General features: G+C 36.5%; 2 protein-coding genes across 2 annotated transcripts in view; both read left to right on the forward strand.

Moving 5' to 3' along the window:
- The window catches only part of LOC139737845 (lysophospholipid acyltransferase 2-like), a 17,725-nt gene extending 14,102 nt beyond the window's left edge, over positions 1–3,623 (forward strand). The window contains exons 11-12 of the mRNA XM_071648518.1: positions 359–510; positions 2,338–3,623. Of these exons, the coding sequence (XP_071504619.1) occupies positions 359–510; positions 2,338–2,539 (354 nt within the window). The 3' untranslated portion in view covers positions 2,540–3,623. The remainder of the gene's footprint in view (positions 1–358; positions 511–2,337) is intronic.
- Positions 3,624–22,195: 18,572 nt separating this feature from the next.
- LOC139737844 (uncharacterized) lies at positions 22,196–50,651 on the forward strand. The gene is made up of 14 exons (XM_071648517.1): positions 22,196–22,250; positions 31,895–32,022; positions 33,808–34,033; positions 34,888–35,040; positions 36,075–36,185; positions 37,107–37,287; positions 38,497–38,568; positions 38,969–39,040; positions 40,392–40,463; positions 40,694–40,768; positions 47,144–47,218; positions 48,058–48,129; positions 48,869–48,940; positions 49,580–50,651. Exons 1-14 carry the CDS (start codon positions 22,196–22,198, stop codon positions 50,649–50,651), a joined length of 2,436 nt encoding a protein of 811 aa, XP_071504618.1.
- Positions 50,652–72,089: the final 21,438 nt, after the last annotated feature.

Consider the following 72,089-nt stretch of genomic DNA (forward strand, 5'->3'; position numbering starts at 1 on the left):
GCTATGTTTGTTTCGTTATTCCTTTTATATGTTAATTTGATGTAGTGTTGTGATCTCCTCATCCAAAGATGTAGTGATTTAGATCTATACATATGTACTAGGATTGCTATTGAATTATGCAAGAGGTAATGTGTGTGTGTGTACGTTTTTTAAGCCAGTAACACCTCCCTTTTAAGGAGAAAATAATGCTAGGCAGAACAGGAAAACCATAATCTATGACAAGAAAACTGTGTACATGCACAATTTGCAAGATTATAATGCCAATAAATGGCAACAAAGTAGATGAAAGGTGAAACAGAATTGATATGAGGTGATCCCTGAATCCTGGTCTTATTCTCACATACATGTATGATGGTAGGTACGATCCAACATCAGACCCTTGTTCCAGTCGTCAGCTCAGAGTCGTATGGTGTATGATGTCCTAACCTGGGCTACAACCTATGTCACCTTGGCCTACGTCATTACCCCCTTCACCTATCTCACCTTTGAACTCTCTCTCAAGTTTTTCAAGTAAGTTGAAATATACAACACTGATAATTATACAAATAGTGCATGCTCTATGATGCACTATACTGGGTTAGAGAACGACAAATTCTAAATTATCTCGAGTGCTGTTTTGTTTCACGGAGGCCGCAGGCCGAGATGAATAGAACTGCACGAGGGATAATTTGGTATTTGCAGCTCTGTAGTCCAGTACTGGTGCATCAATAGAACATGCACTAATTGTTATAGTAAATAGGTCCCTCGATCTACATGTATTATCCGTAGGTCTAGGCTCTAGATCTGACATTAAAGTCACTGTACCAAACGGCACTGATTTCTTGCATGCAGAGTTAACAGCAACCTAGTTTATACGTACACAGCACACGTCGCTATTACAGCCGCGTATGCGTATTGTACATCACAGAGCAGACTCACGTATAAACTCCTACATTCTGCGTCCAGTGCTCTACGCGCGCATACATTGAAATGCTTGGCCTTGTCCTACTACGGCCCTCCCTGCGAGAATCTCTGCGTACATACAGTTTGTAAAGCGTGGGCACGCGCTGTAATAGTCGTGCCACTATACCGGAATATTCCAACAATCACGTGATGCTATCCAACCAATCACAACGCAAATTTCACTCTACCTATTTACTATATAAATATGTATATAGGAAGTATTATGGTAACAAATAATGACAAGTCTTATGAAGCAAAATTATTTCCATAGCGTACTGTCTTTTCTGAACTATAATCTAGAGGTATTATGATTTACATACACCATATAAAAAAAAGTCTTGATTGCAAGTTTTCTTACACATGTTCTGCATTGAGAAGATTGTAATGCTTGTGCAAAGATAAATATCTGCTGAAGCCAAATTTATGTCATTGTTGAGTATGTGGTGATTCTATTCAAAGTTGGGACACTAAATCAGTATAATTGTGCACAGTTTCTGAAAGTGTGCTACATTGTATCATGTCGATCTCTTTGTAGTGAAATCAACTAATTAGGCATCATGTGTATACAAAGTCAAAGTGTGAAATATCATGACAAAAAAGATCAAGGTTTGACAAAGCACAATATCAACTTGTGAGATTTGTACTGATGTCTGCTACATTTGTTAGCGTGGAAAGTACAATTGTTGTACAGCAGCCATTCAGGGCAAAAATGCTACACAATAAATTATATACTACAATGGAAAGAAGTTCAAAACAAAATTGAAAAAATGTCAAAACACTATAATGGTTAACAACTTGAAAAACAGCAGAATACGTGTTGTAAAAGCAACAGACTCCATTTTGTGTGTATGTGTGTGTGTGTGTGTATACCTTAAATGATAAATAATTTAATTTGATTTTGTGTTTTGTATTTGATATTGTTATTTTGACCTCTGTAGGAGTTTGGCAAATACTTACATGTGTAATATTATACAAAATAATCATTTTGACAAAATCACAACAATCATCAAAGGTCTACAACTTTTTAAATCATTGTATCCCTATTTATCATTGTATCCCTATTGTAGGATAATGATACTGTAAAACGAGGAATATTTGTGTGCATTTTAATTTCACAAATTTCGCGAGAGCCAAGATTCGCGAAATTAAAATGCATGCGAAAGTTCATGCTACACTATATGCACTGAATGTTAGAGGCAACTTGTGAATATTTCATGCTGCGAAAAAGGCCGTCAGCTCCAATTCGTGAAAATTTTTTGCTATGAAATATATTGTGTTTTACAGTATCTCTTGTTATGGTCAAATATGACCTTGAATGGGATGATTCTACATTCCACTCCTACTAGTAACAGTGAATTATTCATTGCTTGTTTCTTTTCACCTCCATACATTTAGCTCCATTTACTGGTGGCTTCACATTGTTGCTGTCATTGTGATTCTTGTCCTACCGGCAAGAAAAAAGGATCAGCAGAAACGTGACACAGACATTGATGTGAGACCCCAAACATTTAATGGACATGCAGTAGAAAACTGGTCATCACAGACTAACGGTGGACAGGGTGAGGAGAGGAAAGATGAGTCAAAGAAGGACATTTAAAGGAACACTGTGTGTTGGTCTGTAGGTTTTAATTTGCTGTGTGAATATTCAAGGTGTGTGTGCATTTTCAATGTGCATTTGGTCATGGTTGGTTTACTTGTAAGTGTGCATGCATATGTATGTTACTTTGATGCAATTTTGCATTCAATCCAGGAGTAAGAAGGCGATATGGCGAATGCGCATTGTACAGTGTAAAGTCAAACTATGGTCTAAGGAAGAGAGATTTGCAGTAAAACACCATGTGTATGTACTCTTTGAAAAGACTTGTACTGTGAAAAAAAAAAGACCTTAATGCAGAATGGAGCGGAGAAATGAAGTAGGGATATTGTAAGGAAGTCAAATAGTGACTGTCAAAGGGCAGCTTTAAGCTAGGGTGGTATTCTCAGCCTGTTTTAACTCTGTTGTAAGTTTTGTTTTAACTTTTATAGCTTTGTTTTATCTCGTGCTCTCTTTGCCTGGATACATGTACATGCCATTGTCATAGTTTGTGCGCACGCCAGAGAATGAGCATTTGTTAATATGTGCATAGTAAGGCAAGGCACGTTTTGCACACTTTTGCCCAAGGGAGCAATCTTATTGTTTGAAATATTTTAGATGCTACTTCTAACAATATTTCCTGTTAGATATGATTATTGCTGTGGTCTTGGTTTCCATAACTTACAACACCATTAAAACAGTTCTCAGAATACTGACTAACAACCCTATTAGAGGTGTTGTAACTGACAGATTTTCAACAGAAGATACAACAAAAGTTACAGCAGGGTTAAAACGGTATTCAGAATACCACTCCAGAAAGTTGAAGTTGCACTAATGGAGATGGGAAAATAGGGGATAGAGAGAATTGTTGGAAGAATAAAGCGAGAATTGGATAAAGGGTTGAGAAGTTGTTGGGAGGAGAAAGATGAACTACAAGTGAGGAAGGAAGGGGGAAGGAGAAGGGTGGAAAATTTTGGAGAGAAAAGAAAGAAGTGATAAAGATGTGAAATTTTGAACAATGCATCACAAAACAAAGTGAGAGAAAAAAATGAAGTCGTAAAACATTTGAGAACATGAACTGTGGAACATGGAATCAAAACCTACAAAAAGTAAGGGGGGGGGGGGTATCCAAATGAGGACTCTTGTGGGAAAGAGCTTTTGGAGAGAAAGAATAATTGTAATTAAAAGTGTAATCATGAAAATGATTCGTGTGGAGGAAGGGGTGTGGGAAAGAAAACAAAAGAAAATAGTGATGATGTGCTTTATTGTAGAACCATGTTGTCACTTGGAGGCTTGGGTGAAGGTTGTAATTAGTTCTCATTTTTAAATTTTTCTTTCTGTGCTTGCAATTTTAGATGCTATTTCTGACTTTTTGCTTTGTGATGATTTTTGATACATTTACAATTTTTGTCCATGTGTGGCAGAATTGCTGCATTTGTTGTTGTTATCTTGTTCTTGACAAGGCTGACAATGGAGACTATAGGCCAATAGGCAACCAGTTAACTCACAATCCTATTAACCAGGAAGCTTATTTGACCTAATGTGTGAATGACCGTGCTTAAAGCAACTTTGTACACACTCTGATATTGTATTGTGAAAATTTTCATGACAAAGTCTGGACAAGGCTAGCCAACTGTTTTTCAGCTACTATGTACTCATGTTTATATTTTGCGCTTGACGCTTTAACCATCAATGTATAATTTTCTACATGTATGTTGAAATGCTCATGCTATCACGTTCAGTTCATGAGTTTATTTATGCTCATGTCATAATCTGTGCTCAGATCAGAGAGCTCATCTAGCTTCCGGGCCCTACCAAAGAAAAACTACATGACAACAAGTGAAACTTTCCACTGAAATGAATGGAAACCATGACAAGTAAACTAACAAAATGTCTGTGAATATTTGGCAACAAACCTTGATCATGTACAGATATTTGTTAACAACTACATATTGAATTTTTAGACATGTATTGAGAACATATTTATTCAAAGCAGCATATTTTTAGGGTTGCTGTTTTTATTCCTGTAGTGATCATTTGATAATGCAGTACCTTATTTTTGTTCTACCGTCAGCCTTATGAATTGTAGAAAATAGAAACCAAAGTGTCAATTTTTTATCAGTAACAAATTATGACGATATTATGTACCTCAAGAGCATGATTTCAATCTTGTTAATGAATTCAGAGAAAACAAGTCAATTGAGGCTGATTTCAAAATAATCCTTCCTAGTTTGTGCCACTTTTTACTTGTTACAGATGTGTTTGACAGTCGCTAGATGTGTTTGGCAGTCGCGAGATGTGTTTGTGTGAATGGGTGAAAATTAGACATTTAAAACGTCATTTTAAGGTTCTATTTTGCACTTGTAAATAATACTTAAGTTTTAGCTGGCTTTCAGGCTGGTCCAAGTGCACTTGTTTTCATATAAACTGTACTTATATTGACCTCTCAGTAGGCACACAGGGCTTGTGACCACAAGTATATTTAGCATTAGGCCCACCACAGGTGTATTGCAGTATTCTAGGTATTGCATGGAGAGACTTGATTCAAGCAGCTGTTGATGGGTTTCATATTTGTTTAAGAAACTTTGTTTCTTTGTGTGAATGTACAATGTATACTTTACAGTGTACAGACTTCATAAAAGTGTCTTAAGTCAGTGTCTGATAGTAATGATGGACAAATGGAAAAATGCCTAACTTTGTATCTAGTTTTGATTGACAATGTTACATAATACTTTTAAAGTCTGAAGTTTTCTCTCGTCTTAAAAGGCATTTATTTACCATTTGCAGATGAAACAAAAACCCAGCTTTAGTGCTTCACAATAGTGCTTAAATGTGAGTTAGGGAAAGAAACAACCAATGTAAAAAAAGTTTATGAATATAATTAATGTTAAGTATTGTTAAATATACACAATGTGAACAATAGTTACATTGTATGTTTAAATTGTTTCTATGATAAGCCGTTTACAGCTATGATTTATTGAGAAAATAGTGATACATGTATCTCCTTACATGATAGGCTTTATTGCAGGATTTTCATATGATAGGATGTTTTGTGATACAACTGACTTACAAATATGCATCAAATATGAAAGTTCAAACATTTTTGAAATCATTACTCCCAATGGTAAGCAGTACCTTTTAATGACTGTTGTTTTTGATGTCATTTTTATGTGAACTCACATTACTGGTCTTCAGACTTTTTGAAGAGTAATAATACAAAACTGAAATGAATGAATGTTTCCATTAATCTTGGCAAAGGCTTGTTGCACTGATATCACTGGATAATTTGTGCTTCACTTAATCGCAACCGATTTCTCTTTTTTTTTTTTTTTTTTTGTTAAATATCCATGGTTCAACATCAAGATGATATTGAACTTCAAAAGGTGGATGATAAATTTCTAAGACATGCATTATATTAAATTGAATAGTGTGGTCATAATGCAGTGCAAATCACTATTCTTTTTAACTTTGCAGAATTTTGCTGAGCAAATACTGTAGTATTAACATCTCGATAAAATTACCTACGTTGTAGCAGAAATGTGTTATTGTGAATCAGCGTTGTGTATGTTTTATTCTTCCTATAAGTACATGGAGTACAATTTGTCTATTTCTCTTCCATTTCTCTTGTTGTTTTGGAGTACATTGTTCATTGTTTTGCAAAGTGACTTGGTTTGTTTGAATGGCTTAGGGTGAAGGAAGAGTAAATCATTCGTGCAGAAATGCATGCAGTTGTATTAATACTAATCTTTGTTATTAAACATAAGCAATTATACTATTGTTTATGAAAAATGTGCAAACTTTTCACGAAAGATTTGAATTGCATGCATAATTTTGCAACTCACAATTTATATTTGATTTTGGGGAAACAGTCATTTAATGAATTACAAGGAGGAAAAGGAAGTAAATACATACCTCATTTATGGTTAGCTGATGTCTTTCTTTAAACTGTTTTTTAATAGCAGACAGTATCGTTACGAATAATACTTAGTGTTGAGTTATGTTGTGTTGGATTTAGAAATCCCAACATTATTTCTGAAATATCTGATGCATGCATCTGACGTGGTTCTTTGTTTAATATGGCTAATATCAAAAGAAACGTTTTCGTAGTACAGTAAATTGTACGCTATTTTTTTAAGCATTTGTGAAATTCACTAATTTGTTTAGTTTTTGTTTTTAAGTTGTCTGCTCTTGCTGAAAGTAATGCCTATATTTTTATTTGTTAATGCAATAATTTAATGATTTGTTCAATCCTCATGCCATTTTTGTGAATTTTGACACCTGGAACTCACTTATAGATATTTTTTGTTTCATTTTTTATTCTTTTATTTTTTGGTCAAAGCAATTTCCGTGTGAAGTTTTTTGCTCTTCCAGTAACGGTAACATGCTACAGTACATGTATCAAACTCAGATTTCGGCTCCAATCACGGAAATCATCAAAATTAAAGTCGTAATAAGAAATTATTAAGAAAAAAAGAAACAGTTGGAAGATATCAGTCTTCGGCCATTTCCCGCCAGAAGTATTACATGTCATGATTATTTGTGACAAGAAAAATATTTTAATACATGTACCTACAGTAAACCAAAAATGAGAAGAAAATAAAGTAAAAACGCCTCCACTACAGTTAATTGCTTTCAGGGATGCTTATTCTGTACATCTCTCCGTGTAAGTGTTGAATTAGTGAGATTCGGATGAATGATGTTATGCACATAACGAGTGATTCATCAGTGTTTGTACGTAATGAGTTTCGAGTTCATCAACTTTAATATACAGGAGCCAAAACCCAAAGTCATTCTATGGCAGTGTGTTTGTAGCCGTGTTCTGCCTTGGGACCATTTGCCAAAAGGTCACAAGATCAAACGTATTCGTATGAGCAATGCAGGACTTCTACTTGCAGATTTCTTACACAGCAAACCCGAAAGTAGATAATATTTTGTCAGATTCGGATCACTCTTTAACCCTAACTTAAACCTAAGCTATTTTGTGAGCTTAAAGTCTTGGGGGGGGGGGGGGGGGCATGATGCTCCCCCCCCCCTTAAGGGCCGTTCACATTGGAGCGGTTTTGCGGCAGCGGCAGCGGCGGCGGTTTGCCGCTAAACTTTGCCGCAGCGGCACGCTGTGCACACTGGAGCGGTTTGCCGCGCGTAATATGCAAATTAGATTGTTGCCCTTGGGCACCTGCAGTTTACTAGTAATCAATTACATAATTATCATGCACATGTATACCGTGAATACATTCCCCATGGATCTGAGAATTTACAAAATCACTTTTCCAAAACGAAACTAACAATAAAGGAAATCAAGGATGCGTAACATGCAAGAAGACTATTGGACAATCAGTACTGAAATCTCAGCTTTTCAACTTTTTGCTTAAAAAAAAAGAACACTTTCAACACAGACTGTTCAATGAAACTGCAAAATATTCCTTGTGTTACTGATATTGGTATGCACGCAGAAATTATTGCATCGGACCACTGCCATATATACTGAGAAGGCGGTACATAAAATGTGTACATCCAACACCTCAATATCTCAAATATGATCTGCGAAAGTCACATTTTCCTTGTTTTTGTTTTATTGGGTTTTTTTTATTTGTTTTCTTTTTATACAAAATTAGTCAGCATCCAAAGTAATGATATCTTATCTTGTTTCATGTTAACGAGAAAATGATTAGTATTTTTTTTTTCTGGTGTCGGCAAAGTAGTCAACTGTATGAAAGATGAGCTCTTAAAAAAAGAGAAAAACCAGCAACATACTTCTTTACTTGTCATTCCAATCTTTTACCATAGAATAGTATACCGGTATTATGATATATATATATATATATATATATATATATATATACATATATATATTTAGATCATCATGATTGTGTCATTCATTTATGTTTGTGTAATTTTGTACTTCATAACTCACTTTTCCTACTGCGCCTTGAGCATGTTAGTCATGTGGAATTGGCACATTCAATGTATACTGTATTATTATTATCATTATTACCGATGAACTCTATATGGATGAAATGTTAATGTTTGATTTGATTTCTGTCACAGTTCATGCTCTTTTTGGAAGTGTCATAGTTACAAAGGTGAGGGGATGTTTTAGGGAATATGCCTACCATTCACTCTCCTACTCAAACCTACTAGATCTACGTCTGTAGAGTATAATGTAATCCACAAACGGCCCATAATAAACTCGCCCACATACTGTACTCCCAGCTATGGAAAAACAAGAGTAGCATTTTCACTCTCCACAACATGTGTTTTATATTATGCATGGGGAAGAAATTAATGGCCGTTTTGCATCCTCTTAGAAAAAACAAACAAACAAAAACAAAAACTACACACACACACACACGCGCGATGTCAGTTTGGATTTCAAATTCATACATCTGCATTACACCATCAAATCTACGCTTTCAGAGATCTGGATAGCATTTCAACAGACAGTCGATTTCCAAGTGAACTACACAACTGTTGGGTAAAGTGATTACCAAAAGCCAACTGAGGTCGGTTTTATCTTAAGCAAGTTTTGTGGCCTTGCACTAAATCTTTTCTTCGAAATTTAACCACCGAATGAAAACATTAGTTAACAGGAATTTTTTTTTAAACAAACTTATGTCGGTAAATGACAAACATCACTCGAAATACACATCAAACAATGTACATACACTAATACAAACCACACATGTCAAATTTAGCACTTGAGACACTAATTCAGGACAATTGTTCCAACATAAAATCTCATTTGATGTGATCTAATATGGCAGTCTGTTGCAGAAATAAAGTACAGTGTATACATAATACTGTTGACATTTGCGAAGGGAAGTAATATAGCACATTCACATGTAAAATGAAAATTCACAAGATCTGACACTGTATGAGCAACTTTGTAAATCTGAATGGATAGACATGAGTGGTCAAAACAATACAGTAATGGTAGTATGGTACTGGATTTTAAGAATGATTGAAGTACATGAATGATAATTAACACCAATGTAATTTGTATCTTGGACCAATTTTCTATATCGTAAGCATATTATTCTCATCTCCTACATCTGAAAAAAAGAAGAATTAATTCAGTGCAAATTCCCAGCAGAATTACATACTTTACAACATAAAACAAATAAGTTGTTTACATTTCACTTTCAAACCTCATAAGGACCAATCTTTCTAAGTAATAAAAAAAAGTATTTGTATTACATGTACATGGGTCTAGGGCAATCACCCCCTGGGCAATTACCCCGTACCCTTCCCCTGGTTCTAATCCTAATCCTGAACCTAATCCTAACCCTAACCCAAACTCCTAACCCTTGACCTAATCCTAACCCTAATCTTTACTCTTACCTCACCACTAACCAGTATTTAGTCAGGGGGTAATTGCCCTCTGGGGCAATTACTCGGATACGCATGTACACGTAGGACAGGAAAAACATAGGAGAGAATAGGATTGAGAGAAAAGAGCAGTACAGAGTTCATCCAATGAAGTGAGCAAGAAAGAGCGGATACATAAGGGTGGATGAGGCTTGAGACTTTCAATGATATGGACATGTATTGAAGTTACAAACACAAACACAAGAAAATCAGGATAAACAAAGGAATACAACAAAAATGGGCACCTAGGTGCTTACATGGTTCAATTTAGCTAGTCAGATAACAAAATCAAGTAGCAAACAGAACAGCAACATATTATGCATATAATGCAATGACCTGTTATGAGTTATCTGACATCAAATACTAATTTAATGCAAGGAAGGTACAAACCGAGTATTCAAGATTATACATGTAATGAAAATAATATTCGATGCCATGTCAACATTCATAGATTTGGGTTTCAAGATAAACTTGAAGCTTTCAAAAATCTGTAGTAACATGCTTCAGGTACACTATAAAGTGCTTGGTCTACTGCTAATCATTTTACTCATTGTCATGCAGCATAATACAATATTGCATCCATACTCCAAAGTCAAATACACACATGTGACAGGTACTATGTAGGTACATAGTGAAAAGGTGGAATTTCATCACATTTTTGAATACAGTGACGTGTAGTATGTTGGCTACTGGCCTACCTGGGAGCAATGCAAAGAATTCTTGTGTTGTGGACCTGTACATGTATTATGCTATCACATTTCTCCTGAGTTGAGTTCTAACTGCGAAGTGATACACAATAGCCTGCCTTGTATGATAATCATGAAGAACTTGATCACTTCTTACGAACATAGATGAAATTGCGTGGGGTACATCTTCACTACTCAAGTGATACATGAAGGATGCCAGTTGAAGACAATTATATCTTGTGTTTTCAAATTACCATTCACATTATAAAGACTGAAAGTAGTTTGATCCACAATATCTTGGTTAAATTTACTATAGATTTTTTTTTCATTACCATGGCAACACATTAATTACATGCCACATTTACCTGTAATAGTGGCCACATATGCCAAGTTCTAGGTCAACTCCTGAAAAAGCAAGAGAGTCGTTGTAACTTGGGTTGGAACCAGGTGCAAGCATCATCATGGTTAGCAACAATACTGTTGACAGATATTCAGGCCAGGTGAGGTCATTTAGAACTAGTCTCCATGGCAATGTCACAGTTTGGTGCGATCTATACATCCCTTGTCAACTTGTACACATTATGTGTGGGTGTGGTGTGTACTGGAATTAGCAGCTTTTCACATATTCGATACTTGTCTACATTATCATAAGTAAAACTAACTCCTTGAAAAGTGAATATATGTACATGTTTCAGAGAAGCATTAACCACTAATAGTATCAATATAAAGGTACCTTATCATGCATACATGGTACAGGTGTACAGTCAAAATACAAATGATGATGATGATGATGATGATGAAGTCTTGTATAGCGCCGGTATCCGCCAAGTCGGGCGCTCATGGCGCTTGCTCCAAAATAAATACATAATTCAGCTTAAATTTCATGCACCGCTTGTGATATGACAGTGAAATAGTTCCAGGAAGTCATTGTCTCCATGTGTAAACATACATTCTTACACATTGGCTAGTTTTTCGATGAGAGAGATGGCATGGCTTGTGAAATAACATGGTCACTGTTATGAGGAGATCACAATTAATGGATCAGTGCTTATTTCCCCATAACATTGTATGTACTTCTCAAGCAAATGCTGTTTTATTATGCAGACTTGATATGGGAAGGGTGGAGATGATACATAAATGGTTGCATTATGGTTGACTCGGCAAATTTAGAAAATAAGGGATGAATGCCAAAGTTTCAAATCCTCCTTGTTTGTACAGGAGTCCCTTTTAAAATGGTCTCACCGCCATGCAATGTGGCCAGTAGTTGCGATTTAGAACGAAGATCAACTTGAAGACAAGATCAGCTGTACCCACAATGCCTTGAGGACTGTGCCCTGTGCTCCACAACTGCAGATACATGTACCTGAAGAGGGTATAATTTGCTTTCTCCAATAAGAAGGATGAAGGGCTGTGACTGCGGATGTTCTGTGTCGACCACATATGAGTAGTTAAAACAGTCCTTCCTGGAAGAACAAAAAAGGCAGGCATATATGGAAACAGTGTAAAAATTTTTAAGACATATTGATGTGCACTATTTTCTTATGCCTTTATACACATGATATTTCCAGTAATTTTGTATCATATATTTACTAGCAACTCCAGCAAACTGGGAGCAAGAGTGACCAAGATCAGAAGGTCATTCTTTAAAGCTGCAGATCTACTATGCACATGCAGGAGTGAATCAAACATGATATCTGGAAACAGGGGGCAAAATTGTTTCAGAAGGGAATGGGGAGGTAGTACAGGCCTGTAAGAAAGCTACAGATCACAACAGAACAATTCACACAATTCTGGCCTTCATGGTGCTATTTGTTTGTTTGTTTGTTTGTTTGTTTGTTTTTTTCCCATGTCTAGCTTAATTACAAACCAGAACTATCTTTGCAAAGAAGTGTACCTCTAACTTTGTCTTCAGTCAATTTTTTTTTGACCAACCCCCCCCCCCCAAAAAAAAAGAGAAAATAATAATAATAATAAATAAATACAAAAAATAAATAAATGAAATAAAAGTGACAGACAATTTTACATTCAAAGTTATATTTAACTTGCATTTTCATGTCCTCCGAAACTGATTAAATTGGTATGGGCCAATTACTAGACCTAGGCACCTATGGTACACTATAATATATACTATTAAAATGATTGATTGGTCCATGCTGCATATTGTCAGACCTGTCAAATGTATGGGATGTTGCCATATACATTATAAAGAAAGAGAAGAATCTACATACATGTACATTTCCTTGAATGAAGGGGCAGGGTAAAGATTAAAAGATGTGCCTTCACAGAAATTTTACTCTTAATAAGTTCACTCTTTAGTTCTAGGTGACATACAAAATAATGTACCTGTGTTGTCATTAGAATTATCAGGTACAGCACAATACATGTAGCATCACTTCCCAAATAAAGTTGTTGTTTTTTCCTCCCACAGGAGTAAGGTCAAGTTCTGAACAATGGTTATGGTATAAATGTACCTAGAATGTCAATCTTTTCAATAATGCACTTTCAGTAAATCCTGAAAGCTGAAACTCACAGCTTTGCAGTCAATGAGTGAGCTTGCATCAAAGCCTGGTCAGGGACACAGCCTCCTTTGCATGGTCTTTCCGCATTCGCTGAATAGGAGGGAAGCAGATTCAATCACTGTTTACCTGAGGGTAAATAATGTTCATACAAGTGAGGTGTTATACAAATGATGTGTTATACATGTACAATGCATTATAACATTATTTCCTTACATGAATAGGGGGAACTTTTTACTCAGCACAAAGAAAATGTAATATAAACAGGTCTCTTTTAAAAAGCACCTTAGCCCTTCACTCCCATAACCAACACCACATGCAGGAATTGATTGCCTGAACTTTTGATATCTGATTTTGCTCTTAAATTGCTCATTTTGCAGCACAGTGTAAGTGCTACTAAAATGCCAAGTGCTTCTATCAATGAAACTATTCATGAAAATATACATTTGGTATTGCTGCCAACATGAATTAACGTACTGAATTACCTGCAGAACACAATACAGAGGGTCATCTTTCCTACTGAGGAACACAAAGGACTGGCACAGCCTCCCAGAAGAAGTAAAGGCTGCTTCAACCCTTGATACAATATGTCAAGGGTCAGCAATTAACCAACCACTGCATCACTGGCATTTAAATTGTATGAATGAGGGTACCACCTATCGGCACCCTATGAATTTGCAGCTCTTTTATTCCAAAAGTATAAAACAAATTCACCAAAGTTTTTCCTCAAATAAGCTGTAAATACTGCAGTTTCAAATCTTGTGACCGTTCTGTTGATTCCAAATCTCTGTTGTAAAATTATGCAATTTTAGTGTATGCGATGCATTTTCTTTGCGTGGCTGAAAAAGGGTACCTCACGATCTGCACCCCTTCCCTCCATAGGTAATACATGTGAATTTCATAGTCATGCGTTGTTACTGTGTGGATGTGTAATTGAAACGTGTTTAGTTTGTTTTGTTGGCTTGATTTTCATTTCTTTGTTACTGTTTTCATAGCTATAAAATGGCACTTAATCCCATGCGTACCTTTTTGTTCTATACGCAAACAGCCATGATACGCAGGGTGTCGATGTACCCTGCCGATAGCTGGTACCCTTACCATACATTGAAGAAACCGTCCAAGTCTATTGATTGTGGGAAATGTGGGCATCTTTGGAAAGGCAAGACAAGATAATGCACACGTATGCTTACCAGCTACAGTACAGTTACAGTTAAAGTGATTTTAAAACATTACCCTTAACTTGGTCAGACTCAGCCTGAGACTCATGAGAGGATTTGATTCACTTTCTAACAAGACAAATCAGTCCTACTTCACTGCCTGTCTGATGATGCGAGACTGAATGCAAGTAAATTCAAGTAGATTGTCTTTATCATGCCAATGCCAATGGACAAAGTTGTGGTTATGTATGCATTTATACCAGTGCGGTAGCAGTATGGCAGCACAAAAACACCTACGTAGTACGTGACCTAGATCTAGGCCTGTATAGAGGCAGAGTCAATACCCAGAACATACCTAAAGGGCCTAGACACTAATGCACGTTAGGTCTAGAAACTTTAGACCAGAGTCCAGAACTATGTCTAACGTTAACAATAACAAACTGTATCAGGTCTAGAGGCTAGGTGTTTCGGTTGTTGTTTTTATTTGAATTTATTTGCAGTTTATTGACCATTTTGCCCTGTATTAGCTCTAATTAATGCCAAATTTTTACTTATGAATTACTTTCTAATTAAAAAAAAAAAATCCTCTACATATACTAGGCAGGGCCTACATTATTCTGATTTTATTAGAAATAATTCAAAAATACTCTATGATATCAAATATATCTCATGTTAGAGTGTCTAGTCTACTAACAGTTAAGAAGCATATTGTAACGTTGAATATGTTGTATATGCCTGCCTACGTAACTTTAAAAAAAAAAAATGAGGATATGAATGTTAGGGCCAGGCCCTACCTCCTGCTTACTAGAACGTTCTAGTACCGGTATACAATCCACCATATTGTGGTCCATTTATCATATGAGAAGCCCTTCCCATCTATGGACCCCATACATTACTGGTCATTAGTAAGTGTGGGACTAGTCGGATAGTAGGAGTGTTCCTACTCGTACTGGACCTAGGTCTAGTAGTTCTAGATCTACTCTAGACTTCAAGGCTTCAGTACCACGTTGGCAGAATACTATATCAGACATAGATAGGCGTATACGGGACTGTGATATTGATAGACTGCTTTCTTTCGCTGGCGAGTCTGCGTCTATGGCAAAATACGTGGTAAGTTACAATCTGCAATGTAGCCTCTGCAAGAGAGTGACCGCTGTCAAGGGTCGAAACAAATGGCAAAACCTTGAGAAAACCAAATGAGCAACTTACCATTTAGCCCGATTTCATCACCAATGGTCTCCAATTCGATATTTTCCTCAGGAGTGTTTTTGTGAACATAATTGAGTTTATTGTACAAAAGTTGTCTTTTCTGGACGTCTTCGTTCCGCTCTTCGACCGACGTGTTGCACCTTCGCGAGACTCTTTTTCAAGCTAAAGTTTATGACCCCACCCACATAATAACGTCACGAACTGTACTCTATTATGATTGGTCAATAGCAACCTCGCCGCAGCGGCAGACTAGAAAAATCGCTCAGCGGAGCGCGCGATTCGAGAAAACCGCTTGCGGTTGCCGCTCTGAAAAGTCACCGCTACCGCAGCCAGTGTGAACGGTTGTACATGAACAACACGCGAGGGATTTTTGCGGCGCGCCGCCGCTGCCGCTGCCGCAAAACCGCTCCAGTGTGAACGGCCCTTTATGATGTCAGCCGCGATCGCGCGTTCGTTACAAAAAAATTGGCACACACGTCACTCATGACGCAATGTATAGGGCTGTGTTGTTAAATTTCAATAAATCACTTTCTTTTATTTTATATGAATTAATTATGTTAATTTATTCATACGATTAGAATTTGGCTGGAAATCACCTTAAATAAAGCCCCCAAACTTCAATCTTTTTTTTTTTGCTTGCTTGAGGATTCTAGTGAATTCTGATTTGATTTAAGTCAAAAAAAAGATTGGTATCAATTTAGATTTCTTATGTATTTTATTGTTTTATCATTTCTTATGTATTTCTCTGTTTTTTACTTTTTGTTTTTTATTGTTTTTTCAATGGGAATCATTGGCAACACTATTTCAATCATAAGAAACATAAAATTAATTGTTTTTAATCACTAAAAGTGAAAATAATGATACAATTAGGAATTTCAGATAGAAACCTGATTTGCATTGGTTTTGTACACAAAATCACGTTTTTGAGCAATTTTCAGTCTGACATGCACTTACATAATGTTGCGTAACTTCGAAACCGCGTACACGGACGTCGCAAATTTGGTCTTAAAAGTTGCGCAAGGCTTCAAGGTAAATTGTCATGAATCGCCATGTGGATGCGTTCTCGCGTTGCGGAGATGTCGCGCGAAGGGGGGGGGGGGGCATTATGCCCCCCCCCCCCCCCCCCAGGAAGTTAGGGTTAAAAGATATCACAAAGTGTTCAGTGACAATGGCGACGTGCTCCGGTCCCCCAAGGAAAGCTCGTTTATAGCGTGTATGTGTAGCGTGTGTAGCGTCATGACTGAAGCCTCATTATAACGAAATCGTCGGGTCTCAGACAGGTTAAAGGACAAGTTCACCTTCATAGACATGTGGGTTGATTGAATGCAGCAAAATTAGTAGAAGGCATCAATGAGATTTTGAGAAAAATCGGACAATCCGTTCAAAAGTTATGAATCTTTTATGTTTCTGCTCAGTCACGGCTGGATGAAAAGACTACTATAGACTGTGATGTCATATGAGTACAACTATAATAAAGAAAGTATAAAGAAAATTCAAGATATTCTCACTTTTCTCACATAATAAAAGAACACTCGACTTCTCTCTTTCAGAAGTCAGGGGGAATGATATTACCCCTAACATAAGTGAGTAACAAGTCGAAGAAATGTGCACTTTATTAAAAAAGTCAAATTTTGTGAAATTCTCTTTTTATTTTCCTTATATCGTTGTAAGCATAATGACATCATACACTGCAGTAGTCCTTCTCCAGCGGTGATTGCAGAGATATTTTAAGAATTCATAACTTTTCAACGGATTGTTGGATTTCCCCCAAACTTTCACTGATGTGTTTTACTAATATTGTTGCCTTCACTCTATCCACATGTATATGAAGGTGAACTTGTCCTTTAATTTACCTCGTATCGCGACTCTAGTTGTATCCGTACACTATATTCAACTCATCTACCGTATAATGTACCTGTACAATGAACTTGTTGGGATATAAGGTTACATGTATGTAACGTACAGCAGTACAGTGTATAACGCTGTTTTTAGTACAAGTGTATCAAGTTTGTTCCATTTTTGAAAATGTTATGCGGGGTCATTGTGCTTTAAAACAACAAGCGACATTACGGACATAAAGTGCTATTTCAAATGAATTCAAAGGGGAGAAAACAAAAACAAACCGCTGCAGTGGGAACCTATTATCATCATCAATCGTGGCGGCCATATCAAGATGGCGGCCAAGATAGCCGCCAATGTCCCCCATGTGACGCTTGTTTGATTCGGGAATAACAACAACAACAACAACAACAACGACAACAACGACGACGACGACGACGACGACAAAAATATAACGAGACGCTCTTGGGGTTACCAAAGAGAGAGAGAGAGAGAGAGAAAAAAGAAAAGAAAGAAGAGAGGGAGCCCTCTCTCTTCGTTCTCCTTACTCTCGCTTCTAATAGTGCACAGTCCCTTTAAAAATGGGGTGAGAGGGTGCATGAGAACTTCCCGTTCGTTTGTACCAGACTACATCTAATCTATGGCACAATCGATTTACATACTACAGGGTACATGTATTATAGATATTTATGATTAATATTGTCTGCAATGCCCCTTTAATATCAGTGAAGCTAAGACTGACTATACAGTGTACTTCAAAGACACGCAGTCTTGCACACATTTTCTATATAGTGCTCGCATTTTGTAAAAGCTGCTCACAGCCGATGCAATTTATTTGGTTCTCTATTGTGTTTAAGCTTCATTACCATGGCAGAATATTCACGCTATATTTGTCGACGCGTGCAGACGCTTTACCACACCCGCTCCTCCAGGGAGATCACTTTCAATAGTCATATCCACACGAGTGACTCAAATTGACTTGTTTATGATATTGTATGTATGTATATTTTAATAGCTTCAAATCTCGATTGAATTTCGAGTCGTCTTCTCAGAAAGTGTTGAATAATTTAAAGAAGAAGAAGAAGTAAAAGAGCGACTCTGTACTTTTCCGTAACAGATCAACAGCAGTTCTCCGTCTATAAGTTGACATAGTAGGCCTAATGTTGGCTTATCAATTCTGTATTCCTTTCATCAATACCTGAAATAAGATTTACAACGATTTCTTTGCCTAAAAAAATGCGTTGTAGCTCATCACTCAAGGCCGTTTGTCATTATGGTCTCTGAAGTTAACATTTTTTTTTTAATGTAAAAGAAAGATTCACCAGAGATATTATGATTAGACAGCAAGAACTGAAAGGAATTATTGGTTATTATCCATTGAAAGGAATGAGGGGTGGAAGGTCACAGCTCAGGTTTAAATTGAGAAGAACCTTTGATAAAATTGCTACTTTTGGCCAAAACTTCCCCTAGAATTAAATGTACTGCGATGACATGATTTGGTAGGAAGGGAAACAGCCAGAGGTTATATCATTTTCAGCTATTTGGACCTACCACCGTAGCTGAAACTAAGAAAGTTCATTATGAGTGTCATGTTGAAAGGGATAGATTTTGATTATGAACCTCTCTTTCATACCTGAGGGTCCTAGGTCAATTCCCAAGATAATTCCTGAAGGTCTAATGTTAAAATGAATCAATTTCTTCTTTAACGCAAACAAAGGCCGAATTTGTACAAACAAAGTGACACCCTGAAAAGGCGGATACAATTGATTGCACCCTGCTACATGCTGTGGCACAGTTCATTTGAATATTAGATATTAAAAGACATTTTGTAATGATGACTTTGATTTGAGGTGGATAGAGATGAATTATGTCCAATATGTTTTTTATGGTACATGCTTCCAAAGAACTTTTTAAAAACTATTATTTTGTTCACCAACTTTTATATGTCTGTGATTTCACTCAACCAAACAGTCCATTCCTCTTTAACATACAGTACCAATTTTAAACCCCTTATTACTTTCTGCTCATTTATATCCTGATATTAGCGGATATGAGTATGATGAAATAAAAGTCTTATTTTTGTTATTACTGTAATAAATCTTTAAATGATATCATTCAAAACATTTCCACAATTGCATCTCTCTTACCATCCGCTACCACGTTCTTTGAACCCGTTAATGAATCTACGAAGGCAGTGTAGCTTACATAGTTTGTATGGGTTTTCTGGACTGTGTAACTGGCTCTGTCAGTTTTATCTAAGAAGTTAAGTTAGCTACGGCTGACTAGTGCTGTATCTCTGCGTTTTGTCGATTACTTGTACGTGAATGATTCAAATCAATATGGCGCGTTTTAGACTGCTACCTTATATTCAAGTTTCTGTAATCAACAATAAGCATGCCCAATACCAAGATACGCAAAAGTGTACTGGAAAAAGATTAGCCACATTGTCGTGAAAGTACCGCTAATAAATACATTCTAGAGGGGCAGATTTCTGAAAATCGTCAGGAAAAAGACCAAGAAGATAAACACATTTCATATTTTGACACCGCGACTCCATTAAAGCTTTCCTGATATTTTCCTTTGACGATATGGACACAAGTTTTCATACGAATGTTCTAATTATGGCTGTTACATTAAGAATGTAATCAGCGTTATCATTGGGAGACGTTTGATCTAAGTATTAAGGATATAATATGATGGGAAATAAGAATGAAACTGTAAATTTTGAGAGGTTTTCAATCATATTTTTAATTTTCAGAAATATTGCAGCGACACATAGTAAGAAGTGTCTACGTTAAGATGGTAAACTTGGTCCGAAAAATAAATGGAATACATGCAAGCCGTACAAGTACAGGATGGACACCATCACTTCACCTCTGGTAACAAGAAAGAGGTGGGGAGGGAGGTGGGACAGGGGAATGAGTCGAACGTGCAGCAGCTTTAGTAGCTGACATTCATATATGAACGAAATGGGTGTGCGATGATCTATTCCGTCACTACATCTGCCTTTTGATTTGATTTGATTTGATTTAATTTGATTTATTCATTCTCCGTATGGCAACATTTACATTTTTTTTTTCGTTTTTTCCTTGTTGTCTTGCTGCAGTTGCTACATTAGTGACCCATAATCATACCTGAACAGAATAGGAGGATATTAGTTTACGTGGATTTATCCTGATAAATGTGTTATTGAAAATTGCTGAAAAGCATTCTGTCATTGTTACTTTTAGTTGACAATATTACCATAATTGATGTTCTCATGGGATTTAGATAAATTTTCAATGTCACAAGTGCGTGAGAAAAACTACTTTTCATCATGACTTGTTGTTTTTTATAATAAAAAAACCCACTAACACCAATGTGAATATTATAAGATCGCTTTATTTGAGAGACATACAGAGTAAGAATGTCCTCCAAAGGGATTTGTGTGTTTCTTTGTTTCTTTCTTTTTTCGGATCAACGAATCTTCGAAATAACTGTCCATTTTCGAACTAACTAAACCGGAATAACAAACGAAGAGTTTGTTCGCAAAAACCGATAAGTCCATTTTTGAAGATTTTGAAGTACTGTCTCTGTCATAAAGTACAAAATAATACCTTTTCGTAATGATATATTGGTCACTACATATAAAGGGCCATTTTTGAAGTTATGGTCAAAAGAAGCAAAAATTGTCTTATTATTCTCCTTATTTTTCTTGATCTTTAATCGCAAATATCTCTATTTGGCAAATATGGACTTATCGGTTTTTGCAAACAAACATTTTGGGACTGATAAACATTCAGAATAACTATCCTCACGCCACAAATATTCGGGTTAAGGAACCCTATTTCGTTGTCGCAATCACGAATATAGGTATACGGTATGTTGTAGAATAACGAATCTTCAGAATAACTAGCGTCACCCGTTAATGTTTTTTTTTTTTGGGGGGGGGGGGGGGGGGGGGGGGGGGGGGGCTGGATGGGGAGGTTACGAACATGTGCAACAGCGTGGATAAGAATTATCAATTTTGGTAACTCGTCGACCAACAAACAAACAAACAAACAAACAAACAAACCCGTATGATTATAATAATTACTTTCAGCAACTAAATTAATGTTATCATTAAATTCTTCCGTTGAGATGTTTCCATTGCAACTGATTGACAGATTAGAACCAACACTTGCTGTCGTTCGAAAGCTCGGTGGTCTAATGGAGATGACGCCTGTCCGGTGATCAGGAGGTCGTAGGTTCGAATCCTGCTTGAGTATGTACGCCCGTGATTTTTTCTCATGGCTACTACTAAAACAATGATCAATTCAGTGCTTATTTACGTCGATGTAGGGCAATTTGTCAATCAGTTGCAATAAATTAATGTTGTCTTGCTTTTAAGTGGGACGAAAGGAGAGATATGATTTTGAACTTGGAACTAAAAACGTCCCCCAAAGGAATTATGCATGAAAGCAACTTATTCGTACAAGTGTGATTATTTTAGAGTGGTCTTACAAAGAAGTCGAAGCTATGCGTGCCAAGGAAAAGACAGCAATGGAACATTACGAGACAAGTCATAATTGTCATAATTTCCAGCCTCCTCACGGACTGCGATTTGAAGAATTAGTTCACTGCCATCAGTCATTGTCTTAATTTAACAGCAAATCCTTTCATTTTTTTGTATGAAGTTTACTGAAATATTTGAAATTTACAACTAAATTAAAAATTAATTATATTGAACGAAAAGGACAACATTTGTTACAGTTTTGGGATCTTCACTAAGTATATAGGCAGCTGCAGCTATTGCTATCTGTCTGATGAATAGCGCCCTCAACATAAAGTGAGGAACTTTCCGTTCGTTCCTTTAAAAAGAGTGAGTCCGAGGCACCGAAGTCCAGTCGGACGCAAGACAATATCTGTTCGTATATCTCGTCCAAAATGAGGAGACAGCTCGCATGGCTGCCGTGTTTCTGTCTGCTTCTGGTTCTTCCAGGTAAGTCTAATGCGTGATTTTTTTTTTAAATCTGGATTATTGTAGAATATCTAAACACCTATCAATTTTGTGGGATTACTGGGATAAGTTTCAGTGTTGTGAAACTATACTATTGTTAGCATCATTCCAATAAGGTATGGACATTTTGAGTTTCTACCTTCTAATTAGTCAGAACGCGTTATTTCCGTGCGTATCACAGAGTTTAAGAGTAATTGGTTTGGTTTTATTTCTGTATTTTTTTTTCTCCAAGACCTAGTACAGTCTGACCAATTAATGCAACTTGATACCAACTATTCCCAAAATAAAGTACAATAATAACAAATCAACCAAGGTTTTTAAAAATTCGTCACATAACAGTCCCTGATAACATAAGATAGTATCATTACAATTAATCTTGTAATCGCACGTAAGCAGGATAGAAATTAATACAATGGACCGTCAAAACCAAATGACGAGGACACTCCAACCATTCTACCATAATACAGTATCGAATATTTCTGTCATTGAAAGCAAATGCTACAGAGTGATGTCGACATTTTTTTTTTTTTTCTGCTTAGTAGATTTCGTACTCTTTAAGAGCACACGAATGTTACTGTACATAAAGCGAGCTGTTCGACCGACAGACGAAGACAAACTGTTTTTTTCTTTTAGTTTTTTGTGTTATCTTGTGTTGCCTGCCCATGATCACAGGACTTCGTTTTTTGATTTCTTATCTAGGTGTAAACTTTTTTTTTTTCAATATAGCTGTTGCAAATCAACAAAGTGAAATTCATTGAGGGAGAAGTGGTATTTTCTTTTGGTGTGTGCTTTATCTGTTAGCAGTGTATTTGGAAGAGATAATTTGTGACATGAGAGAAGTATGATTATTAGGGCCTACTGCACGGCGATGTGGGGTCTGCTGCTTTATGGCTTCAATAATATGTAACGATTCTTCATGGACAAATGATGGAAATTGCTTGCAGACAATATTACCGCGGATATCACTCTCAAAGAGTATGGCTAGAATGTAAATTTTGACAAGGATAATATATTTCAAACTGATTATAGGATAACTAATAATAATGGATTGCAAACATCACTGACTTTGTGCAGGGGCTTTGTATTAATGCAATGATATGCTAATTACTCAGCCGACTTCCTATGTGTATATGAGTGTCTTTAACATGTGTAACAATACCATACTTTTAATGAGTTAGTTAATCATGAAAAAAAAAACCCACATTAATTTGTATGAACACTTTTTCTTGCAACATTACTTTGACCCTGTCCTTTATATTGTGCAATAGATTATTCTACGAGACACTTTTGCATTGTTAAACTTTATAAACAGTCAATTTGTGAGTCTTATCCCTGGTTTGATATCAACAATAGGAATAATGTGTAATGTATTATTACCTGAAGATTAATCACTGAATTGTAAATTATAAATCGAACACACACGTTATTTTGAGTGATAAGTCAGTAGGCGTAGTTACATTCCATGCATATACTATCTCAGGAGAAATTAGAATAATCTTTTGACAAAACATGTTTCAATCTTTAGGCAGTATATATTTTTGCCAATATAGGCCTATGTCCTGTAGGTCTATTAATCATTTTGACTTATCAATCTATCCTGTCGTAGTGAAACTCCATTCATTATATTCAAGTTGAATTATTAAGATTTTGAAAACTTGCTCACTGATGAGTCTTCGAATCTTAAAATAGCCCATTGAATGAAATGAAAACATTACATAAAGATATATTCCGGAAATTTGTGTCATTTGAAAGCTAATCATTCCCTCAAATAATTATGGGTGGAGAAGGAAGAAATGCTATAGTCGCAGCTGTTTTAAAACTTAAGCAATGTAAAATATGAAATCCTGCTTGATCCGTTCCAATGATATGATAAGTCAAGCCAGAATGTGTCTAAAAACAAGAAAAGATCTATCTTCTGTGAACCTGAATCTGTCATTGTGGGATTGATTATACTGAGTTCAGAGTAATAGGTCCTTGAACAAAACGAGTTGATCCTTGACTCACAATCTGAACCAACAGAAATCATTTCGGAACCTCGGTGAATTTATCTGTAAGGACACAAACGGAGGCTGAAAAGTCGAATAATGACAGACCTCCTCCTCAGAAGTGACTTAAAAAAATAGTCATCATAATCCAACACCTAACGCACAATCATCTGTGCGGAATCTTTGCTTGTAGTTTAGGTTTTCCCGCGCAATGTCATCAAATTTGCATTCGAATTTATTCGCGTTCAAATTCAAGCGATTTTGTTCACTGCTCTAATCTTACGGCTCATTTTAACTCTTTCAGTGTTCAATTTCATTCTATGTCATTCCTTTTAGATTTCATTTCATTCAATTTAGAGAGAAATTCATTCAATTTAGCGACTCAAAGTTGGCATTCAATTTCGCGCCAGCTGGATAGACGTTCATTTTCCTGCCAAATACCAGTTTGAATTTCATTTATAAGAACACAACTTTGCACTTTGAATGTTCGATTTCAATCAACGTACACAACTTCTACGGGCCTTTTTTTTCACTGTCATACGATTGGATGATGAATTTCATTTTAATTTCAGATTTCAGAATCTCATTCAATTATCTTAATTGTATTGGATGTATTTCTTTCCTGTCGACCTTTCTGTCGCTTTCAATTCATCCCTAAAAAATAGGAAATAGCCATATCCCAGAATATCTTAGGGGCCATATACATCCAAATCACTGTTAATCCATTTTGATTCCATTCTTTAGTTCCCGTGTCCATATCATAAGTTGCCGCAATTGGATCAGCTGTAGATAGACCTATTTTACCAAAGTTATATCGCCAGTTTTGCTGGTTGTCAAGGTCATGCTTCATCCACTAATTCTGTCCGTATTCGAAATGTTCATGCATTACTCTGTAATGTAGCAGCGGCTAAAATCGTTTATGAATTACAAAGTGTAAATGTATGTGTTTGAAAGTGGAGTTATACGAGTTATTAGCTAATTGAATGAGTAAAAAATCACACTGCAAGGTATATTAAGTTTGCATATTCAAACAGCTGAGCAACTTCAAAGAATAAAAGCAACAACGATAAAGACTGGCCATACTTTGTAATATAGTTGTTTGCCTTATCGTGCATTTGAATTCCTTTACACTCTCCACGACGGTGCTGATGCGAATTTGAATGCGTCGCACTTGCACTTGTAATTTGAATGCGCTTTTTACACCTTGTGTGAGAAACTCATGAAATCGCAGGCTGGTGAAATTAAATGTAATGAATAAGAATGAGTTAGCTTTTTGAATGTCAATCTTTGTGACCGTTCTAATTCACTCAAACTTAAATAACCGCATCATTAAATCGAATGCAAAAATCTGATGAACTTGGGCGGGTGAACCTATATTACGTTATAAAGCATTAATTTTAAACCCATTGTTTACTGGAAGTGTTATTCCAAGTTATAAACAGAGAAGATACAGATTGATTGGCGACCTGAAAATAATTTGTGTGTCTTATGTTTACTTTAGCTGTCAAAATTTAGACCGACTGCCTAACACATGCGTTTATATCTATAATCCCATATTACTGTAATCAAAACTAACTGACAGCGAACCCCTGCTCTGCCCACCACCCCCTTAAAACCAACAACACACACACACACACACACACACACACACAAAAAAAACATAACCAAAACGCTGATGACACCTTCAGTCAAGCGATTAGCAAGATAGTCACACGCACAGTAAAAAGGAAAAAAAAAAACAGAAAAGAGGTGTTTTTTCTAGACATTGAGAGTGAATCTGCACGGAAGAACTTGTTTTGCTTTACGACACCATTGAATCATAAGGTCAAAATTTTCAAGTTGTGACGAGCTCTTCAAAAATAGATTGTCATCGTGTCATCCGAACTGCGAATACAAAAATGGAGATGAAATAGTATAGTGGCAATGCGTAAGAGTATCCATGCATGTATATACATATATATATAGGAACGACATATGGGTTTTCAACATCCATGGTGTGGAAAAAATAACAAAAAGCAAAAGACTGAATTTCCTGCCGACGTGCGAAGGAACAGCTCCATCTTGATCCCAAGAAAGCGGACATCGATCGATTCGAGTGGTAAACCGTAGGAGGTAAGGGAAACGACACAAGTCTAGCAGTGTCTAGGTCAAGTCTAACCGCTGTCGATGTCATGATTGTTTTTTTCTGCAAGAGAAAGTCAAGCCCACTGACTGAAATGTGTAAGTTCTGTGTGGCATTAAGCAGTCATAGCTCCTTTCGCACTGCGCTCAAAGACATTGCCAAAATTTTATCAATGATCACATTAGGACGGTTTACGCGTATAAATGTCTGTGCATGCTTCTTATGTTTTTTAGTTGATGTTTGTATAATTACTCAATATCGTCTGTTGAGAATGATAAGGGCGTTAAGTTGTCACAAAACCCATAGTGTTCAAGACAACTTAACGCCCTTCTCATTCTCAACCGACGATATATCTTAATATGTTTAATCAAGATTCGGTGATTTGCTTTTAAGATTGTCTCTTGTGCTTCTTTGAAAACACAAGGAAGACACATAGAACAAGTAAATAAATTTCTTGTTAAAAAAAAAATTGGTCCATGATATAACGCAATTATATTCCTAGCTAGGTGGCAGCTGACTTCGATCTGACTATCAAGTGCGTATACTATCCCCACCTATGTCTGGTATGCACATATTATCTAGATGGCCTTCTACTGGTTCATGAACCACATCTATAAACATGATACGTGGATTTCTTCCTGAAATGTAGTTACCAAATTATTAAGAAATTATTTTACTGTCTATAGGCCTACGTGGTATTCTAACAGATTAGTAAACTATACAAACGTTGTGTAGTTTTCTTTGCTGATTAATTGGGTAACAACTTCTGATATATGGATGACTTGAGACTGGTTCGTCAACTATCTCCATTGTCTTCTAACTGGTGAATGAATTATCTGCATAGTCTTGGTCCCTGAGCCCCCCGAGGCATACATTTGAAAGACAGATATGTGGGGGAAGATAATCAGATGAGGCAAGATCGTCAGATGAGGATCACGTGCGACATGTCTGACGCTCAACTGATAGTCGACCAACCAAGTCGAATTCATTAGACTGCGATCCGATACACTTCGGTTGGTAGCCGGAAGCAACAAAAATTGCTTCCGGTGAGTGACCGATAAGACAAATCTCTGTATAATTGGGGTATAGCGAAAGAACTTCCACCGAATCCAACCACTTTGAAGTGCGAGATCCGTTACCACCTGATTTATGCGCATCTTGATAAGTATACAGATGTCTCGTACACGTTATGGTGACTGCGTAATCATGCATCGTATGACAAATTCCATAATTCCGGTCTTATTTGGCTGATGTTCCTTTTCAGACTGAAAACGTCTTTGAAAAAACGCCAATGGTTAGAAGCAGCAAACCTCAGAATGTGACTGATTTCGTGTCATTGGACTAAAAATTACTGATTCCCTCGCTCGCGCTCGATCATATGACCTTGCCTAATCATAAGACAGACATATCTTTTCCCCCTTTCCATCTGTTTTTAGTCCGGATAAATGCGCGGAAAAGGTGGAAAATGAGATTTTCTCATTCTTGAATGGATTGTTGATTGGCGAGAAAAGAACCTAGAGAGAGGAGAGTAGGAAGTGAGATAGGGAGAGTGTAAAAGGAATACTATGATCTTTATCTTCTCCATTCCTCTCCATCTAAAATTTCAACAGTCCTTTACACAAGCTTTCCATACAAATGGTGTTACCTCAAACTTCTCTTCCTCATTTACGTCACCATGCAAACTTTCCAACAATACAAAACAACAACAATAACAACAACAACAACAACAACAAAACAAACAAAACTTGTGTGTGTGTGTGTGTGTGTGTGTGTGTGTGTGTTATGTTTACGTGCCTTTGACTGGTTACCGCAACTGTAAAAATTTAGACCGATTGTCTGACACTTCGGGGCAGTAAAAGGATGGTATTCGTTATTCTCCATGCGCTTTAAAACTCATATTGATCAAAAAATAAAAGATACAAAAAAAAAATCTGTACTTATGAAGATAGCCCCTGCAAAAAGAAAATGAAAAAAAAAAAAACCGTCAAACGTCGATGACACCTTCAGTCAAGCGTAGTCACACGAACAAAAAAATAATATAAATGAATAAACGATAAAGATAGGAGTTCAAGAAATCTTTCCTGGACACCAAAAATTGATCTGCTCAGAAGAACTTCCTTTGCTTTACGAGACCATTAGATAAGCAGGTTACATTTTTGAAATCCTAAGTTAAAAGGAGAACTCTTAAAAAAAAATCTGAACCGCAAAACTGATACAGAAAAAGAAATGAAAAAGGTACAATGAGCCGGCAACGCACGGGTACGAACAATGTCTGTGGAGGAACTGTACGTCTGGGTTTTCGGCCTCCATGGTGCGAATCAATCAATCAATCAAACAAACAAAAAACTGTATTTCTTTGCCGACGTGCGAAGGAACAGCTCCATTTTGACCCCCAAGAAGGGACATCGATCGATTCGAGTAGGTAAACCGTAGGTGGTAAAGCGAAACAAAACAAGTCTAGGTCAAGTCTAACCTCCGTCGATTTCGTGATTTTTTTTCTTCCTGCAATAGAAGGTCAAGCCCACTGACTGACGTTTGTTCTGTGCGGCATCAAGCATCACAGCTCTTTTTACACGTCTTTCAAAAGACATCGTAAAACCTTTTGTCAATCTTCTCTTGGATAATTGCCGCATAAACATGGCTTTCGCCTTTTTTGCTGTTTTTTTTTTTGTTTCGTATGTTTGTATACCTTTTCCGATATATTCTGTAATGTTTATCCGAGTCCTGCCGATTGTGTAATTTGTGTTTATGTTTGTAAACTCCAAAAGGCATCATAAAAAGAGTAAAATAAATGAATCTTGTTTTTGTTTGACTGGTGCATGAATTATCTGTATCGTCTACTGAGTTATTTGTGGTCTGTATTTACTTGTAAGTGGTCTCTGGTCTCACTCGTTCTCAAACTATCCAAGCATTATGTCTAGTACCCAAATTAACTACATGATCTTTCAATATAGATAAATTCGTTAACTACCTCCATGTCTGCCAACTGATTTATGAATTATCTGCATGTATTGGTCTCAGAGACATAAAAAAGAATCCGCATTACAGGCGCGAATGCCTCTATCAAAATAAATGCCCAAGGCAGCTCCGGCTTGGATTCTGTTTTAATTGAAGTACTGATTTCTTTCATAAAAACATGTTTCAATAAGCAATGCTTTATTTTACCAATATGTGCGGATTCCTTGTAAATCATTCTGACGAATCTATCTAATGTGTAAGTTTTAAGATCCTATTCACAGAAATTCGAAAGATTCAAATTTTGAAATCATGCTCACGGTGAATCCTAAAATTTTAAAATTGCCCATTGAATACAAGAGAAGAAGTCATAAAATGTATTTCTGAAATTCGTGCCACTTGAAAGCGGATACAATTTCCTCAATCATCATTTATATGGAGAAGGTAGACATGGTAGTCGCATGATAATGAAATAAGGATAATTTCACGTTTTATTGCACAGCCAGCAATGCAAAACATGAAATCCTGATCCTATCTAATGATAATGATAACTCATGCCAACATGCATAATTTATATTTCAAATACTCACTTTATTCCTGAAATAATATTCCTGAAATTCTTGCCACTTGAAAGTAGAAGACATTTTAGTCGCACCTATTTCAAAACTTAACATATACACAACCAACAAAAACCAAACATTAATGTCCACACACTTACTCGGGCAGTATGGCGTTCCCTTGCAAAACGAGCAATATAAATATGAACTCCTACCTGATCCGTTCTCGTGATAATGATAACGCAAGGCAAAAATAACATGTCCATCAGTCTTCATTGGGAACAGGAATATCTATCAAATGTGAACCTTAATCTGTAATTGTTGGTTTGGTTATAATGAGCCCGGAGTAAAAGGTCCTTGACAGAAAAACGAGTTTATTCGTGATTTCTGAATCCAACATCCTACCATGCTACAGAAATCATTCTGGAACCTCAGTAAATTCATCATTTTGGAGTCAAACGGAGCCTGAAAAGTAAACTATGACAGAACTCATCCCCAGAAGGGTCTAACGGAATCGATGTCTTTTTAATCCAGTCACTCAATCACCTAAAGTCATCTTTGTTTGTTGAGGAACATAATAAAACCATAAAAGTCATTGTTTATGAGAAATGCTATATTATGTAAGTAGACAGAAGACAATTTGTATGTGTTATATTAATATCTTTGGCATCTGCAACTTTCAAAATTTAGACCAATTGTCTGACACTTCGGGACAGTAATAATTGCGTATGAGCAATATTGGATCGTCACAGTGCACTTTCAGGCTCTCATTGACCAAAAAGAAAAAAAAAATGAATTATTTTTTTTTCTTAAATCTCATCTACATGATATAAAAAGCGCCAAATCTTTACAAGAGATAAAAAGGTTCATGAAATCTTTTCAGGAGGTCGAATATAAATTTGTACTTAGATTCTAAGTACAGAGAGAAGTTCTTCTAAGAAGAACTTCTTTCTCGTTACAACACCAGTGATGAGAAGGTCATATTTTTGAAATCATAAGTCAAATTACGAACTTTTCAAAAAAAGAAAAGAGTGAGACCCTGTTATCAGAACTGCAAATACAAGAAAGGCGAAGATGTAGGAAAGGAGATGATGAAAGTACAATGGTCCGGCGGATCTGGCGACACGCACGAACATTGCTACGTCTGGGTTTTCGGTGTCCATTGTATGAAACAAACGACGTGCGAATGAATAGCTCCACCTTGATCCCCACAGACCAGGAAGCGGACATCGATCGATTCGAGTAAAATGTGGGTAAACCGTATAAAGGAGGAAGAGGGATACAACACAAGCCTAGGTCAAGGCCAACCCTCGTCAATGTCGTATCTATTTTGTTGTTATTTTTTCTTCTAACAGGAAGAGTCAAGACTGTCGGCTCACATAAGTTCTGTTTTCCACCAAGCATCATTAGCTCTTTTTTTTTCACTGCGTTCAAAAGACGTAGTCACACTTTTATATAAGATGTAACTTTTCTACAAGGTAATGGCCGCGTAAACATTATTTTCGCATATTTCTGTTTTTTTTAATGTTATTTGGTTCGTCTTCATGTTTGTATAACTTTAAAATATACTTTTTTTCTGTTCTTAAAATGACCACATGAACATGTTTTCTGTTATTTCTATTTTTATTTTTATTTTTTGCTCTGTTGTGGTTCGTTTGAATGTTTGTACAATTCCTTTTCCTTCCTGTTTGTATATCCTGTTGTGTTTATTGCCACGCAAGTCCCACCTTTTTTTTCTTTTCTTTTTCTTTTTTAAATCCTTCATGATGCACAATGTAGACATCAAATTAAAGGTGGTGCGTGATAGATCACGGATCATCTTCTGATTCTGTTTTTGTACAAATCCTTAATTCATCTATTTCTTTATTTCTTTCTTTCAAGTGAGCGAATAATAGCTCATGGTAAAAAAATATACGTGATTATGGATGAGATTAAATATCAATGGCATCATATTCGTTTTACATGTTTTTTCGTTGAAGATATTTTTGTTTATATTTTCTTTTGTAGACGTGGATGCTCTTGATCTAGTCCAGTATGGATCGCCCCTTACCACCATTGTGTCTCCTAATTACCCTTTCGAGTACCATCCAAATGATGAAAGGGAATGGAGAATTGAAACAATGCAGGGCGAAATGGTAAGTTGTATCTTTCATTATCACATTACTAATGGTCATCAATATTGTGTTGTTGTCTGGAAAACTGTAATTCTCAGTCGCGGTTATTGTTGAGATCATAAGTTATGTCAGACATATAAATCATTTGACAGAGAATCAAGTTCCTCTGCCGACTTTGTTTGTTTGTTTATTTGTTCTTTTAAAAGTGATGTGTGTATTTGTGTGTGAAATGCTACAGCTCCAGGTTGACGATTGACTGACTCGCTAACAACCCCCCCCCCAAAAAAAAAAAGTATAGAAAAACCATCATAAGATATATATCAAGAAGGTCTCTAAAATAGAAGACTTAATATGATATTACAAAACAGTGGTCACAATGGCACAATGCAAATATTCAGATCAAATATGAAGCTGATGTAATCGTCTCATTAGCCTTTCATTGACCTACACACAAATCGTAAATGGCTTGAACTTTTTTGAATAAAATCGGATTCTAACACCCATAATAGTACCCATGGTATGAATGACGAATTTTGACTCTTGTATAGTTGCTAAATTGACAAGTAAGACCCTGATTCGTATGTTATTGAAGGTTGCGGATAATGTCATAACTATTATGAACATGCTAATGTACGATACATATTGCCACGTTTTAATACGATTGTTCTTTTCAGTTTGACCTTGCATGCATGTTCAGTTATTTATTCATTTATCATGAACTATTTCGTGTTGTTATGAATATGCATTTTTACAAAGTGGGTGTGGCCTATTCGGACCACGTTGGAGAAAAAAAAAAGATTGATCGAGACTGGGACGATGCCGTTTGAGGCGAGGGAAGAATAAAGTTTTTGTTACTTTAAGTGTGATATCATTGGTGGTGGTGATTTGTTTTGCTGTCAGAATGTGTGAGATGTTGTTGGACCACCAGGATGTCCCTCCCTTCCGTAACAGTGTTCCCTTGATTGCTTATGCTTCGTCATTTGCATGTAAAAATCCCGCACCAAATTTCCTGTAATGTTTTTATTGGACGATTAAAATGAAGTGAATTGAATTGAATATTATTATTGTGCAAAGAATTCTTTGCTACTGCTTATCGTTCTTATAAGATTTTAACCAATCTGTTGTTTGATATGACTCCAGTTAAAAGAGCCAGCTTGAACAGAAATAAATTTTATTTTCAAGGATTTTCGACGATTATCAATATTTTCTTATAATGAAAAACGAACATACTCACCGGAAAGCTAATACTGGGATAAGAGGGGAATTGTGGAAAAAGCTCTGGAATCTCTTCAATTTCAAATCCGGCCACGGACATATATCCTTAAGCACAAAGCTATAGATGTTGCCCTTGACCGTGCTATGTTGATTTAACCGCATGAACTCGTGAATGACAGCACTTATACGCTCAGAGATACAGCAGAGGTATCCCATAATTGATATTTATTTCCTCTGATCACCAATGTACCACTTACAACGGAAGATTACCTATGAAAATACCACGTGGCATATTATGCTAATGATATCATTGCCATCAATATCGCAACAACTTGTGTGGGAAAAAAAAATCAGAGAGATTCTTATTACGTAGAGCAAGTATCTTAGACTTTTTATTTATTCATTTATCATATTATTATTTATGTCTGTAACGATGAAAACTAATCATGATGAGAAAATATAAACATCTTTCCTGTGCATTCTTTGATAGTCTTTGGCAAGTCTAGTCAGAAGTCAACTTTGATGCCTGTTTTACAGTTCCAATATGAAGCTCTTTTTATTTCCATTTGACCATATTTTTTTTTTGTTCAGGCGTTGATAACAGTGAGAGATGTAAGAGTGGAGAAGAACCTTGACACCCTAACGATCACGCATGCTCCCGTTATGCGTGACGCTAGTACATCTGTCTTTACGCTGACTAGTTCTAATGTGACGGCATTTCTCCTTCCCGCTGGCGTCATCACTGTACGTTTCTGCAGTGATGTCATGGAAAATTTGCCAGGGTTTGCACTCGACGTAGAAAGCCTAATGGTGGAAAGTAAGTTTTGTTTATTTCAAAACCCATGAAAAAGGCTATGCAAGAGATTTGCCTGGTTTATACAAAGGAATATGATACTTTTTTTTCCAGTTTGGTTAATTCAAATGACGCCATTTTCAAATTCCGACCACATTTTACGATTGACTCAGAGTCTGCATTGCCATAGTCCTCGTTTTAATAACATCTTAAACGTTAACCTTCGTTAGTGGAATAAACTTATGTTATACAACATGTGTATGTGTGTGTGTGTGTGTGTGTGTGTGTGTGCTCGCGCGCGTGTGTGTGTGTGTGTGTGTGTGTATGTGTAGTACACAGTAATACGCATTTGGTTATTTTATAACACCACGGTATCATGCCGTTAGAAAAAAAAAGTCGTTCAGAATTGGAATGCATGTCGTTACATAAAGTAGTAGTGAAATAAGTAGAAGCTGAGAAAGGAAACGTTGCCAATTTGAAGAACAATTGAATTAAACCAAGTGTTTCGAAAAAAAAAAGACCTGTCATCGAGCAAGAGGTTATAACGCAGGATTTTTGTGTCGTTTATTGGTTTAAATCAACTGGATTTCAAAGAATATCTCTTTAAACGCAGTAACCACTGGCCAATAAGTCCACACACACAAAATCTTTCCTTTAACATTCTCACTTTTAACATACCAAGATTGTCTGTTTTTAGTATAGAGCTTTTTGAAAAGGCGAGCAAGCTTACGTGCAGACTCTTATTTATTGTGATAACTGGATACCAGGATGTAACAGCGAGTGACGTAATTAATGAAGCATAATTTTGTTGCCATATAGAAGAAAAGTACTGGACGATTGAAAGCGGGTGTTCTTTTTTTCTGTTGTATACTGAACAGACACCCTAGGCCAAAACGCTAGTGATGTCAATATGATTCGAGACGGGATACCAGATTTTAAGTGTGACTCAGGAATGCAGTTCATCCGACAAGTGGCAAGGTGTGATCATGTCGCTGACTGCCATGACTTCTCAGACGAGATTGGTTGCGATGGTTCGTATCTTTAAGTTATTAAATGAACATATTTAAGTTTTTTTTTTATCTTACAAAGGCACCTAGTATCGCGAGCCTGCTGGGCTCTTTCACTTGCACCAGCACTCACCTCACCCTCCTCATTCTCTGTATGTATATATATGTCTGTACAATTTTTGTTGCTGCAATGTGATGCCAGAATGTCACTGTTTTTTTTTTCTTGCTTTTTCTCTTCTTTTCGATAAGTATACAAGATGTATGTTTTGCCCATTTTCTTTTTTTTTTCTTCTTCTCTTTAAAGGCTGTCGTCTCTTCAAGCTACATGCTTTGACGACAGTCTTCTGCATTTACACTCCCAATACATGTGCCATATTTCAGTTTGATCATTTGATTCACTTTATCCCGAGTGGTTCCCAATTGACGTGTTCTCTTATTCTTTTCTTTAATCTGTACAAGTATATATCTCAGTTTTCTATTCGGATGTACGCACTCTATGTTCTATTGTCTTGTAAGCAAAAAGAAATGACTGTATTTCATTTAATATAAATATATTCGATGCAGAAAATTCCTAATCAATTAATTTGAATTTGAATTTAACCTAGCTTCAGTCATCGGAGATGGAAGCTAAATTCACGTTCTAAAACTTAGTGTCACTTTACATTTATTTTAGCTCCTTAAAAACAAGGCTAGTTGCAATAATCAGATATAACCAATTTGTTACAAAACTTGAAAGATAGGCTTGATTTGACATGCTAGCCAAGATTTCTTTTTCAATCTAATCCACACTTGGCTACATTCCAAGGCAAGGCAAAATATTTGTTTAATATAGTAACCTACAGGCTGACTTTTTTTTCTTATGCATGCGATTTTGTTTCATATTAAAAAAGTTCGTTTTTACTCACAATTTGTTGGGGATGCTATAAGTGTACCCATTAACTACAACGATTAATGGAAAATTTTCGTCTCGATTTCGATGTATTTATATTCGGTCTCATAAACTGTTTATGCTCTGTCAAATTTTGGCTCCCTTTTCAATTATTCTTCTCATAATGTAGATTGCACTCAGAGCCACTGGCATTGTGAAGGAACAGACATCTGCCTTCAGTCTGAAGTTCGCTGTAATGGATGGATAGACTGCCCTCTGGCGGATGACGAGGAAAATTGTGGTATAGGACATGTTTTTAAAGAGAAATTCAATCTCTGTATATGTTTGTTTGTTTGTTTGTTTGTGTGTTTTTTTTTTTTGCTTTCATGTATAAATAATTCTTTTAAGAGACATTGCACATACATTCATTCCCTATACTACTTCAGAGTTGTTATGAAATGTTGCTTTAGGTAAACGTGGCAAAGTCATTTTGAAAGCAGCGGTCATTAGGACATCAATTCTTGTCTGCTGATTTCAGGATTCTTAATTGTTTGTGTTTCTAATACTGTGATCTTATTTTCAACATGTCAACTCTGTCCATTCTGCTACTTGCAAATGTGTGACGCTCTACATTCTCTAGATATCACAACTCCATCTTTTTCTGAGTGTATAATCGCTTTGCAATTGGCTCCCTGTGGTTGGAAAGTTAAACTTATTTTTCGATGATACGCGAAGTTAGAAAAAAGGAAGCAAAATTTAAGAAAATTGATGATGATGAATATTTTGGCTCACACAGTGTGTTCATCTAAAGGAAAAACATTCTGAAACTATCTTTCACACTTTAATTCTTTTAGGCTTAATCGAATACTCTGCTGTTGTGTTTGATATATCAGACCTGTTATATTCTGAGAAGATGCAGACATCACGCACTAAAAATCAATGGCTATATCGTAAATACAGTGTAATCATTCAATTTCTGTACCTTTCCTGCATGTCGCCGCGGCGGCACCTTTCCTTACAAAGCCTGTTTAGTCATCAAAGGAACGGTTTTAGAATAAGGCAGATCTGAGCCTTCAAATGGCGTACAATAAACGGCTTGATAAATGCAAAATATGAAGGAAGTATTCGGCTTTAATGGAAAGGCCTTTTTTATATGCTATACCAAATCATGCTTACATAATTCAGTTACCTTGCCCTTACCCTTTGTTAATCGATGGTATAGATACAGCTCGTTGCCCTGCTGGATGTCAGTGCGGCTCGGCTCCCTACGACTATGCCAAAAACCCAACGATAACTCCATGTCTCCGTGATCTAAACTGGGCACCGTACTGGGCAAATTGTTCACGGAGGGACGGGTGGACGGAGAAAGATGCCAGAATCTTGTCGTCTAAAACGAACATAATGTACGTTTGCAATCTGCAAATCATCCGTCAACTGATTTACTAAATCACTACTCGGTTCTGAAATTTCTGAAAGCGAATCTTTCACGTATTTGACCAAAAGCCACCCCGACTTTATGCTATTCCATCTTCATCACATCCTTTTATCTTCTATACGACACGATTGAGCTATCAATTAGATGTGTAATCTCTTCATAAATCAATTTCGCAGTTGTCTATGGCATGGAGACATCGTTTGATGCCTCAAGTCTGTTTTGATGAAAAAAGAAATTAGACTTTTTTCTGGTTTGCCAAAGCACAATTTATTATTACGCTTAGTTTGTATAACATAAAGGTTTTTAAACAATTATTGTTGCCATGATGCATCTAGAATATACATAGTGCAGAATATATCTTGAAGTGTTCGTCAACTTGATTTTTTTTTTTGCCAGCTCTGAAGTTTACATATGACAGTAAAACAACAACGACAACAAAACCTACAAACACATAAGCAATAAAATGAAAATTTTGTTTCTGCAGCGGTAGGAGTCCTTAAGGTTTCTTTAAATGCAATGATATACACCTTCCTCGTCAATCACCTTCCTCTTTACTATCAGTCAATGTGTATTTTTTGTTAGACTTCTGGATTATACACCAGCTCAAGACTTGCCGCCAGGGACTTTTCGAGGACTGGACCAGTTACAAACTTTGTGAGTGATATCATCAAAGAGTACAACAAAATGCACATTATACTGACTTCTTGAATGATATTGATTTTGACACTACACTGTAGCTCATTTAGGATGTTTGCATCAGGTACATAAGGACAATTCTGATGTGGTGCTTCAGCAGCATAACATCGTCCTAACAATTTAAACTGTAGGCAGGGCTCCACACTAACTTTTATTTTTGGTGGCCCAAAGGCAAACATCCGACCTTTTTTGGTGGCCCGATCAGGCCACCACATTCTTCATTTCTGAAATTTTGGTGGCCCGACATGCGTTTTTGGTGGCCCCGGGCCACCGGGCCACCGTTAGTGTCGAGCCCTGCTGTAGGACATCGAAATATCAAGTTTAATGACACAGTGTGAAAGATCGAGGTAGTTTATATAATTATCTCATATTGTTTAGTATACAAAGAGTCATATTAGCACACAATGAAAATCACCAAACTAAAGTTGATGCTTTTCCACGATTCAGATATGAATTCATGAGTTCTGTTGCCTCCTCTCAGGTATCTTCAGTATTGTCAGATTCTGCGCCTCAGGCCTGGGGTCTTCGATGGACTTTTTCGCCTAGAAATGTTGTGAGTTCTCTTAACTGAAAAAAAAACCCGAACAAACGCGTTTTTATTGTATGGGTTTTTCTAAATCAAACTTGTTTCTAGACATTTATTGAAAAGAAATATCAAACAGGGGGACAATTTCGTAACCATTTTTATTCAGTTAATGCTATAAGAACTTACAAGAACCTAAACAACTGATGGTTGCTATTGCTGCATTTGTCATTTCGAGAAAATATCCACATTATCAATGCATTAGCTTCCTCAATTTTGATTACAATAGAGTTGAATGGTGAAATGTCTTGTTCATAACTGCACGTTTTCCTCAAGATACGAAATTGCCCATACTTTTTTCAAAACACTTTTTTTTTTAACACAGTACCAAAGATTGTAACATAGTTGTGTACCATCCCGTTGCACGCAGGAACATGCAGAATAACAGTGTCACCTATTTGGAGAGTGGAACATTCCGTGGACTCTACCACCTGAAATTCCTGTAAGTGCGTGGTGTAATTGCAAATAAATGTAAGGATATAGTCCCCTTATCAACGTCTCCTCCACTAGAGTCTTTTTTTCACTTCAAATTGTGATTCTCTTTTGAAATCAAACTATTTAGAGAATGTCAAGTTTATAATTTGGGGATGTGTACAGTTCGTTTAACCGTTTCGCGATTATGTACTAACACCAATGAAAACATCTTATTGGCCATGTAGATGTATAGGGTATATGGTTATCTTTCGTTTCTTTTGCAAATCAATGTCGAAGTTAGTCATATCATTACATGTATCATTTAACCCTATACATCTGATGTACATATTCTGAAGACGCGATGAAGGCCTGGAAAAGGTCCTCGTGGTATCATTACAAGCTGACAGTGCTGCACACCACTGTAATGGTCTTTTCATGAAAGATCATGTCTCTGTTTGCTTCGTGCGACGAATGCCAAACGCATTTAAGGCATATTTTTCATCCCTCTAGACCGTTATCGATTATCAAGAAATCATATTGAAACAGCTCAACAGTTCCTATACCTAAGGTATAGGATACGTCCACCCTACACCATACGTCACAGCTATCCTTCGCTTCCCTCTTAAATAAAAAAGGATGATAAGGTATTTGACTGAAATGTAAGGACATAAGTAATCATGAACATGTATTTTTAGCATAAGCTCTAAAACTAAGTTTTCTTGACTATGTCTTAATCAGTATCCAACAGCTGATGCCCTCCTCCCGAAGGCACCCTACGTACGTGAGTTCATTAGTTACAGGGCTTTACATCTTATGAACCCTACTGCCTAGGAAAAAAAAAGAATAAAAAACAAAGGTAGGCACAACAAGACTGGGCAAAAGGAACGCACAACAATACACCTGTTTAGCAGACACACACCACAACATGCCCAACCACCTTCTTGCAAATACGCATGTTTCAGCCAGTTACTTCAAGAATCGATGTTTCTCACCATCAAGAACATACCCTTCCCCTCTCGTAATAACCTCGAACGGTCGTGCAGATTTTGCGGAATTAGACCTCTGCACACACACACACACACACACACCCACACATGGCTTCACTCTTACTACCAACGTTGTCATTATCATGATCTTCATCATTTGGACACCTACTTAACCCATGGCCTGACCTACTAAACACTTCCGACAATTGGCAAATAAAACCTTTTGATTTCACAAAACAGGTACAGCAAGACGTTTGAAACGTCACCAATGTTTTTTTTTTCTGTTTTAATTGGCTTGCAAGAATAAATCTCATTTTCGTTAATATCTGTGTTACAAAGTCTTATCAACCTCATGATTTACTTTTTTCTGTGATGATTCCTGTCATATCGCAGATGGCTTGGAGATAATGACGTCATAAGGCTTGACGAAGGATGTTTCCGAGACCTCCGGAGTCTTACCTTCCTGTAAGGGTTATTATTGTTCAGATATGTTGAGTAAACAATAAGTGCAAAGTGCATGTCTCAGGTCATATCTGTCATTTTACCCTGATTTACTAAAATATTTGTGTTTTCACTAGATTTTATTGATATTCAAAAATAATAACTACATTGTTCTATGACCGCCTCATAACTTCACAGAATGTAAACAAACAACATGTACCACTTGTAACTTTCGATGCATGTTGTGATTACAGAGACCTTGGAGGAAACCCACTGACTGAACTCAAAGAGAATCAATTTGCAGATCTTGGAAGCTCATTAGAACGTATGTGAGTATTTCATCAGGCTGCAGTACGCGTGTTCCATAACGATTTCGACTGTACACGGTTTGAAATGCATAACACACTAGGCCTACAGTTTTAGAAAAGCTGAGAAAAATATAAAGGAGATTTTTAAAACTTAGATTGTGCGACACGATGATACACACACGCGCGCATGGTTAATTCATGTTTGATCAACGGAGAGGCAAATCTATCCAAAGAATGAACAACTGCTTTGAACACAAATGCGATTTCGTAAACATGAGATATTTAATTCCATGAGTGCAACAAATTAAATTTTAACTTTCAGAGCTTGAATGGTTTTGCTAATAAAATGATATGTATATATATATATATATATATATATATATATATATATATTATATATATACGTATATGCCCCTACATAAAGATGTGCTGCCTAGCATAATACACAGCAACCTATATTAGAGGCAGGTAGCATAGCTGCAATTACATGTCAACGTGTGTGATGCAGACATTTCATTTCACTTCATTTCATTTATTACGTTTGCACACAAATCAAACAGTGTTGTGTTTACAACATCCATCAATAACAATGTAAAGTGACACATGAATTATAACTTATAAGTTCAGTATATAAAAAAAAAAACATTTACATAATAAAGGTACATTCATGACGGTTAAACAAAATTGTGTGTAGTGGGAACCTACATAGGCCTAGAAACATTATGCGTGTAGGAGTAGGTTCCCCGAAAGAAAATCAACACAGGTTGTTACACTCACACACACTCTCTGCACGCACGCAAGTGCACCTGGACAAAGCGTGCGTGCACACACACACACACACACGCGCGCAACAAGGAGAAGAGAATGAAAAAGAGGAAGAAGAGAAATCACCAACTAGACCGTCATAGAGACAGTATAAATGATGGTACCTGCAGCTGCAAGAGGAAATGATGTTGAAAGAAAAGAATTAAAAATAAAACCATGTTTAGACCTGTTCTACAATCATGCCGAATAATAGCTGATCTATATCAGTATCAATCACTTCAAATCATCTGCTAAATCATATCAATTCATATTATTACAAGAGTATTGCAAAAGAAGTTTATTTCTAAGCTTACGTTTGAATGAAAACCAGTCGGGATCTCGTCGTTTTTCACTAGCTAAAGAATCCAAGAATTTGGGGCCATTGTAGATGAAATATTCTGTAATATTTGTAATCTAGTTTAGTATATGAAACATATCACTCTGTCGAGTTGAATATCTATGTATTTCTTTATTTTTCTTAATAAAAACTCCAAAACTTCAGGCAAAACGCAATTATTCATGTCTTTCCTAGGATCACAGATTGTCGCAGTCGATCATTATTATGCCCAAATTTTATGAAACCGTCGCTTAAAACACTCTTTTAGGCGTCAATGTGGCCACATTTCATGTAAAACAGGCTCATTTATTTTATTGTCTTAAAATAGCGGCATATAACACATGATATTTGTCGTAGTTGTTGCTTATAAATAAATGTAACAGCACAATATTATGATGCAGGTGGATTGAACCTCCTTTGTTGTTGTTTTTTTTTAAGCTCAATCAGTACCCGTTAAGGCCATGGTTTTGTGCGTTCGTATCGTGTCGGTAGCATTCTTTATTTCATTTTGTGAATCCCTGTGCTGTACAAATTTTCAGTTTGTACCTGGAGTTTTACCTCGTACACAGGGTGACGATATGACAATGTTCCACTCCCTCTATTCTTTAGTGATAGCAATTTACTTTGTAATGTATGAATCCTTCTCACTGGTAAATGACCGGGTATCATTTCTCGCACCTGTTATACGATATGTAAATGTCATGCGCCGTAACCAAATTTCATGTATTCACATTAAACCCGAGTCACCCGAGCAACCTACCTTCCTTTTCATCAGCATTCGATTACGTAACACTGATTGTAAGCAAGCATTGGTATTACTCATGCACACTGAGTACTTGTTGATAGTGTTCTTTGCTATTCGTGAATTGCGTGGTAGTCATGGAGATGGAATTCTCTACACTTTTGCAATCCGTTGTGTTGATTCCCCGATAGTTCATCATAATGGATAGTCTTCCAATGCAGTCACTGTCAAACGATGATTTTGTAGAAGCAGTTCTTGCCAGTAATTATACTACGTCTAACAAAACAAATGAGGTGTATTTTCAGTCTGATGTTATTCATCGTTTACATGAGCAAATGCCTGACTTACATTTAATATATGACGAAAATGATGCAGCTGTACCTCATATAACCACTGAATATGTTTTACCACAACAACTGGTACACCGCGAAACTTTTTCTTCACGTAATAGTTTTTCTGTAATGCATCATAATGTGAGAAGTTTAAGTAAAAATTTTGATCAATTAAAATTACTTTTAAATCTTTCATCAGTTACTTTTTCAGTTATTGGTCTTTGCGAAACTTGGTTGCATGATCCGCTTCATTCGCTGGTATGTATTGACGGTTACACTTTAGTTTCAAAGGATAGAACACGTAAGCATGGTGGTGGTGTGGCCTTGTTTGTTAAAGATGATGTCAAGTTTAATGTTATGGAAACATTTTGCCAAGTTTCTGATATGATTGAATGTGTCTTTATAGAAATTGTTATACCGAATGCGAAAAACCTTATAGTTGGAGAAATTTACAGGCCACCAAATAGTAATTTTAACGATTTTGTCGGTGTACTGCAAACTATACTTGACTCTCCCTCTCTTATGAACAAGCATTGTATATTGATGGGAGACTTTAATGTTAATTTACTTTGTTATAATGAAAAGCCCCAGTGTCAGGAATTCTTAGATACAATGATGTACAATTTATTTATACCTTGTATCACGAAACCAACAAGGGTTTCTGATACAACTTCGTCACTAATTGACAACATATTTACAAATTTATCTCACGTTGCTGATCAAGGAATCATTGTTTCTGATATATCGGATCACTTCCCTATATTTGTGACGTTACACGATATTTTTGAAAAAGGTAAAACAAATTATAATAAAAAGGGATTTCGAGTAATGTCACAACAACGTATAGAAAGTTTTAAAATGAGTCTTGATCATACCGACTGGTCTGCTGTTTATAATATGAATGACGCTGATATAGCTTTTGATATATTCAATGAAATTGTTTTGCGTTTATATGATGCTCATTTCCCAGTTTCATCGATCAAATTGAATTATAAAAAAATCCCAAGAAGTCCTTGGATCACCAAATCAATTTTGAGATCTATAAATCGTAAAAACAATTTATTTTATAGATATAAGTCTAGTGGTACAGAAGAGGCAAAACGTAAATACTCAGCTTACCGAAATACTTTGACTTCTGTGCTACGTAAAGCAAAAAAAGAATATTTTTCTGCACAATTTCAAATCCATAAAAATGATATTAAGTCTACTTGGAAAGTTATAAATGATGTATTAAAAAAGAATGATGGAAAGAAACTGGGAATTGATAAAATAATACAAAATGGAACGATAATTGATGACTCCCGTGGTATTGCTGAAGCATTCAACACTATTTTGTAAATATTGGGTCAAACCTGGCCAGAAATATTCCTTTAACGGAAAAAACATTTCATTCATTTCTTGTGAATCCCAATCCTAGTTCTATATTTTTCACGCCCGTAGATGCATTGGATGTCATTGATATTGTAAATAATTTTAAAGCTAAACAAAGCTCAGGTTATGATGGTATTTCAATGTTTCTTCTCAAACAAATCATTTATGAAGTAGCTGCACCTTTGACCCATGTATTCAATTTGTCTTTAATGACTGGTGTTTTTCCTAGTAAAATGAAAGTTGCCAAGATTATTCCTGTTTTTAAGAAAGGCAGACAGGACGACCTGGGCAATTATAGACCTATATCTCTTTTATCATCATTCTCCAAAGTACTTGAAAAAGTTGTCTACTCCCGAACTATCAAGTTTTTAAATGACCATGATATCTTAGTAGACACTCAATTTGGGTTTCGCAAAAAACATTCGACTACTCACGCTGTTTTGTTGTTAATAGATAAAGTTGTTCAAGCTATCGAAGCTAAATCTCACACTGTTGGAGTTTTTCTGGACCACTCCAAGGCGTTCGACACAATTGATCATGAAATATTACTGTACAAACTGTCTCATTACGGGATTCGTGGCAGCGCCTTGGAGTGGTTCAGAGATTACCTCACAAATCGATCACAATTTGTACACATTAATGATTCTGATTCAAGCACAGCAAATATAACGTGTGGTGTTCCACAAGGCTCCCTTTTGGGACCACTTCTTTTTATTGTGTACATAAATGATTTGCCCAGGTCGTCAGCACTCCTTTCTTTCCTCTTGTTTGCGGACGATTCAAGTCTTTTTTTGACGCACAGAAATCCCACTGAGTTACTTGATATGCTTAACTCTGAGTTGAATCACGTCAATAATTGGATTCAAAGTAACAAATTATCCCTAAATCTAAACAAAACTAATTTTATGGTGTTTAGTAATACAATCACTTGTCTACCTGGCTCAATTTCAATCACAGGAGTAAACTTACAACAGACAAATTCAGTTAAATTTCTTGGTCTTTTAATTGATTGTAAATTATCTTGGCAGGAACAAACAAATCATTTATGTAAGTTATTATCAAGAAATTTGGGTGTTATACAGAAGCTTAAGCATGTTTTCCCCATATATATATTACGTACCTTATATTCGACTTTGTTATTGCCTTATCTTCATTATAGCATACTGGCCTGGGGGAATTGTTCCAAAATACGCCTGGAGTCTATCTTTAGAATACAAAAGCGAGCTGTAAGGATTATCAATTGTACCAATTATTTAGCACCGACAAGCCCTCTGTTCAAAAGTAATAACCTCTTAAAGATTTTTGATATATATTCTTACTCCCTTGGGATATTTATGTACCAGTTAACTAAAGACGAATTACCTTATGCTTTCACTCCCATGTTTGTAAAAAATAAAGTTATACATTCCTACCCTACAAGACAGGAAAATTCATTTCACTTTTCTCCCGTGAGAACTGCATTTGCTCTTAAAACAATAGTACATACAGGTCCGACATTCTGGAATAGCCTTGACTCCGACATTACTGAATCGTTGTCATTGAATTGTTTTAAACGTAAACTAAAAAAATCCCTTGTGCAGGCTTATATCTAATAATACAACATGCAATTTTATTTGAACTCCCTCTTCTTTATCAGATTCGTTGTTTATCATATGTATTCCATGTTTGCCTTTTTTTTTTTTTTTTTTTTTACTGAGTCATTTATGTCAAGGCTGTTCCTGAATTACTGAATCATTATGTATCATGTGCGTTTTTGCGCATTCTTACAGTTACGTAACTGTGTTGCTCGGGTGACAAGGAGTCTTGTAAACGCGTTACAGGTGGCAACTTTGTATTTCGCTATGCTTTCGTATATTTTATTCCTTTCTTTTGCTCTTTTTGCTCTCTTTTCTTTTACGTCCCTTTCCTTCCTTTCATAGTTTTCGTTTCTAGGTTGTTTAAGAAGACCAACACTTTCATATTATATACAGGGACCTATACATTACAAGCTTCGCTTTTTAGTAGGTCCCCACATTTCATGTTTGTTAAATTGTCTTCTCTTGTATTCTTTGTAATTTACGACGCTATGTTCAATCTTATGTTCAATCGATCGTATCATGTTTGATGTTTTGAAATGTGGAACAATAAAATCAATCAAATCAATCAATTTCAAAGATTACAGTTTATCATCGTGAATGCAAACTGATCAAATCATCTCCATGCAGTATAAGTTGTCTCTATTTTAAGACATTTCTACATGTACCATGAATGATGTAGAAAATGACGATGAGCTGATGATCATGTTTTGTTTTCCGTAATTGCGTGATTCTAAGGCGCATAATTTTATAGTGCAAGAATTATTGGTACATCGCCATCATTCTGAGGTCGTGGTACTCATATTCAGCAGTCATTTATTCCATTAGAACCATAGGAAGCAAGCAATTAATTCTTCAGTTTTGCTTTCATAGCATCTCTACGTACCTAATCAAATACTGGTTAACTTAAAGAAAGAACCAAACAAACCGCCCAAAAATTGTGTGTGTGTGTGTGTGTGTGTGTGCGTGTGTGTGTGTGTGCGTGTGTGTGTATTTTCAAAATGTGCATACCCTATAAATTTCTTAGATTGGAAATCAATCTATGTGATTGTGGATAGGAACAAATCCAAAATGAGACTTAAAAATTAGATTGATTTCTAAATCTATCAGATTGAGATTTTCAAACTAATTTTGGATTTGGGTCAATTTTGGGTTGGATCATCTAAATCCAAGGAATTTAAAGAGTATACGATACTTACTGAAAGTTTGTTTACAATCATCATTCATTACTGACAGATTGCTGAAAAACACGAATCTGACCGTCCTCAATGCAACGTTGTTCTCAGGGATTGACACCAGGCTGGTGCGATTGTAAGTACCTTTTGAATTGAAGAAAGATACATTATAGCAGGATTGATTGATTGATTGGTTTTATTTGCGCATAATAAAATCTGTACATCACTTATTTTTGAATAATACAAAGAAATTATCACAAAAGTACATGAAACTGCGGCTGGATGGCCCTACTCACTGTAGTCATGATTAGATCTTTCTGTTTTTTTTTTTCCGAGTGACATCTGGTTAAAGAAATCAAATAGGGCAGGGACTCCATCTCCAAAAGGTATTGTAATTTGTAAAGTATCTATTGATAATAAAAACATGGTATATAAGTGTACACACTTTATTTATGAAGGCGAGATTTTGGTGTCGATATAGGAAGAGAAGGAAACCGGCTCCTTTTCTCGTATACCATGATGTACCATTCATCATTATATATAACCTCTTCCTTGAACACATTCAGTGTAGGTGAATAGGCGTATGGTAGATTGATTAACAGTCTAATACAACTAGAAAAATGTTTGATCAAGGTGTGCGGGAGACATTACTTTAGAAGACGTGGCATTATTCCTGAGACTTGAAATTGATTGACGAGGTTGCCAATCGCAAAACTGACCATGGTATAGCAGTCAAATTCTCTTTTTGAACCTCGTAAGTGCATAGTACAAGATTTAAGCTGGCAGTGTTTAATCAAGTCTATGAACGGATGGGAAGCAGTAAGTGGAATTTGTGAGAAACACGTCAGTAAAAGGTCGCACAGTCCTTTCTCATTCATTCTCATTCATAGTTAATCATATCACATGACTTTCCTCACCAAAGATTGTACTTTGTGCACAGTGACTGTACATTTTGTTTATTTTTTTTTATTACAGAAATCTCAGAGAAACTAAAGTTCATACCTTGGAAAGAGGGACGTTTGGGAATATGTCTCATCTGGAAGACCTGTAAGTTCACCATATATGATCATACCCCTATCTCTCTTTTTTTCACAATGCAAGACATCTGCATGTATATTGTTCACAGAGCCATTCCCAAACCAGGCAACCAAATCCAGAAAAAAAAAAAACACTCCTTCGGTATCCCGAATCGTGCAAAGGTTACAACATAAATATTGCTCAAGACATTGTTAGTAAAGTCCATGCATTAATCCCGTAGGGCTAATCTGCATGGTCCCTTTTTTGAGTGTTATTGAACACGTCTATGTTTCGTTTTTGTTTCTGGTTGGTGTGTCGTCTGGGACAAAAAGAAATGTGTTGGTATAAGACAATGAAATTCTGTGTAAACTAACGTCTTTTTAAATTTCTTGCTATTCTCTAGAACAATATTCGGGGAATGTATTGGAGGAGGGGAACTCATGTGCAGTTCATTTTTTCATTTCTTTCTTGTACTATGTATAAAAAATGTCAAGAATAACTTCAATACGGAGAGTTGTTATCGGAATGACCAAAGTAAAAAAAAAAAAAATCAAAACATGTGGTCATGAGTATTGAGCAGGTACTCTTGTTAAGCTTAACTGTCCGACTTTTGTAACGTTCTTTATCCGCCTTTATGAACTAAACACTAGAGATGAACTTGAAAAAAAAAAGCCTACACATGTATTTGTACTGTAGGCCCTACCGAGTATTGTGTGATAATCCTCAAAACGCTCATGCCCGCTTTTATTCAAACAATTGCATATTTCAGAGTCTTTTCTTCGTTTTTAACCACTCCGTTGTACCCCGAAGTGTTTGATGGTCTCCACAGCCTCAAGGCCATGTAAGTCTGGCATCTTGTACTTTCCTTCTCTTTATTGCAAAGAAACGCTTAATAACAGAACATAATATGAAGCACATTCTCTTTCGAAGATTTGAATTAGTTGTTATTGCGCTAGATTCTTATGTCCACAATGTCATGTAATTCAAAGCAGAGCATGCGCGCAACTTCTTATTTCAAATATATTACCACCTCCTCTTATCCTCCGATCTGATATTTAACTCATGCGTGTCCCTATGAAACTTGAAGAAAGGACTTCAAAGAGGACAGGTTATTATGTTAAGCAGCTTGCAGGGCGTAGCATTGAAATATCCATGGAATCCTGTAGTCGTCATGAATGACGTCCAACTTGCTAGGCTTCATGCTAGGTTTCTTTACAGTTCAATACAGGAAATTTCTAATACTTATATCTGATAACAGCTACTTGACCGAATAGGGAACAACTTCTCTATGCGATGTTTACAGCCCTTGTTGAATCTTGGATCATTTACGCGTAATCACAAGTAAATTACGTTTTAGTATATATTGATACAATTCACTGAAGTTGGCGACTGTAGTGCTTCCCGCGTCACGGTTCCTTCAAGTTCCTCAAAGTTTCATGAGAATTCCCCTACATTTTTTTTTTTCGCCCTGTGCAATTAGGTACGTCTACGATCCAAGGTTATGTTGCCTGGCTCCCAACTCTGCCACCTGTGTCGTGGAGATACCCACCCATCCACTCTTTACCTGCAGAAAGACCTTCCTCCAGAATTCAACCATCAAGACTTTCATTTTTATTCTCGGCATCAGTGCATTGTTTGGCAATGGTATAGTAATCTTCATAAGGCTCCAAAGCAAGAGTTCTAGCGACATGGCTCGTGTTCAGTCAACACTAATTACTAATCTGGCGGCGTCCGATTTTCTGATGGGAGTCTACATGTTCATATTGGCTATCATGGACATTTACGTCGGGGATTCCTACTTCTGGGACGGCAGGGCAGAAGAGTGGCGGTCCAGCACGCCGTGTCAAATATTAGGTTTTATATCAGTGATCAGCAGTGAGGTTTCTGTGTTTATTCTCACTGTGATAAGCGTCGATCGATTCCTCTGCATCATGTTTCCCTTCAGTAGTAATCGCCTGAGACCCATGAGCTGCACCATTGTTGTCACTGTGGTCTGGTTTCTTGCCTTTCTCTTGGGAGCAACAAGTATTCTTTTGAACCAATTTGTTCCTGACGCATACAGCCTGAGTGATGTCTGCGTTGGTCTCCCGTTTATCAGGAAACCTATCAATCCTGAACAGCAAGTGGATGAACGAGCCATGGAAACTTACCTGATTCCAGTCTACCAGACTGCTGCTACAGCCTCCGTCTCTACCTGGCGATTTTCTACCGTGCTTTTCCTGGGCATTAATCTGGTTAGTTTCTGCGTCATCGCCCTCGCCTACATCATGATCTTCATAAACGTGCGCTTTGTACGCACCAAGGTCGGCAAGCAAACAAACCAATCTGCGGGTGAGGTCAAGATGGCGGTTCGGATGTTTCTCATCGTCGGAACTGATTTCTTCTGTTGGATGCCCATCATCATCCTTGGAATCTTGGTCCAAACAGTCGGGATCACGGTGACCCCAGACATCTACGCCTGGCTTGTAGTCTTTGTGTTACCCATCAACTCCTCACTCAACCCTTTCATCTATACCATCGCCCATGTGATCTCGGAGAGAACCAAGAAATAATTTGTTTGGGTTCCTATGAAAATCGAAAGTGAAACGGCTGTTTTTAGAGTCTCCTTCAAACGTAAACACATAAACAAACACGTGCACTTTTTATTACACCTGCTCACCTCTTAAAGTTTGATGTGACGTAGAATGGAAGCCCTATGAATAGAAAAATGCTGGCAATGGCCACGTTACACAACGTGCGTCAGGTGAAAAGTCCACCCATAATTGATGTTGGTCGCATTAATCACATAAAGACCAACCCCCCCCCCCCCCCAAAAAAAAAAAAAAAAAAAAAAAAAAAAAAACCAAACCAAAATTCGCAGCATAATCCGGAAAGTATGATAGGGAATTATGGATTTACTCACAGGAATGGGGGTGTAGTCTTATGTCGCATCGAATCTACGGGTATTAAGGACATTCTGAGATGAAAAAAAAAAATATAATTTTTCGTGTACATCACTAGATTAGTCTTACTATGTAGAAGTAGTAATAATGTTAGAGAGGCACTTGTAAGTTTTCCTTCTCTTGCAGACAAATGTTCATGTTTTTTTTTTTTGGGGGGGGGGGGTAGTTCATTAAAAACATAGGGAGGTTATTACTGATATGAAGTTACTTTGTAGAGAAAAAAAGACAATTCGTTTTAAAATAATTACAGAATCATAAAAATTACTGTTGATATGTTTAACGAAAGAAAGGGAGCTGTTCGATGATATCATGGTCGCCTTGTCTCATTAAATGTAGTTTCTATCAGTATCATTTTTTTTTCAGATACAAAGTAAATTCTGGATGATCCCATAAATTATTATTATTATTATTTTTTTTTGGGGGGGGGGGGGGGGGGGGGGCTGGTGGTAAATATAAAACTTACTGTGTTTTATTCAAGAAAGTTTTACATTTTCTTCACAAATGAATGGGTACAAAACAATGATACATATAGTGAAGTTGTAAGTGAAGAATAACGACCTAAATCCACTCAATTTCTGTCGTGTTATTCTTGCACTTACTAGGGACTGCACTGCCACTTTTACCTCCGAGTTTTTGTGGGCGATTAGGGGACGTGTTACCACATGCCCATCCAGAAATAGCTAGTAATAGGCCCTACATCTTAGCAGACAGAAACAGAGAGATCCACTACGAGTCTCATACTTTTTTTCCCACTGTATTCTGCAAATTAATGTCAAGGACCACACACCCTGTAACATCGAGTCTTCACTATTATATAGAGTAACTGATACGTCAAGAGAAGAGGCACGGTATTTGAATGTGATTTTTTTAACTCGGTTCCTAGTTCTACGGCACCAGAGCTCCGATTACGTATAAAATGTCATGTGTTGTCACATACTGCCAGGGGCTGATCTGGGACTACGGTGGTGCCTCTTAGTCCATGTTCAAAGTTTTAAGTACTCATTCTATAATGTACTTTTGACTCTAGGACACTATCTACTCACAATAGTGTATAATCAATTGCATCCACACACAATTTCAGTTATCCGTCATGAATGTACCCTTGAGAATGATTTCAATTGATTTTGTGCTGTGTAAATGCTATTCGTATATTATAACTTACAATCTATAGTGTTACTTTACATTGTCACTGATGGATGTTGTAAACACAACACTGTATGATATGTGTGGAAACTTAATAGATGAAATGAAATGAAATGGGAAATCTACAAGCAACAAAAGATAAACGCTTACTTTTCAAAAGTCACTGTAGTCATTTTTGGGCCTCTGGAACTTTCTTTTTCTAGCGAATTGTTATTAAACGACTTGTACTATTTTCAATTGTTTGATCCCCTATTCTATATCAATAGTAGATTTCTGTATTTATCTTTGTGTTAAAATACGCTTTGTAGTTACATGTTGTTAGCAATATGAGATGTACATTGAGTCGAATTTGAGGGTTAAACATAGGCATGGGAGGGTTGAACAAAGCCACTACTCCTCTAAAATCATGCTCACCTTCAATCGTACAAAAAAGAGCGTCAATATAGATGTGAGGGATCAAAGGATGAATCATAAAAACAATACATTTTAAACATTAACTATAAACGAAATTTTGCACAGATGAACCTATGGACTTTTAAAAGTGACGTTATGTGTGCTCACTCATGCATAACAGAACGTACAGTGTATCATTCTCATTTTCACATAGACGTCAGTCTAAATGTGTAGAAATATCCCCGCAAAATTGTCTTGCTCAAAATGTTTTCGTTCGAAGGTTATGCAATATCGATTAACGGGAGATTCATTTGGGGTTTTTTTTGTGTGTGTGGACTGATATTCTCCAATTTTGTCATAGTGTTAAATTTGACTTGTGTAATTGTAAATCATGTCGCATATTATGATTGTCACATCTAATAAAACCAACGTGTTATCAACGTCTTCTTTTCCTGTATGATTATCATACTTCTTTTGTACACCAAGTGCACTGTGGTTTAGAGGTTCGATGAGATGAGTGGTTTGAAGAATTTATTGTTATGGCTCAATATTAAGTTTCGTCCAGATAAACTAGATTTGTTTCCTATTTCGTAGGGTAAATGCATTTAAGATACAGATATACAAATATAAACAATTGCTCAGTACAAATTACATGAAGCATTCATATGAATAAACGGAAACTATCACGATAATACAATAAAAACTTTCAATTAGAAGTATATTGATTACAATTATCCTGCAAAGTAAAGTATAAACTAAATATAAGCTCTATAAGTACTACTTTATATATGTATGTAACACATTTTAAATTCAAACGCTATAGTATACACCGTAAATGCTGTACACATCTACTCTAAAAGTATGATATCCACCCTAAATGAAATACAAATGTAAGTAAGCCTATCGCAAATGTAACACATTCTATCTTTGAATAGAATGATACATTCTAAGTCCACTTTCACCCCTGCAATATCGATATAAAATGTAATGCATTTCATCACTTACGACTATCTTAACGATATGGTTAATAGTTTGTTAATAATTTATCAAGCTTTTCAAGAGCAACAGTGAAAATCAATCCTATTAAATTAGATTTAAGAATTACATCGGGCCCTCTCAGGGCCCCGAGGGGGCACCCGTGGATCTTGCATTGAAAAGAATTGAAACACTATTAAAACAAAATTAAAACTATTATGCTTATAATTATTATTATACTCAAATGGTCCACTTGTTGTCTGTGGTCTTGATTTTACTATACCGTATGTCCAAAAAAAAATTACACAGGGACCCTGCGCAATTATATCTTTAAAGATATCGAATCAATCTAAATACAAATTCAGGGTCTGAAACTGTAACTCATTGCCCACATCTTACAGAAACCCCATTCGATTTGCTTCAGTGGTCAAAGAGAAATGAGGAGTTTTGGAGACCATGTCAGGGATCCCTTCCCTCCAAGAGTTCTGTCTATTGTATTCACACACAAGATCATCGAATTGCTAAACTTGGAAGAATGAGACTCATGATATGCTTTACAACAATCCACATTTCTCTGTTACCGCTTAGCCAAATCGAATGGGGCTTTCTGCAAAATAGAGCTAAAATGTTATGTTTAAAGACCCTGAAGTTTAGACAATTTAATCATTATTGAGTGCTATTAATGCGAAAATCTGATTGTATTTTTTTTTTGACATACTGTACTTATACTAAGAATCATTTATGTATAGTGAGTAACACACAGGAATAAGTCATTCTGAAAAGATTTGCATAAATCTACATACAAATCCATTCTAATTACCACCGTGTATACTCAAGCTTATACTCTCAGATATACATGTATACAATCTGCAGAACGTTACATGTCATGCCTGCATCCATGAGTTCAAGAGCAAAGAAAGTCTGTTAAAATATCATTCACAACTTTATTGATTATCATTTCACCTAGTTGGATAAATCTACATTAATTGAAAGTACTGTACTCTCTAAAAAAAAGAAGAGTGAAAATGTCCACTCTTGAAGGAGTGAATAACAGAAAAGAGTGTGTTTCGAGGGAAATTCGAGTGAATTTTGAGTGAAAATGTTTAATTTTCACTATTTTTGGAGTGACCTCAGGGATCACGTGAAGATTTTGGAGTGATCCCTGTATGAGGCCACTCCAAAATTAGTGAAAATGAACATGTTCATGTGGCACGAATTGCTTAAATCATCTCGTAACTGCATGTAATTTGCCTCATGTTAAATGCTTACTTGTGGCCTCATAATTGCGATACTTTATTCATTTATCATTTATCTTCTTTTATCTGAAATCTCATATAGCTTTTGAAGTGTGCTTACGGTATTCAAAAGTTAGTCTTAATCATTAAGCAGATTTTTTTTTTCAAACATCTTTTTACTTATTACCTGCGATAATTTGCTTTCACATTTAATCCGTACATGTGTCTTTTGTTGCAAAACATTTGGTAGGGGCATTTTTATCAATGAGCAACGACACATAAGTCATATGATTGTTGTAGTTTGTACAGAAGTTGATTTTGCCGTGTTTTTCGCAGTTTCACCCAGTGATTTTCTGAAAAATGTAAAACATTGTGATTCATACTTGATACAAAAAAGAAGACAAATGCCTTGACATTTCTATTACATTGTTTTCATCAGTCAATCGATACAAACAGCATCTTTCTCGTCGGCTCCAAGCTCATGCGACACGAATACATGCATTCTGATAAGTCTTCAAAACTTTTACTATTTTTTCATGTCAACTGTATACATCTTTCACGAAATGTTTCCTACTGCCTTGAGGCTAAGCACTGTCAAAAACTTTCAGCAACACATTTTTTTTTTTCGGAAATGCGAGCAGCACGAAGGCTGAATTCAATTTTGCTGGCGAAAAAGCAGTCGGAAGCCAGATGAAAGAAACAAAATAAACATGATTCTCCGTCCCCAACGCTTCTAGGAGAACGTTTAGCACACACAAAGTATTTGGGATACCAGAGGTCTCTTCGCTCTACTTCACAATCAGTTTTTTCTCAAGTGAAACAGTGGAAGGGAAATGACATCCAATCATTATAATTGGGAGGGTTTGCGGAGGATGGTTAACAAAATATGTTTTGACTACTAAAGACAAAACTGCAGCTATGAAGGAACTCCTGAAGAAAGGCTGATGCAAACCTGCACGACAGGCTGTCAGCAACAGGCAGTGTAGTTGCAGGGCAAATAGAATTGACTGCACACACACCAGTAGCAAAAGCAGGCTATATCCAGGCACTTGTAAAATTATTTCTAAAATGTGCGAGGAGTCATAGTTGTGACTAGGAATAAGAAGTATTTCTTGAAAGACATCGACACAATTTACAACAAATGCAAGACTTACCAGACTTCTGTACGTCTGTATGAAATGTAGCCGAAATGCTGGTTGTTTTCATTTGATCAACTGAAATATCACGTTACCATAGTCCAGAATTTATGTTGGAACTATGGAATACTTTGTGTGTAAAGGGGTTTACTTGTTTTACACTGTTATCATTGAGCTTTATGTTCACAGGTCAAATTACATGCTTTGCCTTAAGCATCTGTATTATCACAAGCGGAAAAATGAAAATGGCCCCATGGAAATGGAAGAAAGTTTTCTTGAAATCAAAATATGAATCATTAGATTTTTAACTCATCTTAGCCAAAGGCTCAGGACAGCGAAGCTATTGCCAATAGCAAACATTTGTCATCTGGCGTCCGTCGTCAGTCATGCATACATTTTTTTTTTTCATTTTAAGATTCTTAAAAAAGAAACCCTTGTAATGACAGATTTTCACCAAACTAAACAAGTACAGCATACTCAAGATGACAGACTCTCAAATTGTTCATATGGACACTACGTCTAATAGGTCCCAGAACCCCGAACTTAAGGAATCTAACCAAAAAAAAAAAAAAAATGTTGTAGAACCAGATGTGATAGAGGTAGGTAATAATATAAATTCAAATACCTTAAGTACCATTTTATGATCCCAAACTCAAGAAGAATGTAATTGAAGAACAGCTCATTCAGAAAATATGGAAATATTGACTGGTTGACCCGTTTCACCTTTTTTTAAGTTGTCAAGTAAAATCAAGTTGTGCAACTTTTTGTTGGTTTTGTGATGCACGGTCACATATACACATGAAAAGTAATTAGTCGATTTGTAGTTATAAACTGTATTTTAATTTCAATTTATGATTTTTACTTCAGCAGGATGTTCAATAACAATTCACTAGGAAAGTATTTACTTTATCCATATTTCAATCCCATATTATCAGTAATTTTATATTGTTATTGGTTAAGGAGGAAATATTTTCATTTTTCTTTTAATTAAGTGATAGTTTTGTTTTTAATGCTGCTAATAAGGAAGTGGATGACCTCGGCAAAAATGTATGATTTTCTTTTTTTTTTCTTTTTTTTGCCGTGGCATGCAGAAACTTTGCTTCGTAAAATGAACAACTTCAGCTTTTGAGCTGCATGGTCTTGTTTTAGTGTGAATAAACTGATATTGGATTGAATTTGGACTGAATTGCGATATGATAAACATTTCGAATAATTTACTAAATAAATGGATATCGTTGGTATGTACATCATTGTTATGAGAGTGCCAATTAACAGAAGTAGGCCTTTCTTGCCTCATACTTTCTGTGTTTGTCACAAGCCTGCGGTACTGCTCATATTACCATTCTCTGCACTAATTTGGTGGACATGTCTCGTAGGATTTTTTTTTTTACCATGACCTTTAATAACTAAAGAATGTTTACGTGTAAATTCCAGAAACCATACTTGAAACCTTTTTTTATGCAGTCGAAAGAAAGGCGCAAAAAATCTTCAAAACCACGCTGTTAAAGTGCTTCCTGTTTTAAAGCCTCTAGACACAAACAATAGATAATCCGACAACCTGACCGTGAGGGAGACCAGTACATTAGAAAGATGAAAATGTGATATGAGAAATTTTCTGTTGAAAAAAAAAATCGATAAGGACGAGAAGATTTCATTCGGACCATGTCTGGCTAGATTGTTAAAAAATCGATGTTAAAAGCTCAGATGTGTTTGTGTCGTAGACATGAATTGTATAGGCTTATCCAAGTCGTAATGGTTACAAAGACATGGTAAATTTCATTGATGTGGGGAGGGTATTTTGAAGGAGCTGTGTTATATATTAACATTGATTAAGGACTGTTTGTCGTTTTAGATAGTAAAGTCGGGTTTTAACGTGTAATGAAATAACTCGATCGAACTCACTTGGACTCAAAGGTGCACATGTGAAGAAAACTCTTATTTAATCTGCTTTTAGTCACAATTGAGACAGACAAATCGCTATGAAGACAACTTCTGTAAGGGTTCTTATATGTTTATATTTTTGATGGAAGGTATATTTTGATGTATCCATGGAGTAGAAATTCAGCCAAAAGTATTGAAAGTATTAAAAAAAACCAAATCCTTGATTGAACGCATTTGTTGAACAAGTCCTTTAAAGGGGATGGCTAGTAACTGATCAGTGGGAATCAGTGGGAATGCTGGAGGATGATTGTTCCAATCCTTGTGGGATTCATTTAAGAGTACATTTATATATCTATTGTTGTATGAAAATTATTTGCTTCAGAATGGTTTCATATTCAAGTAATGTGCAGTTTAATGTTTCCAGGTTAGCGTGCCTGGTCAGTGACGGGGCATTAATCTGCACATTACTTGAATATGAGACCATATTGTATCTTTTGTTGACATGGATCACCGAGCTTAAACAGTATTTACCGTATGGATCGCGTGTCGCACTCAAATTATTATCTCATAAGTCGCAAAAATCCGGCGAAATTTGACAATGACTGCATTTTCAGAAATTGGTGTAGAATAAAAAGTACTGAAACAAATTTAATGATTTTGGTATCATAGTCTTTTGCGGAAGATGTTCTTTCTAATGATGTCAAAAGATATATAACTTTTAGACCGCAAGGTACTGAAAATCCACCGTTCCGCTTTTTTGGGACACCCGGTATATATATATATATATATATATATATATATATATATATATATATATATATATATATAATTTATATACATGTATATAATATATAGATATAATAGGCCCCCATGATATATAGATGTTTCATTGTAATTATGTATGTATGTATCGACATTAAAGTTGGCCGGTGGCCCTGGAGCACCAAGAAATGATATCGGCCATCGAATTTCAAAAAAGGTTCTCTTTTGATAGGGCACTTTTGATTCACAATGAGTTTTTATGTTTTCTATATTCCGGGTCACTAAAGTTCTCTTTCGGGCCACCAATATTGAGATTTACAGATTTAATGGCCCAAATTTGCCAGGAAAGAAAAAAAAAGTTAGTGTCAAGCCCTGAAATAATTATACAAATAATACGATATAGGTTTTCCCAGCCTATTTCGCATTTTTTTTTTGTCAGTCCATTTGATAGAAGGTTCATTCACTTTAGCAAAAACCCTCGTTATCGCACAGCCTAGAGTATGTCTTTCAAAATTGCAACTTGTGCGATGAAATTTGCGCATGTGACTTGCGAATTTGTAAAAAGGGCATTCAAATTGGCTGGTATTCTACGTTCATTCAAATTCGTCATCACCCGCCGAAAAGGGTACTCGAGTCATTCAATTTTGCGAATGGGCAGTCAAATACCAAATATTTTCATTCAAATTCATTCAAATGTTATTTCCTTTTTTTTGTTGAAAAGGTGACACATTAAAATGTGTATTTCTATGTGACTTTATGTTTCATCCACACACTGTTAAGAAGTAAAAGTGTCATATTTTTGACCCTATATAACTCGAGTTTTTTGTTGTGTAACACTCTTCTCTTTCATACTTGTCATTATAGGCTTACATGTACCAATACTACAGACTAACTTCATCTTCTTAGAGTCATGACAGTATAGATACACACGTATATCTCAAGAAGACAGAGAAAGATATAGGAACATTTTCATGATCATAACCTTGACTTCCTAGAACTGGCCGACACACTCGGAATAAAGTGCTCAAAGGCCAGACAAGTTGTGGCCACATGCACTATCTTCGGACTGGGGGGCTCAATGAGCACCTTGGAAGAAAAAAAAAAGATATTGCCAAAATATCTAAAATGAAGACGGAAATATGACATGCTTACAAAACAATAACTACGATAAAAATAAATAAAGAACCAAAGCATAAACATGTGTGCTAGATTGACTGCAAAATATATTAAATTGGATGCCCGAAAATGAATTCGAATGAACGAGCGCAGCATAATCTACGTGATCACGTGACTATATCATTCTAAATTGAATTAACGAATAACAAAATGGTGCTTATCTTACGAATTTCAGCTGAAAAAGTGTTAATTAGAATGAGGTTAAAGGCAGTTTAAATGCTTAATTTGAATGAAGAGATCATAAAATTGAAATACCGAACATGCCATCTACGCTAAATTTTGCTAAATTGAATGCAGCAATAAGGAATTATACTTACAAAGGTGCGAAATTGGCCGGAGAAACCTATATTGAACAACACAGCACCCCCCCCCCCCCCCCGTCGCTGGCGAGCAGGATCCGCTTGAACAAAAAAAAAAGACAAAACAAAAACACAAACACAGCTGAAAACTTCTTCAAATGATCCAAATGCTACAGAAGAGTGACCTTATTTAACATTATATATATATATATATATATATATATATATATATATATATATATATAATTATAGATATAATTATAGATATGGATATAGATAATTTTTTTTTAAGAAGAAATATCCTACAAATATCCTTACAAATAATCTTTGTAGGTTGGCCACCTTTTCCCACTTGGTCGGCGTTTATTTTTGACAGTCTGAATGCCTGAGCTATAGATATCTTAACAGTCAGTGCGAGTCAAACGTGACCACGGCAGTTGCGTAGGGAGGCGCGGGGCGGCACGGGTCTGATTCTCTACCCATTTGCTTTAGGTCTGGGTATTAGATTTTTCAAATAATTTGATCAACAAATGAAAAAAAAAATCACCCCTTAATCAAATGATTTTGTTTGTGTACCTTTTACTTGCTCTTAACATTTTCATACCTTATCGTGAGAATAGAAGTATCATTACCGTGATATCTGTGACCACTCCATTCAGGACAGATATTCACGTATTTAAGATTGCACATTTTCCTGAATATTCATGTTCTTGCTTTAATGGAAAATTTCCCAAATAGTTACACGTAGGTTTCCACCAGTTCATTGATTTCCAACTATAAGCTCCATATTGCGGAAAGGGTGATATCTTCTTCAAACACCCCTAAGACTCCCCCCCCCCCCCCCCGCTCTGTTGCTGCTCTAGATATTACGAGATTCCAAATAGTTCAATCAGTATTTTAGAAAATCACGCAACAATTACAAAATTGAAATCATCGGGGACTTTTTCGTTTAGTTTAAAATATCTTATGGACGTATTGTCTTACACGTTTGAGTGAAATTTCCAAAATAATCCACAACAAGCGTCCACTAGATTGTTATTGTCGATTTTCAATTCTAAAAATGCGATGGCTCCCTCGTGTGGGAGGCTGTGTATCCCCCACCCACACCCTCTCTCACTTGGTAGCTGCGCTTAAACGTAAAGACGTTGGCCCCGGGACCACCTCTCTGATATTCGAATAGTTTGATTTGTAAATGTGAAAATCACACAACAATCACAGAATTTAGTTTAATGGAGGCTTTTTCTTGCAACCTGCACAATTGCCCATCATAAATTCTTATTCTTTTCGATTGAAAATATTCCACATATTCTACCAAGAGTTTCCACCGTTGATATAACTTTACGTGTAGACGTAGCTCGAAATATTGAAAGCACGATCGATACAGTTTATTGACAAACATTCATAAACTCACGCATAGGACAAGACGAAGGCAGCTGGCCTCTGTTATCAACCGTCAATCTATTACGAAAGGCTCCTACAGATGGCGCTGCAACAAATTAGCTAGAAGGAAGATCCAGTCCCTCGCTGTTTTTAGAAAGAGTGAATGTCGATGTCAGCGATGTCAGTCGATTTTGACTTTATAAACCTGAGTGGTTTGATCAGGGAGGTTCAAGAAAGGGATTTACAACTGGTTGTCATTATTCACATGGCTGTAAGTCTGTTCATTCATTAATTCATTTTATTCAATCACGGTACTAACATCAGGCACGGCTGTTTTTCAGATAGTCCGTGCAATAAAAACAAGTATACATAACATGATACATCATCATAGGTCAACAAAGCAAATAAAAATAAAAAAAACTACACAAATCAATTTATTATCATAGGCAAGACACAAAATAGGCAAGACTATCAATTTACAGAAATAGAATTACATTTCCATTACAACTTAAAAACAAATATCTTGAAATAAGTAATTCATAACAAACAATAGGATAAAACACAAAATTACTAAAACAATATCTAATACACACGAGAAAAAAACACACACTCACAACTATAGATAACAGATCAATGTAAAACGAACACTGCACATCCCCTCTAACTACCCTAACTTATGGGTACACACACACACACACACACACACACAACCACAACCCACCCGCCCCTGCATATATCTTTGAAACAAACTCTTATAATAAAATAAAACATAAATATAATTATAAATATTGTCTGAACAAAACAAAAATCCTTTGCTCTAGCTAAAACACTTTCATCATCATTTAATCGCCTTTTAAACTCACCCCAACGTGCTAATTTAATATCATCTCCAAAATTATGAATGTTATGAATGCATGAAGGATTTCCACAGGATACGGTGCATTTGTGCCCCTGATGATCGAGGTTTGATACCGTCGTCTTCCTGAGCAATCTGGAGAGGGAGGAGGGCGGCCATTTTGAAAGCTGATATTATGTTGCCTATACTATTTTGCTTGTTTATCTATCAAATGCCCTGAAAATTCACCTGATGGTAAAGCATAGGGTATAGAAGTAGATCCCGACCAGAAATGTGTGCAGAAGTGTTAATCTGAGCCATGGGCGTAAATCAAGAGGGAGGGGAGATGGGGGGGGGGGGTGCATCCCCCCCCCCCCCACGAAATGGAGGAGGGGGGATGGCCTGTGCAATCATCCCCCTGAAATCTGGGGGGAAACAAGGAAGAAGCATATGTGATTGTATCAATTTCGGCATATTGCATGACGTTCTTACGCCCGCCTTCTAACTAACAGAGCTCAATATTCTATCTTTTAGGATTTGTATAGATAATTTTCTCAAGTGCTCGCTGGCTTCGCTCGCTCGCGAAAATAGCAATACATGTTTCCACATGATCCAGACGTTGACAACGTTTTAATCATAAATAGACCTACATGCATACATACTATGACGCGCAGAACTCGAGACCATCTGAAAATTACGTACGATAACAAACAAACAAACAAACAAACAACAATTACAACAACAAAACTCTACCGCCATAATTGAACCCCTTTCCATTTCCTGAATCACTGAGCAAACGATGATGACTCTGATGACTCAGTCACGATACATCATGGGCATACATAGGGATGATCAGGGGCGTCGATCCTGGGGGGGGGGGGGGGGTGCAAAGGGGCATTTGCCCCGCCCCATGGAAATGTTGGTGGTAAACAAATCATTTGTCCCCAAACAACCCCCGAGATGAGGACAAATCTCGAACCTCCTTAATGGAAAATTCTCCAAATACCGCCAAACACCGCCACAACTAGACTTAATATTTTATTATTGATACAGAAAAGAGCTATACGGATAATTAACTTCGCTACATTTCTGGAACACACCAATGCCTTATTCTTTTTCAGTAGAACACTTAAGATCCATGATTTATATCATTTCAATATCGGATCATTTATGTATCAGGTAAACTCATGTTGTCTATACCTGATGTGTTTTCTTCGATGTTTGTAAATATTGAAGTTCATTCTTACTCTTACCTACTCGACAAAAAGATTCTTTTCATCTTTCTCCTGTACGGACCGTATCTGATTTAAAAACAATAACTACTATGGTACAGGACCTAAATTTTGGAATGAGTTGGACAGAGAAATAATCCAATCTCAGTCTCTTAGTTCTTTTAAGCACAAACTAAAACTTGTTTTTCTGAATTCATACTTATAGCTATTCTTCAATCCTCCTCGACATTCTCTGTTCATACTTCACATTACTGTCATTATCGATTATGTAACATGTGCCTCGCTCGTGATTTCTTATGATCTCCTGAACCTCCTTGGTGCATATTTTGTATTTCTGATATTGTACACTTTATCTGACTTGTACCTCGCTCGGGTGTTCACGCAACTCTCAAGAAGTCTTATGCCGCGGACATCGTTTTCTTTGTATTCTTTGTCTTTTTTCATTCTTCGATGTTTAATTTCCCAATTCACAAATTGTTATTCCTTTAATTGCATATAATCAGTAAGAATTAATCTCACGTCCGCATCCGGGAATCTACACCCTACAAGCAATGCTTCTATATAGATTCCTCATATTTCACATGTTATATTGTCTTAAAAGATGTACTTGACAATTCATCCATGCTTTTGTATTGTTATGTTTATGATTTATGTATTTGTTGAAATGTGGAATATGGAACAATAAAACAAACAAAGTATGCACCAGATCGTTGAATTGCAATCATAAATATGCAAAATCTCCTCCACGTGTTCCCTTTCGATAGACTTTGTACACTTTTCATATTGATGTACTGGTATTTCCTAATATTCTATCAAAGAGTGTGCAGCAGATCTTTCACTTACAAAAGTTCCCTCATGTGCATGACAGAGGCGTCAAAGGGGGGGGGGGGGGGGCGAGGGAGGGGTGGTTCCCCCCACAAAATATATTGGAGGCAAACATATTATTTTTCTCCTTCTAGTAATTCCCGAGATGTGGAAATTTTTTGCTTTTTTGATAGAAAATTGTCTATATATTTCACCCGAAGATAGCTGGATTTCAATTCTGAAAAAAAAAAACACAAACAAAATCTCCCTCGCGTGAGATGGGGATAGGCCTACCCACTTCCATACCTTCCCCTTTCGGTCCTTTCTATCTAATGCACTTTTAGATTGACAAATTTCCAAATGTTTCATCTAAAGTGTGCACCAGGTCTGTCACTTCGCTTAAAAAAAGGCAAAAGTTCCGTCGGCTGGATGGGAGGAGATAATAACTATTATTTTATCTATAGATAGATATCTTCAATTAACGGAGGGTTTCCCCCCATGCCATAGATTTAGTAAACCTACACTTTTTGAATTGAAATTTTCCCAGATTCCATCATAAATGTGTTTGCGAGATATTTTCATCTTAATTCTAAAGATGCAAAAGCTTTCTCGTATGCAGGGCTATCGATCCTGGAGGGCTAGGGCGCAAACATGTCATTAATTGTCCCTCAATAATTCCCGAAATGAGAAAAAATTCCTGTTTTTTTGATAGAAAACTGTCCAAATATTTCACCCATATTATGCACCAGATCCTTGACTTTCAATTCTGAAAATGCAAAATCTTTCCTCGTAATGTAGGGGGATACCCCTTCACACATCCTCCCCCATTTCGAGAGATTCGAAGAGTTGGGCAAGTGTAGATATTTGATTAAAATGTGTGCATCAAATCTGTCACTTCAATTCTGATAAATTCAAAAGTTCCCTCATCCTCTTTAAACTTATCCTTTCCCCACTCGGTTCCTATTTATATAATAAATTAGACTTGGAACGATTTGGGAATTAAAAGTTTTCCGAACATTCCACAAAAGTGTGCATCAGATCGTTGTATTTCAATTCTAGAAATGCAAAAACTCCGTCATGTGGAAGGGGACTATACCTTTTCCACACAGTCCCCTCCCCTGTCAACTTCCATACACTTGGTACACAGTGATGTCGCACGAGAATCAAGAACTGAGATCCGTGATTTAGTCATTCACAATCTGTGAATATCTATTTCCCTTCTTTTTGATAGGGAAGAAAAAAATCCAAAAAAAGTTACCAAAATGTGTGTACCAGATCTCTAAATGTTAGATCTGGAAAAGCAAACAAACAAACAAACCAACAAACAAACAAACAAACAAACGAAATCTCCCTCATGTGGGAGTGGCCACAGTTAGTGCCCCGCCCCTCATTCCCCTAATTCTAGTTTTCTTACTCTTTTCATAGAAACAAAACTCGAATATTTCACCAAAAGTGTGCACCATATCGCTGAAGTTTAGGCCTGGAAATGCCAAATCTCATTTGTGTAATAGGGGGCCTATCCCCCCACACACCTTTTCACAGCACATTTTCCTGGATAATGTTCCTTGCTTTTTTGACAGAAGGAAAACTGGAATATTTCACAAAAATGTGTGCACCTAGATCTCTGAAGTACAGGTTTGAAATTGAAAAATCTAACGCATGTTGAAGTGGTTAACCCCCTCCCTATAGGGGCGTCGATGGGGGGGGGGGGGGCAGGGGGTACCTCCCCCCATGAAAATATTGGAGGGCAAAACATATCATTTTGTCACCCCCCGCCTCCTCATAATTCCCGAAATGTGAAAATTTGCTTGCCTTTTTGATGGAAAATTGTCCAAATATTTCACCAAAAGACACCTTTGCATTGGCTGATTTCAAAATGTTTCATCTAAAACAAATTTTCATCTGATTTCTAAAAATGCAAAAGCCCCTTCCCCTAGCCAGGGACGTCGATCCTAGAGGACGGGGGTGGGGGAGGGCAAACGTCATTTTGTTCCCCAATGATTCCCGAAATGGGGAAAATTTTCTCGGTGTTTTGATAAAAAACTGTCCAAATGTGACCGTGCACCTCAAAACGAACATAAAGTCGCACACACTGATTTTGCGTGAGGACTGAAATAAGTGAAATGGGTCAACCTAGCCGAACTTAACTTTTTCATATTTTCTGAAAGAGCGGGTCTTCTTTTACATTATGCTAAAATTTGGTATCGTAAAACGGGCAGGAAAGTGCGTTTTTTTAGCAGTTTATCTCGAACATTTTTGGTAGAATAGTGTGATTATGTGTGTCTTTAGAATCCCTTTTTCATTTCTGAAAAAACTTGTCCACACTCTTCACTTTCAACTCTAATAACTTTTGAAAGGATAGTGCTACTGCTTTGAAAGTTGGCATTAATTATGGACACAATGTGTTAATGAGGCATGCTTAATTTCCGTTTAATCTGATAATCCCTTCATTGGGAGAACGCACGCACGCATGGAGTCGACTGGGCGGTTCAGTGTTGGCGCTGGCTAAGATTTTGACCTATTTCTGGGTCTAACATGTCTACCTTGCTCCTCCCCGTCAACTACTACTATGAGCAAACGTAATACAAGCCTACAACCATCGAGAGAACCATACTGTTTGAGAAACAGGTCCAGAACTCAGCTTTTAAGTTCCAACACTTCAACAGCCGGCAGGGCACATCTACAACAGGCTGCTGCAGCAGACGCACCTCCCGAAACCTCCGCGCTCAGCCAACGGACTGAACCGGTTAAAGAAAACTCTGTAGCGGATACGCAGCAACCCACGCACCATTCGTCGTGCAGTACCATGGCGCCTGGGACTGAAGGTACGTTAAGCCATTCCGAATTCACAAGGGTCACTGAAAAAATTATGGATAAACTGGAAACGCTTTCAGTGAGCGTAAATGCAATACGTACTGAAGTATCTGACATACGAAATACCTTGACTGAGTTGCAAACTGCTGTTTCAGACTCGAGTGCAAGACTTACTACCATTGAGAATGACACTTTACCCCAGATGAAAAGAGATAGAGTGAAGATGGAAGCTGAGTTGAAAGAACAGATACTTTTAATGGAATTGCATGACAGGAAACTTAATTTGTTGATTTATGGAGTAGAAAATCGGCAAAACGAAAAGGCTGTTGAAGTTGTGAGAGATGTAATTAAACAGCTTGGTTTTTCTGAGCAACAAGTGCAAGGAATGTTTGTGGTGAATGCGCACCGCCTCCCTAGACGTCCGGTGGCTGGTAGTGGCGAACAGAGCAGGCGTGGCCCTGACCCGATTATTGTAAGGTTTGGCGCCATGTTTGATCGAGATGCGGTATGGAATGCGTACCAGAGAATGCATATGCGTCCCGCCACTACGAGAGGTCAAGCCCCTGCTCGACCTAACTTCCGGCTCGCAACAGACTTACCAGCGTCACTCAAAAAGAAACGCTTTCAGTTGGAGCAAAAGGCCTATCACATGAGGAAGAATGAAAATAAATCAACCAGAATAAAAGTGGTCGGGGTGAAAGTTCTGTTGGAATGCAGAGAAAAGGGTTCGCTATCGGCATGGAGGGTAGTTGGAGATTGAGTTTCAGATTGATCAGGACCAGTTTGATTTCTGCCAAATGAAACGCGGCCATCGTTTTGCTCTCCCTTACCTTTGTACAGCGATACACAGTAAAATGATTAAGTCAAGTTTGAATTCACAATTTTCTTCGAGTCCTATCTGTGTTGGAAAACGGAAATCGGAATTTGTCTTCAATGTCTGCGTTATTGTTGTAGCTAATGATTGTAACTTTCGTCGGCAGGAATGCTAGTTAACAAATTGGGCATTGTATTCTTCAGGTGAGCTGATAAGAGCAACACGACTTCATTATAAATGGCATCTTGTGCGCAGGGTGCTTACAGGCGGCGTACCGGGAATGTGAAACGCCCAAACTATAACAACAGAAGGATCAGACATTCTAAAGTTGCAAAGCAATGCAGCTGAGACATGGAGTGCATACATTGGTTCCTATGGTTACAAGTCAACGGAACTGAATATGTATTAGTGTGTATTCATTGTATTAAGGAGAAGAGTTAAAGAGGAAAGCGATTCTTACCTCTGCTGAATAATTGGATTTTAGTATGTATGAAGCCCTTCGTTTTATTCTGTTCGAGGTTATTAGAGATTTGCCAAAACAAGCATCAACCTTACAGTATTTCATGCACTGGTTTGTATTCATGGTTGCAAACAAGCATCGACCTCACATTTAATGTACTGGTTGTGTGCTTATGGTTGTGTATCAGCTAGTAATAAAGGACGAGACATTTTTTTTTTTCAATCAACGCTGTAAAACAATCTGATTTTTGGGGGTAATATTTGTCGTTGTTTATTTGGTTTGACCTCCACAAATCTACAAATTTTTTGTGTAATGGACATTTGTAGTGGGTTAAACTGATACACTGTATTTTGTAACACTGTGTTTTGTTAAGGTCATTTGTAGGGGGTAAATTTGGTAAAAAAATGGTGGCAACACGAATGCATATCTGTGTATATGCGGCATTATGTGCCAAGTAACGGGAATGTATATATAGTTAACAACAGAATAATGAGTTGAGAGTCGCAAAGTGATGCGGTCATGCTCTGGAATGTATAAATTGGTTTTTATGTCTATGAGGCAACTGGATGGAACATGAATTAGGGTGTGTTTTTTTTTTTCTCAGAAAAGGATCCGAGATTATGAGGAAGGTGACTCTCACCCGAAATGCTGGAATTTGTAATATAGGACATTGTTTGTTTAAATTCTACTGCAGTTCATTAGGAACTTGACAAAACAAGAGTCAACGTTACAGTGTATTACGTTCTGGTTGTGTGTTCATGGTCGGATATCTGCTGGTTACAACACAACTTAGTTGCGTAATAAAGTGGATCTTGTATTTTCGTTGTTTGGCTGGCCTCCACAAATATGTTCACACTCTTTTATTGGGTAATATAGAGGCCGTAGTGTACTTTTTTTGTTGAAAAAGATCAGAACCTATTGTGAACTTCCTGTGTAAATTATTTTTAGCTTTGATTAAGTAATAGACTTTCTCAAGTGTGTATTTCTTTTTTGGGAAAACTACCTGATGTGCTAAAGCCCAATTATAGTGTTGTGTTGCTTTCGGTCTTTTTGGAAGATTATTGTAAGAGTAATCTTTAGTTTATCATGGATAATATGCATGGTGCAGTTTTGATATGGAAGTATATTAAGTTCATTAGAATTATAATTGATGGGTGAAATATATATTATGGTGAAAGGTTAAACAAAATGAATACAGGTGGCATGTATTTTGAATACAAAACGTGTCTGAACAGTTGCACATCAATATAATGAAAGGATGACACGTTTTTATATCATACGATATGACTTTGGATGCAATGTTGTTTGTTGTTTGTGTTTGTGTTTGTTTTTGTTTTTTTAACCGGAGTACATCCGTTTTGAAAAAGAATCCGAGCGTATTATGATAACAAAAAATGAATTTTGGCGTAATGCAGGATTTGTATTGCGCAACTTGCTATGGTTTAATAGATGAAAACTCATGTTTTGTGATCATGGAATTCAAATTTTCATTTTGATATAGTATGTATTCCCTGTGTGTTTGATGTGATCAGATAGACAACTTTACCGAGTGTTATGAATGTGACATTTCATGGAAAATTACTGTCACGTTTGTAAAGTTTCGTTCTCTTGTGAACACACTTGAAGATCAATTAATTTGTGTAATGAAGATAATATATATGGAATTTATTGACATTAAAATGAAAATGTATGGTTTTCGATTGTGTCTTTGACCGTGTTTCTGACAGCAAGTGCCGTCAGGTCTGAAGTAAGAATATCAATGATTTTGATTATTTTGTAAAACATTGCAGTGTAATCAGGATTAACAATGTTATTGGTTATAAGTTTTTTCCCCTTTTTCAAAAAAAGAATGTAAGGAAACGCCAACAAGATAGTCCTTTGCCTAACAGTGTTGTTCGGCAATATGATGTATTGTGTGACAAAATGATATATTGTTTACTTTTGTGTTTTTGACCGTGTTTCTGACGACAATTGCCGTCAGGTCTGAATTGAGAATACCTATAATTTGATTATTTTGCAAATCATCACAGTGTAATCAGGATGAATATTGTTACTGGTTGCAAGTTATTTCCCCTTTATTTTTTTCCAAAAAATACTAATATATGGAAATGTTATCAGGATGAATATTCTCACTGGTTACAAGTTATTTCCCCTTTATTTTTTTTCCAAAAAAAATATATATATGGAAATGTCAACAAAGTATTGCTTTGTCTAGCAATAGGATATGTCGTTTAGCAATGTGATGTTATTGTCTAACAATATGATATTGTTTGCGGTTGTGTTTTCGACTGTTTTTCTGACAGCAAGTGCCGTCGGGTCTGATGAGAATATCCATATAATTTTGATTATTTTGCAAAACATCACAGTGCAATCAGGATAAATAATTCTATTGGTCATAAGTTTTCTCCTCTATTTTCAAAAAGAAATGCCAACAAAATATTGTTTTGTTTAACAATATGATAAAAAAATGTTGTGGTATGCTTTAATTGAAATTCCTGTAAAATTAGAGATGAATTGGATTTATGAATTTAGATTTATGTAACTGTTCGGATTTCTTTCTTTTTATTTATTTTTTGTTGGTGTTGGGGAATTACGCAAACTTGATATTATGATGTAATGAATGATATACATGAATATTGCAGTGATATCTTGTACACGACAATAGTGAATTTCATTTTTTCAGTGCCGAAGGGCTATGCAGTTGCGAGTGTCCCCCCCCCCCCCCACCATATTTACACAATGGAACAAAATGTTTCCAGGGGTTCCAACTGATTGTGCCTGTAGTGTGTATTAACTTCATTTGTCTGTATCATATTTTCAATACATGTGTAATCCTTGTTGGGTTGTACTTTGACCAGTTGAGGAATATATTGCATTTTATAAACGACCCCCCCCCCCATCCATTTTGTTTTTGAGATGATTATTACTACAAGTCTGATCCCCTCTTAATTGTGACAATTTTTGGAAAAGTTACAAGTTTTTATCCGTACGTTAGATCTTTATCGCTTGTCTGCATATTCATATGCGCACAATTCCTGCGTACTCATCATTCTGCCAAACTGGTGTAATGTGAAGTACAGTACTTCCTTGTACAGCAATTGTTCACTTGTACGGTCCCAGTATCGTCTGCACTGAACCGAACCCTTTCCTTATCTGCCTACACTCGCAGCCACGCCCACGTCAAACACGCACACGTTAAGACACACACACACACACGTACACACACACCCAAATCTCACACTCTCAAGCACAATCATACTCTCGCATGTTAAAACACTGCTTACACACGCCATGCATACACACACTACCACTGTTATAATGATGCCATTGGCGGCATTGGTGTGAAAATATGTTTCGTATTCAGACCTGCGGTGTGCTAACAAGTGCCCGAGAAGGTAATTGGCCTGGGGTTTTTGGAGCTATTCTGTACTTATCGTATATTATTGATGATCCGGAAATTGATCGAATGTAATAGCCAAGCCACGTTTGTCCTTGTCTAATGTCGGCTCAAATTTTTGTGTATGTATGTTTTTGCTGTCGTCTCGGAAGCCCACAGAGACACTGGATTTATTCTTATTATGTTGTGTGTGTTCTATGTCTTTTTCTGTCCATGCTTCTCAGTGTTCTTACTTACCTTATTCTGCCCTTTCTCGTTTCACGTTCTACGTCTCTTCAGCGATCTTCTGCTTATCATAATTTTGACGTCACC

This window comes from Diadema antillarum, unplaced genomic scaffold, assembly GCF_040938485.1.
Source record: "Diadema antillarum isolate AM-2024a unplaced genomic scaffold, OU_Dant_1.0 seq00000709_RagTag, whole genome shotgun sequence".
In the NCBI taxonomy this organism is placed as follows: Eukaryota; Metazoa; Echinodermata; class Echinoidea; order Diadematoida; family Diadematidae; genus Diadema; species Diadema antillarum.

Excerpts from the sequence above, each read along its gene's own strand:
- LOC139737844 (XM_071648517.1), top strand. The coding sequence starts at position 22,196 with ATGAGGAGACAGCTCGCATGGCTGCCGTGTTTCTGTCTGCTTCTGGTT. Across the intron at positions 37,288-38,496 it reads TCGTCTAAAACGAACATAAT|GTATCTTCAGTATTGTCAGA; the intron begins GTACGTTTGCAA and ends GCCTCCTCTCAG. Across the intron at positions 48,941-49,579 it reads CTCCACAGCCTCAAGGCCAT|GTACGTCTACGATCCAAGGT; the intron begins GTAAGTCTGGCA and ends CTGTGCAATTAG.